The sequence below is a fragment of the Equus przewalskii genome, chromosome 16, assembly GCF_037783145.1.
Source record: "Equus przewalskii isolate Varuska chromosome 16, EquPr2, whole genome shotgun sequence".
NCBI lineage: Eukaryota > Metazoa > Chordata > Mammalia > Perissodactyla > Equidae > Equus > Equus przewalskii.
Window position 1 is genome coordinate 18,715,585 of NC_091846.1, and position 60,948 is coordinate 18,776,532.

The window sequence follows — 60,948 nt, forward strand, 5'->3', positions numbered from 1 at the left end:
GAACTGAACTGGACTCCAGCCTTTTACCAATTATTTTTTTTGTTATTATTAGCTCTGTGACCTTGGGCAAGTGATTCAGCCTTTCTATGTTTCTGTTTTCTTGGGTGTAAAACAAATCTACATCATAATATTCTTGTGAGGAAAAAAGGAGATTGTATATGTTAAACCTTTAACACTAAGGATAGCATACAGTAAATTCTCAAGAAATGGCATCACCATTAGGGTAAAAAAATCTTACTTTGATAAAGTTTGAAGCCTGTAGGAGCATTTAAGACAAGTCTGCAGGACAGGGAGATGGGCCTTCTGACCACTCTTTACTTAGCCTCTCCAGCATTGATGCAGTCAAGTTGCACCTTACAACTTCTATGGCAATCAGTACATGGAGGTCACAGTAAGAACCAGGACCCGTCTTCCCTTGGCATCTCTCCCATGGTGCCCAGGATGATGCTGGGAGCACAGGAATCCTGTCAGAGGTGACCACAGTGAGGAAAAAACATTCTGAGCAGGCCAAGTTTCCTGGCAGACTTTCTTCAGCTTCCCTTCTTGAATTTGCTAGACACGAGGAAGGGCATTTGTTTTCTATGAATTTTATTTTTCCTCTCCGTTCTCCTGAAGCCCTGGTCTGAGCTGGCTTCTTAGCATATTTGGAAATGTCAACAGGTGGAGACTGAGGACTGAGGAGGAGGAAGAAATTTTCTTGTACCTTCTAGGTTCTTCTGGTTGGTCTACGAATTAAATTGACATGAGACCGACTAACAGGAGAAAATCAAATTTAATTTCATATGTACAGGAACCCCACATACATGAGAGGTTCAGAGACAAAAAGTTAAAATGAGGCATATATGCCATCTTGAGCTAAGGAATGGGATAGGGACCTGAGGCTTCAGAGGGAAGGAGAGTAATTCACAGGACGATAAGATGAACAGATGTTCAGTAATCAGAGGTTTGCCCTGCCATACAGATAGGTCATAGAAATTTATTTCTGGTAATAACTCTCGTTATAGGCAAGGCCCCCAATTTAAATTCTTTAAGGGAGAGGGAAAAGTTTCTCTTGAGCCCACAGGGTCTCGATTTCCTTTCGCTCAAAATATTCCACATGCCAAAATGACACATCTTGGGGAGGCCTGTTCTGAATCCCTTCAGAACAGAGGCATTATGTCTGTCTTATGTCTTTCCCCAAGATTCCCAGGTAGCTGCCCTAGCTGGGCAGGAGAACACAGCTCTTCAGCAATTCATTCTATAACAGTTCAAAGGTGTGTGCATACTCACTTCCAGTTTGTAAAAAATATTATAGAGATACATATCATATAGATATATGTTATATGAGATTTATAATTATTTATAGATTATATATATGTGCTAATGTATTACTGACACTATAAAATATACACTACAAACTAAAAAAAGATGAGATAAAAAATAAATTCAAATAGAAGTTTAAATACTTTCTCTCCACACCCCACTGAATCATCTGTGTATCACGCTAGTGGTTTTTGCTCTGTACCATCTAAGAGGAGACGGGAAAGTCCTGTGAAATGGGAGAAGAGGCTGTTGGCATTTAGAACACCTACATGTGGCAGGCGCTGTGCTCCACTCGGGAACTTGACTGGAATTCCCCATCCTGTTTGTCCACTCTACAACGCTCTCCCAAAACATTTAAACACAAGTCGAGGTTTTCTCCATTTGTAGGGTAGAGGAGAAAAATAGCTTTTTCCTCTACTCTTTTAAGTTCTCAACCAGGACCCCTGTAACAAAAGACAGATTAACAAGACAAAAGCATACAGATTTATTTAATATAAGTTTTATATGACATGAGAGCCTTCATGAGGAAATCAAGACGTGAAGAACTCAGTTAAAGCTGAGTGTTTTTATGCCAGGTTTGATGAAGAGCGGGGAGTCATGGGAAGATAAGATAGAACAAAGCATATGAGCTGAGTGTCGTAAACTGGGGGAAAGTTAACAAGACCTGCTTGTTCAAATTCCTTCTGTGTCCCTCCAGTGTCTTCTTCGGAGATAAAGCTGTTCCTTTCCTCCAGGTACAGGGAGGGCACCTCTCACGTGTGGGTTTTATGACCTGCTTCAGGGGAAAGTCCTTCCTGCACGTGCCATTTCTCACATTCCTTCAGCTTGAAATATTCAATATGCCAAGGTGCCACATTTTGGAGGAATGTGTCCTGAACCCCGTGAGAAACCAAAGCTGAGCGATCCAGCCAAGATTCAGGATCCTTCTCTGAAGTGTTCCCAGGACACCATTTCTCAGCCGGTTCCTATCAAAGTGCCAGCGGGTGTTTGTTACCAGGATACTAACTCCCATACGGACTTTAAGGGTAAGACAGCCCAGAATGGGGAAGTCAGTGTCTTTGCCAAGTGTCTCTGTGCACATGGCCATGAAAGTTTGGGAGCTAGTTTCCTGGCTCACCTGACGGGGGAAGAAAAGGACCCTGGAGCTTTTTCTTGCTCCTCCAAGAAAAGACATGGTTGATAAGGCTTCTCATTTTCCAGCCCACACTGCTTCCTATCGGTGCACCCTGCCCTAGGAAAGGTGTGTGCCTGGGAAGTGCCGGCATCACTGGCCAGGTAGATGCACCTTGCCCTCCTCTCACACACCCACACTGCCAACACACACAAGCACATGCTTGCACTCATGCCTACAGATGCACGGGCACACATACATGCATGTACATACACCTTGGGCACAAGGTTCTCTCCTCCAGCTGCCTGTGCCTTAAGGCAGAGAGGTGAGGAGGAGGAAGACTCCAGGGTTTCATATTTCTGATAGATGGAGCCTGGCTTGGGTGTTGGAGCAAAAGCCGAGACACTGGAGTTCTGGCCGGCCTCCCTCCAAGAACACCCACAGCTCTGAAAGCTCAGTCAATAGTCCATTGTTTGCTGGGAAATTAAGAAGATAAGGGAGTAGAGGAACTTAGTCTAAAATGCTAAGAGGCAGGCAGCTACTATCTCAGATCTTCAGCAGCCAGGCTCCTGCCAAAGTGTTTGCCATTCAAAGGCAGATTGTGCCTGCAGATTTGAAATTCACATTCCAGAGTCGCTCCCCCCACCCCTCTCTCCCACCCCTCCACTTCCCACAGCCCTGCCTTCTAGCATCCTTTTTCCCTCTCTCCCTGCTCTCCATTCCTCTTTTTTCCTCTCTCCACTTGTAGTGCTTCAGCTGCCCTGCCCTGGGGGATCCAGTTCTACTGCGGAGCTCCTGGGGGTCCTGGATGGGCTGGACCCTGATCCTTCTGGACAGCTGAGATCTAACAGGTGTGCGATCCTTCACTGAAGCCCAAGGAAAGCAGATGACCTTGGGCAAGTTAATCCACCTCACTGGGCCTCACACCCATAAAGCCAAAAGGCTCTGTTTTTATATATCTATAAAAGAAATTTTAAGCACTAGGCTAGATGTTGTCAAGGGTCCCTTCCAGCTTTCAGGAGCTATTCCATATCTTTCTGAAACCCAGGAAGGAAGGTTGTCAGGAGTCCATTCTGAGTCAGAGGCCAGCCTTGACTTCGTAATGAGGATTTGGAATCAATTTTCCAAATGGAACTAAACCAGTAGCCTGCTCACTGGCATAAAGCCTTCTCACCCTGGATGGAAGGAGAGTTGGTCACAAGGCCATTTGTAGCTCACAAAAATTCCCACCAACTCAGTAATCTACAGCACCAACCACACAGAGCCTAAATTTAGCTTCCCTGAAAAGAAAACTTACTTTACCAAAAATTATATTTGGAAGTCTTTGTGAGATAGACTGATTCTCCCAAATCAGTTCAGAACCAGGCAAAAAATCCTTGGTCTGAGAATTAGGAGGCAAATGAAATTGTGAGGATTAAGGAGCAAAGTGAATATGCCTTAAGTATTCACTAAGCAAGTGAATATCCCTTTGATTTCTCTCACAAGACCCAAGATGGTGGAGAGACAAAAGGGAGGGCCAGGGGTGGTCTGAAGCCACCTCAAAGGGCTCACAGAGGTAGGGATGGTCTCTACTCAATTCTTCCATCATTGCTGAAAAACCGAAGGTGCCGATCGTGTCAGGATCCAGAGAGAAGTAACAGAAGGAGTAAATACGCTGAGCCAGGAAAAAGCCCGGTGCTCTAAATGCAGAAAGGCCAGAGTGGCTCAAGCAAAGTGAATGGAAGGACGATGGAACGAGGCTGAGATGAGAGAGGCCAGCAGGCCCAGATCCTGTGGGGTTCTGAGGCTCAGGGGAGGGGTTCGGGAGTGCGTGTGCAAACACACAGGGGTGTGCGTGTGTGTGTGTGTGTGTGTGTGTGTGTGTGTGTGTTTTGAGAGAAAGGAATGAACGTGATCTGACGTGTTTAAAAGGTCGCTCTTGGGGATAAGGGTGACCAATTACGAGACCATAAAATAAACCAGGCAGGAGGTAAAGATGACTTGGGTTAGGGTAGTGTTAAAAGATAAACTGAGGCAAATTTAAAATTTTAAGAGTTTATTTGAGCAAAATTCGATTATTCGAATCAGGCATCAGCAAACAGGGAGTAGTCAGGAGCACTCCACTGCCAGGCACTGAGGAGAGACCTACCGAGAGAAGGCGGGAGCAAACCAAGGAAATCATTGGCTCAGCTCAAAGCCTAGCTGGCTGTTTGTGATTGGTTGTCCTTAGCGTTTCATTTTTGTAACCTTGAGCCATTTACGGGCTCAGATTTGGGTTTGCTGATATAGGCCACCACAGCATGACAGCCCCCTCAGTCTAGTGGCCTCTGGTTTAATTAATTTAACAGTAGCTACAGTGGGAGAGGTGCCAAGGGGGCCTATTTGGGCAATAGCATGAAAGTAGGTAACAACATTATGTTGTATATTTGAAAGTTGCTAAGAGAGTAAATCTTAAAACTTCCTATCACAAGGCAAAAAAATTTGTACCTCTGTGGTGTGATGGATGTTAACTAAACCTATTGTGTTGATCATTTTGCAATATATACATATGTCAGATCATTATGCTGTACACTTAAAGCCAATACAATGTTATGTGTCAATTATATCTCAATAAAATTGGAAAAAAATTTAAAATAAAATAATTTCTAAAAGAAAGTAGAGGGGTTGGCTTGGTGGTGTAATGGATAAGTTCACACGCTCCACTCCAGCAGCCTGGGCTTTACAGGTTTGGATCCCAGGAGGAGACCTAGCACCACTCATCAAGCCATGCTGTGGCAGCATCCCACAGAAAATAGAGGAAGATGGGCACAGATGCTAGCTCAGCAACAATCTTCCTCTAGCAAAAAGAGGAAAATTGGCAACAGCTGTTAGCTCAGGGCCAATCTTCCTCACAAAAAAAAAACAAAGAAAGAAAGAAAGAAAGTAGAGCCAGTAAAACTTGCTAAAGGATTGGATTTGGAGGAGAGAAAGAGAGGAACAAAGGAGACGTTTGGGTGTGGGGTCTGAACAACTGGGTGGAGGAGGGACAACAGACTGAGGGGGGAGACAGGGCACTGAGTCAGGATCATGAGTCACGAGTTGTTTTGCACCTGTTACCCATCCAGGTGGAAGGGTCAATACACAAGTCTGGGGCTCAGGGGAGGCGGCTAGGCTGCAGCTTCACCCAAAAGTGCTGTAGTATACGAGGGAGAGGATAGGAGGAGGGGAAACAGAGTCACAGAACTGAAGAAATGTTGTAGAATGAAGAGTAGAAGGCAGAGAAGTGAGAGATTCTCTATGGGACGGGAGTATAATCACAGAGGGATTTTTATGGAAGTCAGTTGTAAGTCTTAGTAGGTTTGAATGGATATTCTGATTTTTTTTTTTTTTTTGTCATTACTAAAACGGAAATGTGAGAAGGTGCCTTAAATTCTTATTAACAACTCCTTTCTGGCTCTCATATCACAGAAGAGGGTCACAGAGAATGTTTTATTAACAATGCACATTCCTGGGCCCTACCTTAGACCCACTGAATTAGAGTCTGAGGGCTGGGGCCCAAGAATCAGCATTTTCAACGAGCTTTCCAGGTAGTTGTTTTTAACACCAAAAGAACAAATGCCTTGCCCCTGCCAAACTCTCACAGGGAAGAGGAGGTGCAGGAGAAGGGTTCAAAACCAGAAGAAGAAATGGGAGACACACAGCACCCACTCCATCATTTTGCCACCAGCCAATGTTGAGTATGTGCCATGTGCCAGGCACCATACTAAACACCACACAAGCATCATTCCTTTTCACGCTATGTCATTCAGTAAGCTAACCACTGTTACCGGTCCCATGTCACCTTTGAAGCAGCAGAGTCAAAAAGGAATTAAATAATTTATCCAAGAAGATGTCGTGTATACATACAATGGAATACTACTCAGCCATAAAAAAAGACAAGATCATGCCATTTACGACAATGTGGATGGACCTTAAGGGTATTCTGCTAAGCGAAATAAGCCAGACAGAGAAAGACAAATACTGTATGATTTCACTTACATGTGGAAGATAAACAAACAAACACATGGATAAGGAACAGATTAGTGGTTACCAGAGGAGAAGGGAGTAGGGGGGAGGGCGAAAGGGGCACATGTGTATGGTGACAGAAAAAAACCAGACTATTGATGGTGAACATGATGCAATCTATACAGAAGCTGAAATATAATAACGTACATCTGAAATTTACACAATGTTATAAACCAATATGACCTCAATAAAATAATTTTTAAAACTAAATAAGTACATAATAATTTATCCAACAAGATCCAGCAAGAAAGTGATGGAGGTGATATTTGAACCCAGGTCTTCTGGCTCCAGAGCACTTAACCAACACTCAATGCTGCCAAACCAATGACACCACTTATTTTCCCCAAAGGAGCAATGTGGGTTTCTCTGAGTTTTGATGTTGGTAGAGGACGTGAGGGCCAGCTGACTGCAGCATCAGGAGCCCGATGATGGCCAGAATGGATTTGGCTGATCTATACCCTCATTCAGGGGTAGCTTAGATGGATAGGTTGGTGTTTCTGAATCACCAAGCTGGAGGTGGTGGGGCCAAGTGGGGGTCCATGGTCCCAAGGAGAGAGGGAAAAGCAGTGATTTCACCAAAGCCTCCTTGCCCATTATCCTGGAGACACTCAGGCCAAATGGCCCCCAAGCTTCTAGGACAATTACAGGTGAAATGGTTGAACCCACCGATTGCAAAGGCCTTTCTGGGCCTGAATTCATACTTAAAGACTAGCACTGCTCTGTAAAGAATAGCGTGACCACGGAAGAGCCAGAAGAGGCTGAGAGGGAGAGAAAGGAGTACCTAGACACTCCAATCTCCCACTATAGGGTCATCTCCTCTGCTACCGCCTCCCTTTAGAGACTAAGTTCAATGATGACTTAAACTATAAATGAGGGACTTTGTCTTCAAAATTTCCCAGTTATAGTATCTAGGAGACTATAATATCTGAGAAGAGACCTCACACTGGATTAAAATAGCAGCTAATATATGTTCAGCACTTACTGTGCCTCAGGCACTGTTCTAAGTGCTTTCTACATATTATGACAGCAACCCTGTGAGGGGAGTTCTATTACCATCCCTATTTTTCAGATGCGGAAACTGAGACACAGAAAGGTTAAGTAAATCACCTGAGGACCATGGGGTAGAAAATGGCAGAGCAGGGATGTGAATCCTGCAATCTGATAATGCTCATAACTACTACTCCATACTGCATCTTGCTTGCCACCATGATCAGTGTTAGGGATTTCCTGAAGACCTGTGTTGAGAAGGATCTGAGGCCGTATCTTAGCTCAGAAAAGAACACCTGATCAATCCAGAAGAATGTCCCTGAGGGCTGGATCCCCACTGTTTGTAAAGATGTCACAGGCCAACCAGGACATAGCAATCAGATGGAGTGGCTCACTGAGCAAGCTCTGCCAAATCTCAATAGACTCAGAATCTTCCAGAAACAGACCTAGATATCAGACAGGTGTCCAAAGATGAGTAAATAATTGCAGGCTGACTAATACATCCTCAGTGTAGACTGTAATGCCAGTAGCAGGTCTTGGGGAACCTTTAACACAGAAAGTTATCTTCAGAGGCCGCCCCCCCCCCACCCCCGCCTTCCTAGGCTCCTTCTCCCTTCTGTGGCAACCTCTCTTAGCACCCACATCCAACATATTCCTTCACTCCCCCTACCCTCGGTCAAAGCGAAATACCCCTCCCAGGCACTTTCACCCAAAGGAAGGCATGTCTAACTATGAAACTCAGGTGCCAGTCAATCCTGGTTAGAGCCACCATTTGTTAGGCATTTGTTTAATGTGCTAACCACTGTACAAATACTATTTCACTTAATCCTCACAACATTGCCAACTCCAGGCTTCACCTCACTTGGCCACCAGCAGCCTTAGGCACAGCTGAAGACTCTCCCTTTGAACTTTTTCTTCACTTGGCTTCCCCGATCCCACCAATCTTGCTTTCCCTCCTAGCCAACTGGCTGCTCTTGTGCTAGTTCCGCCTTATCTCTCTGACCCCTACATGTCGGAGTGACCCAGGGCACAGGTCTCTTCTCTTCTGCAGCTACATCGCCCCATATGTGATGTCATGTGATGGCTTTATTTTCTGCATCCATCTATCACCTTCCCGATTTCATTCTCTGAGTCCCAATCTCTTATTTCCAACTTCCAACTTAATGTCTCCACTTACACGTTGAACAGGCATTTCACAGGGCTAAAACAGAACACTTGACGCCCTATCTGCTCCCTCGGTATACAAGTCCATTCCTGCAGTTTCTCCGACAAAAAAATACCTGAAGTCATCCTTGACTTCTTTTTTTTCATCCCACATCCAACATGTTAGAAATCTTGTCAACTCCATCGTTAAAACAGAGCCAGAATCAACCACTTCCTACCGTCTCCACTGATGAATCCTGCCCTAAGACTCCATCACCTGTCCTAACTAGTCTTCCTGCTAAGACTTCTCACAACTCGGTCTATTCTCAACTCAGAAGCCAGAGGAATCCTTTAAAATCTAAATCAGAGGGTAGCACTGCTCTGTTCGAAACCCTCCAATGGTTTCTGAGCTGGTTCCAAAGTCTTTACCACAGCCTAGAATACTTCATGTGGCTCCCAGACAGCTCTCTGTCCGCAAATCCTACGGCTCTCCCTGCCATCCCGCTCCAGCTACTTTCCTCCTAGCTGGAGTCTTTGCACTGTCCCCTCTGCAAGGAAGAGTCTTCCCCCAGGTCTCCGCCCAGCTCTCGCAGTTCATTCAGGTGTCAAAGGCCCCTCATCAGACAGACTTCTCATGACCACGCTTCCTAAAATAGCAACCATGGCGGGCACAGACTCATCCACACACCCACACGCATCACCGTCGCTCTCTGTTCCATCACTCCACTTGGATTTTTTCCATATCATTTATCCCACCTGGCATATTTTGAACTTATTGGCTGATTGTTGTTGTTGCTGTTTATTTTTTATCCTATTCCATTTGCATATAAGCTACATGAAAGTAGAGACTTTGTATCCACAGCATCCAGAATAGAGAATGCCATATAGGAAGCTTTCAACAAATAACTATTGAGTAAATGAACAATTGTACAGATGAGGAAACTCAGGGTCAGAGAGTTTAAGTAATTTTCCTAAGTTCCTACAGTGGGAAAGTGGCACAGATGGCATTCTAACCCAGGTCTGTCTAACTCTGCCTCTAAGAAATCACGACACATAGGGGAACCCTGATAAATCACTCCTGATCCATTAAATACAAATGCTTGGAGATATCAAACAGCATGCTTAAGGCCCCAAATAGTTATCATAACTTCCGGAGAGACTTCACCAGAGACACTCTACCTTAACGGACTGGTGAGAGCAAGTGCTTCTCACCCGCCACTTCTGTGTTACTTCAACATCAAAAAGTATGTACTCACATGGTCCTTCTCTGAAATGCCTGGAATTAAACAAAGCAGGCGCAGCCCCTGCCCTTTGGAAGCTCAGCAATCTAGAACAAACACTGATGCCCACAGGGCTGGTCTCATGAGCTGGCAACCACATGGTCTGATTTTAGAGGCCGGGAAAGCTTAGTCCAAAAATATCCACCCCTCCCAAATGCCGCAGCGCCCAGAATTCCACCATTAGAGAGATATTTCTGGAGGTTAAGCACTGTCTCTGATTCTGAGTCACTTTGCTTTAGGTATATATTTTTTTAAGACAGTACATAGTTGTGTTTAGGCTTTTTGAAATAAGTGAGTTGATCTCACTTATATTTATTATTATATTTATCATAATGCTATTATCTTAATTTTTTTCACTTTTAATGCTTCATTTATATTTCCTTTGTTTTCTTTAACTGTGTACTCTGAATTTGAGTCCTAGAAGTGGTCAACCTTTTCAATTTTAAATGAGATGCTTAAATTTCTATGTCTCAATTAGCTTCAGAAATCAAGTAGTATCCATTATGTTCCAATTAAGAAAGGTGAGAAAATTTATGATCTTATAATTCTTCCCATTTCCTTTCCACCTAACACAGCCCTCCCAATAAACATAAGCTTCTTGTTATTGTTATCGGATTTTTCCTTCCTTATGGCTATATTATTATCTTTATTTTTTTTTAATATTTGGTAATTGCTGGGTTTTTCTTTCCTTTCATGGACTTCTTTTAAATGCAATAAGTATCTGGAAGAGGCCGCAGTTCTCAGACAGCAAAATCTTTGGATGAATTAAGTGCTCAAAGTGCTTTCATTCATGCAGAAGGAACCCCTAGCTGGCAGGACTCGAAGAGGAAGGGGGCAGGGAAAACACAAAAGGGAAATTGGATGGAGGATGGGGAAATACACGGAAGGCAAATCTTACCCACCTCTTCGTTTTGCCTTTTGACAAACATAGAAACAAGGAGAAAACATAATGTAAAGTAAACAAATGTTCCCAGAAGGCACCAAGCCGGCTGATGCTCTCTTGGTGTAAAAGAGGACAGAGGTAAGACACAACTGTGTGCGGCATCAAAGGTTGGCCCAGCGGGGGATGGCGGGGGAGGAGGAGGAGAAGCTGAACTTCCCAGGGAGTCCTGCAGACCTGCTCCCTGACATCACAGGCTTCAGAGTGCTCTCCCAGCTCCCTACCCCACCCCACGTCACGTCCTGTCCACACACAGTCTGCCCGCCTCTCATTGTAGAACGGGGCCCTGCACACAAAAACAACTGCCTCATGCTCATTCCAGGCTCGATTCTTTCTGAAACGGCCCTGGGTTTCTTTATCTCAACCCCTTGTGAGAACACAGGAAACCCTGCTTCCCCAATCCTGAAATATCTGCTCAGGAAGGAAGGTATATCGTCTTTCCAGGGCCTCTGTTTTGCTTGTGAACCACTTCGATAGGCGGCTTTGTAAACGCACCGCAAAAGCAAACCAGCGCACACCTTCCTTGTAAACGGCATGTTGGAAAGATAATGTCCAAATCCATTTAAACAATGAGGGAAAAGTTAGCTCATAAAACCAGGTACAAACTTTGTACCAACTGGACCAAACACAGTACTGGAGAGGACTTTTGTTATTGTTTTATTTAGCTTAGTTTGTTGATTTTTCTTTTTGGCTTACTAAGAATCATTCCAGAGAAAAATCATTCATTTTCTTCTTCGATATTCTTGCCGTACAAGGGTATAATTTGTTAATTCACCTCGCATCAGGTCCAAATGAAATTCACTTTTTCACGCTTTAGAGAAAACATACAAACCTCCAGCTAGTTCAATGATAGTTTATGATCAATTTTTATAAATAAATAGGCTAAGTCAAGACATCCTAAGAGAATAATAATAACTGAATTAGAGAGCTATCATGCTCGCTATTAAAAGACTTTGTTTAAAAATGTTTGCCAGAGAAGAAGGGTAGGAGGGGCCCCTGGGATTGCTTCATGGCCTCAGAATTCTGTGTTTCTATAAGCAGAAGGGGTATCTTTGCTTGACAATGTTTTCTGGGCCATCACCCATGATTTCTAAGCTGGACCCAGGTCTTAATCATGCTCCCACGAGCCTCAGATGACCTTTGTTTCAGAGCTGATGACAAACCCACCTTGCTGGGAAAAATTGTCGGCTGAGGTCTGGAAATGAATTTTTTAAAACAAAGCCATGTCCTGAAGTCACCAAATTCCAAGGCGATTTCTCTGTCTATTCCTAAGGACCCATCACCACAGACGTGAGGTGTTATTTGTATACCAAATACGGCAGTGCACCTAAAAAAATAAAAATAAAAAGCCGATGAGCGCTCTTTGCCTCTGACCTCTAAAAGCATCCATTGGGCAGCGTCTGGATTCTTACACACCGAGCCTGAGAACAGTTTCCGCCTCCTCCAGCGCCGTCCACCCGGGCCCCTTCTGCTCCGCCCCGCCGCCTGGCCCTGCTCCCTCCCGTTGCCCACCCAAGTGGCGCAGCTCGAGTGTCCTCCGGCTCACACCGTGCCTCTTGAACGGCTCCCCGAGGATGTAGCCATTGAGGAGCGCGAACAAAAAGACCTTTTACAGGCTCTCCCAGGCGCGGCGAGAGCGAGGCGCCTTTGAGGAGCCTGCCAAGGAGGGCGAAGGCCTGGCTTTGAAAACGCTTCTCCAGTTTGCTGACTCGTGGGACTTGGCGAGCCCAGGGGACAGCGCTGCGGGGAAGGAGCCCCCGACGGGCCTCCCTGGCGGCGCCCCCCTGCCCTTTTCATCGGGCACCCTGCGAGGGGCCGGCGGCAGAGCCCGGTGAACGAGGACTATTTGTCGGGCCCCCTCCTGGCACTGCAGCCCATGTATCAGGACGCACGCCTCCTGACTGCTAACTAATGGCAGAGAAAGGACAGCGGTTTTGCGCCCTGTCACCTGGAAAGCCCGTCTAAGCGGCTGTTCTGTCCTTCTGGTCTCTCCCCCTGGGCCCACCTGGCCCAAAGTTCCGCCTCTGTGGGACACGCAGAAGTGGCCAGGCAAGGACGAGGATCAGTCCGAGTGGAAAAAGTCAGAAGAGGAAGCAGTGAAACTCCACCGACCACAGGAGACGGTTCTCCTTTGCTCTGGGGCAGCAGTCAGGCCCGTGATTCAGCACAAAAACCACCCCAAGGCAGCCCCAGCCATGTCTGGTTCTGAGCAATTTCTTTGTGTTCACTCAGCTTTTCCTTCTGTAAAATAGGCCTAAGAGACACGGGCCCATGGGAGTTGCTCAATAAAGCCCTATTGTTTAGTCAGTCGACAAACTGCAAGTCTGAGTCCTAAATACGTCACCCACTGACCACTGGGGATGGGTGAATAATGAGAGCGAGGACGTGAGGGCAGCCTCCTCCCCCATCTGTTTATTTTTCCTGCCTGAGTCTAAAATGGCTTCAAGCCCTGGACTCACAGCAGTCATGCCTCTTCCTGTGGCAGCCAGAAAGGGGGCAGAGGACAGTGCTACTCAAGGTCGTTTGAAGGAGGCGAGGACCTACCTACCACAAAGGGCCGTTGTGAAAATGCAGACGCCCAGGAGCAAGGAGCGAGGACAAGACTCCCAATCAGGAGGCACCCCTTGCTGGGACTTTAGGAGCAAAAACAAAGAATGGTCACCTACAGAAGGCAGAGACACAGTGAATTAGAAGGCGGCACGCCCTCCAGGTGGAAGAATTAAACACCCTCTCTGCGCAGACAAGTTAGGACAGGGGTGCCTGTGTAGGTAATCGGGTAGGACCCGCGCCCCTTTCTCCCAGCCTGGGGTTGCAGGGGTGGGTAGCCCTGTCTGGAGGTCAGCCCCAATGCACACCCCCCTACACCCTCCGGGCACCCTCTTCCTCCCTCCCAGGCCCTGATTTTAACAGCTCTATTGCTTGCCAGGGAACTGTGGAGGCCGCTCCGGAGCCTTCTCCAGGTGCAGGAAGCAACACCAGAGCATCTTCTTAAGAAGTAAACAGTGTCGCCTAAATTAGCTCTATTTTTTTTTTCTGAACGGCTTTGAAGTGGCAGATTCTAGGGAAACCCCCAATACCCTTTAAGGGGGAGATCAAGCACTGCAGCGTGTTGCAGCGAGGTTACTAAAGCCGTTCACAGGCCTAGGGGCTCGCCGTAAAGGTGCAGTCAACACGCAGGCGTGCCGGTGAATGAGCACAGCCCTCATCCTCTGGGAGCATACCCTCCAGTGCCTTGGAGGGACCAACAGCATAATGCACAGGCCGAGGGAAGTAAAGAGATGCAGAGTAAGCACTGACAGGCACAGAGGAGGGAGCAATACATTTATTTTAGGAGAACCAAAGAAGGCTTCACAGAGAAGGCTTCCGAGGATAGGTGGGATTTGCATGACTAGAGGAGCCAGGTTGAGGGAAAAGCATTAGCAAAACTAGGAGTCAGGAGAGCTGTGGTGTGGCCGGAGCACAGGGTGGAAGGAGTGGGTGAGGCTAGAGGCCAGCTGGGCCAACCCTGGGAGGCCTGAGAACAAGGAGGGGTCAGAACTCGGCCAAAGTAGGGGAGGGGGTTATAATTCAACCTCTATCTTAGGATAACTCTGACAACACGAGGAAGTCAGACCATAGAGACTAAAGACATTAAAATCATCTAGAAGACTTGCAATGACCCAGGAAGGATGCTGAGGCATGATGGCCAGGCGAGTGGGGACGCAAAGGAGGAAGTAGGGAGGAGGACAGGGAGAAGGGGACACCAATCTGAATCTGAAATAGTGAACACAGGAGTGAGAGCAGGTTTAGAAGAACAAGGCTGAATTCAGTTAAGGAGAAGCCCAGTTTGAGATGCTAACAACTCAGTCTTGTAGAAATGTCTAGCAATTAACTAACCATTTAGCTAGTTTTAAAACTGAAAGGCAAAGAAATTGGTAGTGAACCAGGGAGGTGTGCAAGAGTCCCTGGCTTGTTGGATGGCTGTGGTAGTGATGAGGTCAGGGCAGCCGTTCTCAGACCTCAAGGGCATCAGCATCGCCTGGGGTGCGTGGTACCAAGGCAGATGGCTTGAGCTCGCCCCCAGTGGTCGTTGAGTGTTTGGCGTCAGTGCCTACAGAAGGGACACTGATGCCAGTTACTTGGTTAAAAAAATTAAAAGTCAAGGACATTCCTTTAAACTTTTAACTCTTTTCTCATTAACTAACTAGAATATCTTCATCTGTTTACCTTTTAACGAAATAATCTCTCTTAATGATTAACTGCAGTTAATTCCCATTGGCCAGCAGAAAGGTCAGTGAAATTAGCCTCAGGAGAAACCACCTAAGATGGCGAAGACTATTTTGTCAGAGGTGGGAGGAGATGGAGAAACAGAGATAAGAGGTGGTAGGAGGGCATGGCTACGTGCGAAGAATGGTGGTCTGAGCATTGCTATCAAAAACGGCTTAGCGGTCATGGGTGGTCACTACAAAATGTTGTGAGGAGCCAATAGATTCTGTCCTTCTCCTCAGGAAAGGAGTATGGGCTTCCTGCCAGCCTCACGCGGCCTACCCCAGATAAGGCCCAAGTGGGCCATGTGTGCTCCTGGCCCAGCCTATCTCAGCAGAAGGCCACTGAAGGCTTTGCTGCTGTTAACCTTTGACCCCTCGACCTGTGTGACCTGTGCATTTCAAAGTTGACCAAGACTTGTTAAAGTGTCACATGAAGAAAAGACAACAAGGCCTGACAGGAAAACATAAGAAATGCAAAGTCAACCTTGAAATCCTACCTGTGCTCAAAAAGGACTATCCCAACCCAAACGAGCTTGGAATCCAAGGCCAGTTTTCACAAAGCTTCAAATATTGGCATTTAATATGAAGCGTCATTCAGAAAGAAATGACAAAGGAAAACACGTGCATCTTAAAAGCTGATTAGCAAAGGGCCAAAGAAGGGGAGAAAGAAGGAGGACATATTTTCCTTTTATCTGAAACCTAGACTAGGCCTGAACCCAACCGCCCTATCCCCAGCAACCCTGTCTGCACAGGGAGTGACCAACCATCCCAGGTTGCCTGGACGCGCCTGGTTTTAGCAGTGAAAATCCCAGGAACCCCCTCCATTGGTTAGTCACCCCGGGTCCCCATCTTGGGAGACTCAGGGACCCAGTGCCAGGCCGATGTGCTATGAAAATGTGGGACTGGGAATGAGACAGACTCCTGGTTCTGTCAACTCCTGGCTTGCCACTTACTAGATGTGGGTCCCAGCACAGACCCCGTAATTTCTCTGAGCTTCAGGTCCCTCACTCTAAAAATGGGGCTTAAAAAAGCTGCTTCCTGGTATTGGTTGCAAGGATTGATGTGTAAAGGAACACGAAGCACGCACTCTGGGTTACACGTGAGCTTTCAACCAGCGTGCGATGTGAGCTATCTACCGGTAATGGAGCCAGCAGGTTTGCCCCCGGGTGTGGCCCGTGCTGGGAGGGAGGCAGAGGTGTGGACCGTTGTTGCTTCCCCTGGCAAACGTGCAGTCCCTGTCACACGTGGCCCCAGCGTCCCAGGGTGCCAGGGTCCCGACAGGAGGCCAGAGCTTGCTCGGGGCCCGTGGGAGGGAGATCTCTGGTGATGCTCAAGAGCACTGAGCAGGCACACAGCCGTCATGTGAGAAAGCCACATCCCCAGGCCACCATGTCTTGCTCCTGCGTGCCGAGTGGCGAGGCTGGAGGCAGGGAACAGCCACGGAGAGAAGCAAGCTGCCAGCGTTTCTAAGTGCTCGATGACGATGAATTCCCTCCTGTGGGGAACAGTCCGAAGCACACTGAGCGACAGCAGCCACGTGCATCTGGCCCACAGCCGTCCTTCCGAGGCCTCCCCGAGCTCTGGGTTTTCATGGGAACGGCTGGGTCTTCTCATCAGTGAGTGACAACGGGGCACGCAGTCTCAGTGAGGTGGGGCACGGGCCCCCTCAGAGGGGCTCGAGGCAGAGGACGCTGCCCCCAGCGCTGTGGCAATAGCAAGAAGATGAAATAAGACCCTTGATTTTCAAAGATTCTGTGAGGGTCCTTGAACTGCTCTGCTCACTTTTTCAGCGGCTGTGTGGCATTTACAGGCGAGTGACAGAGAGGCAGGAAGCACAGAGGCTCATGCAGATGCAAGAGTTTTGTTCACTCCAAGTATTAATTGAGCTCCTACTATGTAGCAGCCTTTCAGTTACACTCTGTGCTTTGCTTCTCACAGCAGAGATGCCCACACGGCAGCCTTGGCTGCTCTCTCCCCACAGCTCCTCCTCTGGCTCCGCTCAGAAGGGGCACACGAAAGCCCCTTTGGACTAAGTGCGGTTATTATAAGGTGTGGTCCCCTAGACACTGCCCTCTCTCTATCTTGACAATACGACTTCCTGTGATATTACTGATTACCTCCTGTCATCTCAGTAACAAAGGCTGATACCTGGGGCTGTTTTTTTTCTCCTCTCGGCAATATGCTTGACATTTAATGCATCATCAAAAAGTTTCTGAGGTTTTGGGGCTAAAACTCTGAGAGTATTACTTCCTGTCCCGGCAGCAGCTCAGGTTCCCTGAGCAGCCCGAGGCTGTGAAGTAGGGCTGCTGCTCTGCTCTGACTTCACCAGATGGTCCCATGGACTCCAAGGCTAGCCAAGAACCCAGCCCACCCTCAGTGAACCCTCTCAAGGGCTGAGAAATGTGCTCCAGACCTGAAACCAAGGGCCACTGGTTCCTGTCCCGAGCTCTGTCCCTTGGTTCTACAGTCCTTGAGCAAGTCACTTAACCTCTCAGCTGCTCAGATCAGTAGCATTGCAACGTTGTGCAAAATGGTCCCCAGAGCCTGGTCTGGCATCCAGTCCTCTGATCTCCAAGTATGGACTTGAACTGTCCTCAGACCAACGGGGTGACCTGCAGTGAAGCCTTCAGCAAAAGCACTCATTTTTCCTAGAGGTAAGAAGATTATTAGCTTGGTCTTTCCAAAAACCCTCCCCAATGGCCTAGCACCAAGGAAATTTGCTGGACCTGCTCCGTGAGAGCTGGAATTTGCACCCAGCAACGCAGAAAAGCATTCACCATTTCATAACTCTTCATTCCTTCCACAGGATTCGTGGTGCACGTGCTCTTGGTCAGCTCCAGTGCTAGGCTCAGGGGTACAAGGATGAAGATAGCAAAGCCCATGTCCTCTGGGATATCATGTGAGCCAACAACTTCCCTCAGGGTAGTGCTGAGGAAGGGCTCAGGGGCACAGGAACAGAGCCTCGAATTATCCCGAGTGATTGGAGAGACGGGCAGGGAAGGAGCCAACACTGGAGCTGACTCAGGATCTAGCAGCAGTTGAGCAGTTACACATTCCAGGCAAACGCAGCAGAAGCACCAAGGCCACAGCCCCAAGACAGGGGAGGGCAGCTAACGCCAGGCAGTCCCGCAGGACTGGGCTGAGCGCACATGGGCAGCGCTGGAAACCAGGCCTGAGGCTTCAATGTCTGCTGAGAAGTGTGGCTCGTACTCATTCAGGTTTTCAATTGGGGGAGCACAGTATAAGCTGTGTAGCCTAAAAGTCAGGGGCACTGATTTGGGGGGTCACCCAGACCTCAGATGAATCCCTGCTCTTTCTAATGGTGTAACCTCTGCTGAAATGCTTCATCTTTCTAAGCCTCCACTGCCTCATCTGTAAAATGGCATAACAACGATACCCACCCCATAGGATTGTCACGAGGGTTACACAGAATAATAAACGTGGGGTGTTGAGCACCATGCCTGGCGTTCAGTTACAGCTGCCGAGAGGTGAGGTCTGGATCTGTGCTTTTAGATGATTGGTCCAGCGCCGTTGGTTGGACAGGTTGGACGGGAGTCAGACGGGGGCAGGGATGAATCCAAATGCACATGTGCACACCCACCAACTACTTGAGGGTGGGGTAAACTCCATACCACACAGAAGACGTGATTTAACTGGAAGGTGCAAGAGGGGAAGAGTCGGAAAACGGCTCACAGGGGAGGCGACATGGGAAATGGATCCTGTGAAGAGGAGAAACGAGGAGAGAACAAGACAGATAAGGAACAGAAGCAGGAAAGTCCAAGGTGTGCAGGAGCAATGAGAAGAATCCAGAGCCAGGGGCCCATGGGGGAGGGGCGGGGAGGAAGGCCTCTGTGGGTCCACACTCAGGAAGCACACATGACACGACCACCGTGCGTGCGGGGGCCAGGGCTCTCGCTATCATGGTGAGTCGGGCCAGCTCCTGCGTCAGGCCCTGAAGGCCACACTGAGGAATGTGGAGTTTATTCAGTAGGTGGCAAGGAGCCTACTCCTGTATTAGAATTATCCATTTCCCGTCCAGTGATGCACAAAAAGTTTTCAAGAAGGGAGGGAGACTGCAGTAGAAGTGTTCCCACCCCCCTCCCGGGCTCTCCTGTGTTCAAGGGCAATGAAGCGAGTCCCTTCATGCTCCATTATAACCAAGGCAGTGTCCTTTCTCTCCCTTGTGCACTCAAGTTAATAAGAATAGCTGGTTCAGCTCTGTTTGAAGTGCTTTGACTGTCTTTACTCATGTGATCCTTGTAAGAGGATCGATATTATTATTATTCTCCCACTTTGTGGATGAGGAAACAAGACACCAAGCCATTAAGGAACTTACCCAAGGTCACCAGACTAGTAAGGGACAAGTGGGCCGTCCAGCACAAAAGCCTAAAGGAAAAGGACTGGAGGTTTCTCTGCAAACACCTGAGAAGGTCCCAGCACACAAGTGGCCAGCGTACCCCATGGGGAAGTCACGTTTCATGTGAGGCCTCTTGGGGACAGGGCGGTCAAAGGAAAGGTGAGGCTCACTACTCCAGGTGGGCACAAAACACTTGAGCTTTGTCTCACCTCCCTCCACTTCCCTTCACGGAGGAAAGTCTGGCTCACATGGGACTGAACATTGCGCCTCACCTAGAGAGAGGGCACAGAGCCTAGAGCGGGTTGGATTGGAATCAGAGATTGCTTCTGGGGGGCCCTATAGGCATGGGGATGACAGACGATGGGAAACGGTAGAACACGGTGATCATCAGCTGTGAGCCAGCCTCCTCTCCTATCCCTACAATGAACCCCGGAGAAAGGCACGCTGTGGGGCCGCTCAAGGAGAGATGCTGGGTCTGGGCGGACTGAGCTTTTTCCTTCCCCCACGGACCAGTGTCTTCCACCTCCACCTTCTGTTCTTAGCCCTGTGCTGTTCTTCCTTAAGATAGCAGTCCTGCCTGCCCTATGCCAACACAGAAGTTGTGTGCAGAAATGAAGGATGTCACTCAGATGGAGTTCCTCATGGTTATCTGATGAATTTGCAGATGAGAAGGATATTCGCGCAAATCTGAGGAGACATCAGATGGAAAGGGAGAGGCTTGAAGTGAAAAGACCAAATTCTAACTCAGCCTGGAAGTGGAGAAGGGAAAAAAGAGATTAAACAGTGATTCGGTGAAAACCATTAACAGAGTCTGTGCCACACACTTCAAGTCTGTTAGCTCATTTATCACCTCCATTTTACACATGAGGAACCAGACACTAAGAGCCACTTCCCTGGCAACTGGATTAGCCAGAGCATGAACCAGGAGCTGTCTGATTCTGAAGCGCATTTCTCCCCCGCCACCCTGCCGTGTGGAAGGTCCTTTCCCAACATTTAATTATTTTCTGCCCAAGAATAGGAAGGCATCAGCACATCTGCTTCCTAACCCACGCAGACAAGAAACAACCCAGAACGTGTGTGCCAGGGACAGGAGCTCTTAGAAACAGCCCATATCGCCACACCTTCGCTCCCTCCCCTTCTCCATCACCCTCCCTGGGCGCCTGACCAGGAGCAACCTTCCTCCCAAACCTTGCCCTCTTTAGACGAGCAGAGGACCACAAACAACAGGCTTCCTTGCCTCTGTGCCGACTGAGAAAGGAGCAGCGACCTCTCTGCTTTGTCTCCAATCACCCAAGCCTCTGGCAAATCCAACTTCTTCTGACAAAGGCAGCCAGAAGTCATCCCTGCCGAAGAAGCACTTAGGATATTAATGGTGGCAGCAAGGTACAGCAGCTATGCAAGACCCGGGGAGGAAGCCAGACACACTCTATTGGAAACCTAACTCTGTGTAAGAGACCAACTTCCCCCGGGGGTCCCCTGGGGAGTCATTAAATTTTTGTGTCTTCATTTCCTCCAAGGTAGAAAAGGTAATCATTCTCACCCACCTCACCACAGTGCTGTAAGTAGGAATAACTAATTAACGCCAACGAAGCACTTTAAAAGTAAAAAGCACTTTACAATAATTAACGTGGCTTCTGCTTTCATCTCCTGCAGCCTCATAAAAAGAAGCGAGGTCCCAGATAGCTTCAGATGGCTAGAAGCAGGCACGGGCAGCCAGCTTTCCCGAGGAGGTACAAGGGCGGCTCTGTCAGGGCCATCAAAGTTGTCTCGGGGCTCCCGGCCGCTGGAGACTGTTCCACACTGACAACTGCAAATCCATTTGCATCCACTTAGCTTTCTAGAGACCGAGGCATTTTTCAGTTACAGCAAACAACACATGAATGTGAAGCTCCGAGCAGGGAGCACAGGACGAAAAGGACTGGCGAGTCTCTGGGGCTCCTGCTGACTTGTCTTGAAAAATCAAAATGAACTTTTTTCTTCAAAGACTTTGCTTTTATTCATTGTCATTATAAAAACAGTCAAGTCCTTGAGGCCTGCAGCTGCAGTGAAAGCGTACAAAATGGGCTTTCTGCAAAACACACACACGCATACACACGAATGTAACAATGCTGTGACACTCTTCTTGTGAGCACCAGGCAACAGGGGAATCTGGGTTTGGAGTCCAACCTTCACCTCCATTGCGCAAATTTTGCCAAAGAGGATGTGTTGGTCCCCTCCCCCAAAAAAGGCACCTCCTTTATGAGGATGTTCATATCTGGTGAGGGGCCTTACAGAAGGGGCCTCACAAAAGTGTCTTTAATTATGCAAAATGCCAGACCTTGAAGGATTGCACCCCCTCTGTCAGCTGTGGCTGCCCTCCAAGATGTAACAGAGGTTTCGTCAGTGCATCATAGAGCCTGCTAGAGATGGGGGTTGGAGGTTGTTAACCTGGTTTATTAGTCTAATCCTTCAGGTCCATATGGTCAAAGGGCTTCTGTGGGCCGGGCTGAGAACCACCATGCACAATGGTGTTTCTTAAGAAAGTACGCTCTGATTTCCACGTGTCTCCCTTGGGGTCTGGAATGCAAGGCATTCGTAAGAAGGAAACGGCCCTGAAATATTAGACAATTTTTCCCATTATTTCAGAGGTGAGGAATGTGGTTATCTTGAATTTCCTCTGGATAGATGGTGTTCCTTTTCTCCTTCTCCCCCTTCTTCCTCCTTTCCTTCCTCCACATCACTTTATTAGCTGATAAACCATTGGTGGGTCACATGGACATCCCAGAAGGAAGTTAGGGATAAGCTTTACCCACTACTCCCCAGGGGCAGCGGACTGGGGGTGGATGGCTGGCGCGTGGTCCTGACTTGGGCACCACGTGGAAATGGAGAGGCAGGAAGGAGTAGAAGCAAGACTAGGCCTCAGGGCAACCTGGTGGAGCCCCTCAAATCAGTTTCCTTAGCAAGGAAACTTCTAGAGCCCTTTCTTATCAAGAAAGTGATGAGCAGTCAGTCCTTGGGGAGCCAGACTGTTGCAGAGACAGAAGACTGAAAAAGAGAGAGGCTCAGCCCCCCGTGGACGAGGTCAGTGGACAGTAAGTTTACTCGACAGCGCAGTTTGGATTGGCTCGAGTGAGCGGAGAATGCAGAGCACACCAAAGGCAGAAATCATTTGTTTGATGGGAAAGATGAAAAGGCCACGGTCCCTTCTCCACGGGAGAATGAATTCCTTCCCTGAGAGCCATGTGACGTACCTCCAGAGCCCCCTGCCAGGTGCCAGTCCCAAGGGAGGGCTCCCAGGTGGTAGCTCTGGGGGGAGAGGGGGGGTCAGGCAGGGACCTCTCAAGTCTGGGTATCCCAGCCACATGCCAGAGCTCCCTCCAGGAGACCCTCACGGAGCCTCCCCTCTGAGCGTGTGAAGGCGGGAAGAGAGGGAGAGGCAGCAGAAACACTGTCTTCCACCGTGATGAGTCGTGTGCAGAGGTGAGGCTGGAGACCACACCACCATCTCAACAGCACGAGTGCTGGCCATCTCGGATGGATGCAGCTGTGAACAGCAGGCCAGCATGTCCCGGGGCACATCAGCTGGAGATCGGCTCTCTTGGGCAGCCTTCACAGAAGCGTAAGTTCAGTTTTCTTCTTTTAAAAACCATTTTAAGATTAAAACAACAAAATGCATATGTGAAAGATGTATAACTTATCATAAGGCTTTGCATTTTACAATCTTGTGCAGGGTGGGTTCCTGGGCATGCGAGCTGTGCAGCCACAAAGGACCCCACTCTTAAAAGGACCCCCTGCTTGGTTTAATGCTCTGCTGTCACCATGTTGATATTAATCATTTTGGAACAAAGAGCTCCACACTTTCATTTTGCACTGGAGCCGGCAAACTACGTAGCCAGTCCTGGTCTGGTGAGGTAAGAGACACAGGTATTACCACCATCCCCACCTTACAGATGCGGAGACTGAGGGTTAGGCAGGTTAAATGGCTTCTTTAAGGTCACCCTGCTAGTAAGCAGCTAACTCCAGCCCCCAGGTCTCCCAAATCCCAAACCAATATTTGCTCTGGCTTATCAGTGCAACATTCACATTGCTGAGTGCCTGCCCAGCTCTGGATCACAACTTTCCACAGCTGCCTCCCACCTTCTATGAGGAGCCCCTCAGCCCTGTTGATGCCACTTGAGAACACCGTCCCCAGCCACAGCTGAGGTCCAAGCTGGACCAGCCTGACCCATCAGACTGTCTCTCCCAGGAATGTGAAATTGGTACCCACAGGGACAGCAGATGGGGGCCAACAGGGGCAGCCAGAGCAATAGTGGGGACAGAGGGATGGCGGGTCCAGGCAGGGGAAGATCATACGAAACAATGCGCATCTCCACTCCTCCCTCTCCACACCCCAAATGCGTGACTCCCAGAGAGACACAGGCTAGAGAAAGGGCTCAGGTGCTGCCATAAGGCCAGCTGAGAATAATCCAGAAATCTTAGGAAAAACTACCTTAGGCGACCTTACTCACCCATGGTTGAAAACCTGCCAGACCTGCTGGTCACGGGAGTTACATGAGGATGGTGAGGAGTGGTTGGCAAGATTTCTTTTTCATGTTGTTACTATTGCTTAATAGATATAAACATATATTGCACTTACTGTGTGCCAGATACTCTGTTAAGGGCTTTACAGATATCAACTCATTTAATCCTCCTAACAACCCTATGAGATAGGTATTAGTATCACCATCCCCATTTTACAGGTAAAGAAACTGAGGCACAGAGCAGTTATGTAACTTGCCCAAAGTCACACAGCTAGTATGTGGTAGAGCCAGGATTTGAACTAGACAGTCTGGCTGCAAAGTCTAGGTTCTTAACCCTCTTACAAGCCACCTCTCAGAAACATTATTCTGGTCAGTCTGAAATAAGCAAAGCAACATGCAGTTTCCATTTTTAAGTTTCATTTTACCTTTTCAAAATGCAGTTTCTCAGATGTCTTGACTATTTGGAACCAATAAGGCCTTTGAGGAGTCAAAATAGATGTTAAAAAGACTACATACAAAAGTGTGACTACTCAGATTCCCCCAGATTCCCTGTCTACTCACACACACACACACACGTGCCAATACATTTTGTTACCCACTTTGCAAGCACACAATAAATTAGAAGGAAATGAGAGTTGACTGCAAGCTGGCATGCTGACAGTATCGAGAAAACATTACTATGAGCCCGACAGTAAAAAAGACAGGAAGACCCTAAACGCAATCATAAACCTTACAAAGCACAGCAGCTCGGTTCTGCGTAATAACTTTGAAAGAGCCCTAAACTCTCTGACCCTCTGCCCCAACTTCTTCTCATGCAAACACATCCCATTTTCACGGGGTTTAAGCCTTTTCCAGCAGGTTATCTATGACTGTCAGATGAAGGCATCCTGCTTCCAGGAACAGGTGAGATTATTTCCCTATTTTCAGTATACTATGTTTAAGAAGGCAGAGGAATATGTAATAGATTTTTTAAAGACTTACATCTAAAATGGTTACAATTTTTAAAGTTTTTTTGAGCACTTAAGTGAATAGACCAGGGATTACACATTTTTATTTCTTGGTCGGTTGGCTGGTTGGGTAGTCTGGGGGGAGGTGCTTGTTATTTGGGGTCTGCACTGTATGGCAACTTTTTTTTTATTTTGTTGCCCTTCAAAAGAGCCATGTGCTCTCTAGTTCACTGCAGTCCCCACCATTCCTTTTTTCAATTGAATTTTTATTTGAAGATAATTGTAAGTTCACATGCAATTGTAAAAAATAATACAGAGAGATCTTGTGTTCCTTTTCCCATCTCCCCGAATGGTAACATCTTGCAAAACTCTAGTACCACACCATAACCCTTGACGTTGATAGAGTCAGTTCAATCACCACGAGGATCCCTCATGAGCCCACCCCCATCCCATTACAACCCCCATCCCTGACCCCTTGGTAAACTCTCATCTGGTCTCCATTTCTATAATTTTGTCATTTCAAGGATGTGATATAAATGGAATCATATAGTGTGTAGTCTTTTAGGATTGGGTTTTTTCACTCATCATAATCCCCTCGAGATTCGTGCAAGTCATCGAGTGTATCAATACTTGGTTTCTTTCCATAGCTGTGTCGTGGTCCATGGTATGGATGAACCATAGTTATGGAAGGGCACATCCACCGTTCTTTTTTCCTTTATACACAGACTGCTTTCCTCATTTACCTGACCTGCCTCACAACATGGGCATTTGAGCTTATGATCTCTGGGGTAAAGTTTCACCTGGGATCTGGAAAACTCAGATATCCAGGATGACTAACTTCCTCTCGGCTCTGTCTACCCAATCTGTGGATTATATATGTCCACAATTTTAATCCCAGGGAGGAAAGGTTCCCCAACACATAGCTGGCCCTCATCTCTTACTACTAGCTGGTTTGTGCTCGGGGAATGCAACATTGGAACCAATATAACCAGGACAATAGATATGAACCAAAAGAATCATCCTATAAAACACTCAAAGACAAATTCGGAATCCTTTAGAGATTGTCCCTGGTTTGTTTTTGGCATTCTGGCAGCTCCTCTTGTGAGCACAGATGAGAAGGGTTAAATCCATTCAGAACTCTCAAGTTCCCTATCTTGTACCCTCCCACCTCTCACTGAGTCCCTTTACTCTTCAGAATGTTGCTGGATTAAGTGCTTCGGTCTTTCTCAGTTAGTTTCCACTTTTTCATTTGGCTAACCTCTGTGACATATCGTCTTTGTTTTAAAATATCTCATTCTTACACAGTACAAATTCTACTAGCCCTGAGACACTTAACAACTTGAAGTGTCTCACATAATATACTTCATTCAGTAAATATTTTTTGAGCACCCATTCCATGCCGTGACTATATTTAATGATTATATAGGCTCTTTTCTCATAAAATAAATTCTTTAAGACACTAACAGAGTTATAAGTAGGGTCCTCCAGAAAATGGTCATCATGTTGGGTCTTCCCTCAGTATCTCATTCATAGCAGATGCTTTAAAATGTTCTTAATTGAATTGACTTGCTAGGATATCTTTCAGGAATTGAATTTGTGTCGTTTGGATCAGTCTACTCATCTTGGTCTTGGCAGCAATAACCTTCTCTTTCCACCATGATATATTTTCCTTTTATTCTTTATACTTCTTTCCTTAAATTCCAAAGCCATTTGGATTACTGCCAATACCGCCCTGAAGGACATCTACCATCAGTGTTGTTCGCTGATCATTCGTCAACACTCCCTGAGGACCATTCTATGCACCAAACACTAGGAATTACAGCAAGAACAGCCATTTTGTTTGTCCCACAATGTAGGTATGGGGAGGTAAGTATGACTGGACAGTGAATGTAACTGCAAGGTAAGTATGACTTCCTGTTTTACAGCTGAGGCACCTGAGATGACGTGACTTTCTCACAATCTCAGAGTTGATAAGTAACAGAGATGATATTCAAACTCAGGTCTGTTTGATATCAAAGCCCATACTCTGGGGACTTGGCCAGGCATCAAAGTCCCAGAGAACACCTTCACCTGCCTCACTGATGGGATAAATTCTGACCACCAATCTTCCTAGAAAAGAAGAATCCAGTTTGCCTCTGTCCTCTCAGAGCATCTGCTTAGATTCACTTCTTCAAGGCTGCAGATCAGGTTCCCGGGAAACAGACTTCAGATGGAGACGTGGGTCCGGGAAGGGTCTTAAGAAGTGCTCTGTGGATCAAGACCTGTGGGGAGTAAAGGAAGTAGGATTGGGTGGAGGGAGACGTTAAACTTCAATGCTATCAGAACCCAAGCCTCGGCTCACCCATGGGGAGGTCAGCAGTGCCCTGAATTAAGTCGAGGGGGCTGTGCCTTTGTACCCCATAATGATCAGTCATTGGGTGCCAACTGTGTCAGGAAGTGGACATGACCTTGGCCTGGCAAATCCCAGACAGGGACACAGTGGAGAGCGTCAGCCACCAGCACTCCTGGCTGCTGGGGGCATGACTACTGTCTGGGTGGGCACCCCAGCATCTGTTACACTTAACTTTTCTCTCTCACATCTTAGAAGATCTCTGGACTGGGTCTGAGGAGAAAGCTGAGCCCAATTTTGTACATTTTTCCTATACTCCTCTTTCAAAGATCCTAGTATTATTATTTAATTTATTCTTTCCTCTTTCCCAATAAAGGTAACAAAATTTCTCTCCACTGCCTCAGCTCACCTGAGAAAAATCTTAGGGGCTAGTCTCCCTGGTTCTTTAGCGCCCTGTCCCCCAGCAGGGTGGTCCTGGGCAGCGGGTTCCACTGCTCGAGCTCTGGGTTTGCAGCTCCTGGTTTGCCTTGGAGGCCCTTTTCCCGAACCCTCTGCTCTCCTCCCAGCCCTCCTTCCCATCCCCAGCACCTGGGCTCCCCCATGCCCTCATGGCTCCTCCCCTGGACTCTGGCCAAGTCTCCTATCTGCCCCAATCTTGCCCTCTCAGATCCACCCTGCTGCCCTAGCCATCTTCCTACTTGCAAACCTACCATGTGACTGCTTTGTCCATTGTTTCCAGCATTAAGTGTTAACTGCTTTACCTTCACATTCAAGACCCACCTGATCTGGTCGACCTATCCCCACCCACCACTAAACACACACACACAGAGTCTGGCCATATTGAACCATCTGTGCTTTTTCTCCATGCACCACATTATCCTACCTAGCCTTTTCAAACACTGTTCCTCCTGCCTGGAATGGCTTATCCTTCCCACACCAGGTTAACTCCTTCAAGACCCAATTAAGGTGTTACTTCCTCCAGGAAGTCTTCCCTAACACCAAGAGCTGGGGTACAGTCCCAGCTCCCACAGCACTCAGATCTACGTTTACCTCACCCCCCCAGGCTCAGAAGTCATCTGCCATCACTGGCCTGAGAGACCCTGCGGGCAGGATAAAACCTTTCTTTTTCTGTGTACCTCGTGCCGGACAGAGTAGGAACTCAAGATGAGCCTGTTGAACTGAACAGACTAAACCTCGTCCTCAATGTCTACACAGATATTTCCTCCATCTCCTACAAATCTCCACCTCCTTGCTCTTCAAAATACTGGCTTGCCCCAATGTACTCATTTTCTCTATTTTTGCAAGGTGGTTATCAAGTGTAGATGCGCTCCACATTAAGCACACTGATGTTAGGAAAAATCTGTCTTGTAAAAGAAAATTTCTGGTGATTATTTCTCTTTATAAAAGGCTACCAGCCTAGGTTTCCTTAACTAGGAAGCTCCAAGTCTCTGCACAGAGAGCATATGCATGCTAGAATGCTGCTCTTCCAACTGTGATGGCAATCAACTCGCAATTCTTTGACTTTCTTCCTTGTGTTTTTATATATTATTTGAATTTATATAATAATGCCTTGTTACTTAAGAATCAGAAAGAAAATATGAATCTATGTTCATTGTGGGGAAAACAAGGGAAAAATAGTAGGCTTCTAGGTGATTTTTTTCTTCTTTAAATAGATTTTTTGAAGGTAGAGTTATATATACATATATAAAACTCAAGTCCCTTAACCTCAAGGCTCACTAGCAAGAATAAATTGCACATTTGTAAGACTTTAGGCCCAAATGCATTTTAACTGATTCTATTTGAAAACTGTTTCTTTCTCTGTAAATTCCGGGAGCCAGTGTTGTAGACATAGTGTTTGCTATCAGGGTACTGTTGTGACATTAAAGATGCAGACCGTGTACCATGGGGCAAGCTCACAGTCAAGGAGCCTCAAATCCCAGCTCACATAGTAAACTAAGTCTCGGCGAGTCAGCCGAGCTCTCTGAGCTTCCATGGCTTCAGGAGAAAAATGGGATAATCTCTGCACCATCCACTTCACAGGTTTCCCGTAAAAAGGAGAAAACGAGGCAATATATGTACACTTGCTTTAGAAAGTAAAAGACTGAAGACACCATGATAATAAGTGGTAGGAGGGTTACGATGAATAATAATACCCCAGAAGTGGCTGTTTTCCCATCCCTGGAGCCCCTGCCCTGTTCCCCTTGAGCACCAGCCATCTCCGTGAGGGTTCGCCTTCTCCCTTCCAGGCTCCCCTCCAAGGGCTGTTCTTCAACATCACACGGGACCGACTCCCAGGCACTGGTGTTTTTTGCCCACGCCCCCCTCGGATATTAACCCCCAGGATGGCACCAAGTCTTTACACTGATGGGCAATTCTCGTTAGCTGAAAGGGAGCCCTGAAACTGTATACTCTTCCCTAAACGTACATGTTCTCTTTTGTCCTTTTTCATATTCTTTTTTTAGGGAAGAATGTATCAAATTAATTTAATGAAACATTTGGTTGCTCAATCTGGAGAATCTTTTTCTTAACAAGTTTTAGGGCAGAAAGAGCCATACAACCCATTGGCTTACAAAGTCCAGCAGAGAGACTAAAATCACTTCCGCCCACATTAAACCCATTACATCCTTACCAGGTGGGAGGCAAACTGTCTGATCTCCATGAGTTTTCTGCATGATGGATGAGCAAGTATCTTGGATTTAATCACATGGCCTGTGAGTGAGGGTGCTCAGGCCAGAACTAGAGTCGCCACATCAGAACTGCTTGGTCCATTGGACAGTATTTTGTTCCTTTCTTTTTTTCAGTAGGAAAAAAGAGAAAAATATATCTGTTAATGACAAAGTGAACAGCATCTTTAAGATGCTCCTCAAAACCTGGCAGCAAATATCCCATTAAAAGAAGACTGGATTCCCAATTTTTCTCTTTTTTTGACCTCTGAGATACATCTTCTAAAGCAACAATAGCATCTTTGGGGCAAAAACCTGGTTTATTTGTATGGTTTGATATCTATCTGGTGAGGACAGGAACAGAGGGTAGTCAAGGTTCATTAGCATCATGAAATCAATAGACTAGAGCAATACGACCTTAGGCTTTAGAATCTGAAACACTTGGGTCCCTTTCCCACTTATGCACCATGTGAACATAGATTAGTGACTTATCCTCTTATTGTCTCAGTCTCTTCATCTATGATATGGAGCTGAGGATACCTGACTCAATGAATGATGATGACTAATTGAACTAATGAATGCAGAGTGCAGAGTAGAGAGCCTGGTGCATAGTGAGCACTCAGAACATTGGTTTTCATAGTCATCATCATCATCGTCATCATCATCATCATCAGGCATCAGCAACCACAAACTGCCAGTCACCTACTCCATTCAAAGAACTGTCTAAGGCACTGAGGAAGATGTTTCAAGGCTCTTTTTAGGAAGCATGTCTGAGAGACTTGAGAAGTAATTTATCAAATATGCCAATGAATCTAGACATGTTCTAGAAACAACTATCACTAGCGTCACTTTTGTGAACTACAGAGTAAACTGTATCACACAAGCATTAACTTTTAACCACACAAATAATTCAAACTAACTAGTTTAGAAAGCAAGTAAGAGCAAAGAAGAGTCTGTTTGCCTGGATATTTGTCAGCTCAGTGTCCTTATGCTTAAATTGGGTTTTTCTTAGGATCTGGCCCACAACCGCATTGAATGAGACACTTAGAACTATAGGAGTCCAACTTCTGCCACTTCAAGGTCCATAGGGGCAAGACTATAGCTAAATTGTAGTCCTTGGGACCATCAACTATAACTTTTTATGGAACTTTTATTCACTTCTCTGGTCCTTTGTTTTAGGATATTCTCTCTTTTTCCCCAAACATGGAGACATGTCAGCTAGTCTTCTTGACCACCATACAGAACAGCCCGTACTTCATAATGTAAGAATGTTCTGCCCTATCGCTACAAGCCATTAAACTTGAAAGCACAGAATAGCATTCATGTTTCCAGCTTTGGAAGAAGATAAAGCACTGACTTCACGGCTATTTGTTTCAGAATTTACTCACATTACAGCCCTGAAAACATTCCACTGTTTTGACCCAACTGGCTTTCTTGAGGGAGGAGTATACCCTTTTACAGCAGAACCACTGTGTAAACTCCCAGGGTTAACCGAGGTACACTCTGGCTTTGGCAAAATTCCCAACAGCTGGTGCTATGGTCCCCAGATTAAGGGCCATTACCAGCCCTTATCAGCCATTCTCACCATCCATGAAGCAATGGACCAATTTGGAAGGAGCCACCGGAGGGCTTTGTACCTAATAGATAGTTACAAGATTAGTAACAGAGAGTTGTGACCTTTGCTGAATGCTCAAAGTAATTCTACTCATCCGGAGACCCATGAGGCAGCCAACCTTGATGTGTTGAAAAGCAGAGTGAAGGGAAAATAGATTTGTTATGAAACAGAAGGTCTTGGAGCCCAGAATTAACTTACTGCAAATATCCATCTTCGCTCCCAGTCCAAAATTCATTCACATAACTTATCCAACGCCTGCTTCCAAAGAATTAACAAGTAGTTGCCAGTTGCTGCCAGGTCATTCTTTGTCAGAACGTAATTCTGTAATCCTAAATTTGCAAAACTCTAGGGGGCGGGACTCTATCTTTTGTGTCTTTATGTTCCTGTTCTTAGCACCAATGTCTGGCACAGAGCAAGCTCGCCATAGATATTTGTGGAGTGAGTTAAATAACAGTAAGCATCATATTCCAGGGTTTGGTTTTCTGAGGAATCCCCAAGCTTTTGAGGAATGGTGGAGTGACCTTATAGCTCTAGTCACAGGGTGACTAGAGATGAATGTTCAGCTCCACAATCACACACACCCTTCCCCACCCTTGAGGCTCCATTGTTTCCCTAAATCAGAAGTCAAGTGCTAGGATACAAGTTTTCTGGAACACACCTCCCTGGAATTCCCAGCATATGTTGATTCTATGAGTAACAGTCAGACATTGGCTACTGCTATCTGTCATCAGATAACATCCTTTTCCTCCCACTAGCAAACTGGGTTTTGAACCTGAAATACCCTTAGAAGGATATTTTCATTTCAGTTCATAGTCTGGCTGCAGCCTCAGCCAGGCAGGCAAGCAGGATGCAAGGGTCACCACACATTCCTCCAGGCTCTGGGAGGCAAAGCGCAGGCCTCTCATTGTCGGGCCCTTGCCAGCCAACATCCACCCATCACAATGATATTCACCTCTCCAGTGGAGTCACTCACCAGCCAACTTCCTCTTAACTCTATTATTCTGAGGTACTTGGCTCTCCCTTGTTCCTGTGGGGTGGCCTAAGTGGGTGGCTACTTTTTACATGTCACAAAATGGTGCTTCGTTTTTCTATTGTCTGGCATGTCTAATACACTAGCTATGTGATCTGGTTGGCCACTCTCTCTCCAGGGTGCTTTACAAATGTCTTTCCTGAATGTGCTTTCCAAATACTGGTCTCCAGCTTGGGGCAGCAGGTGTAGATTTCTTGACAAAAATGTTCCACTGGTTAACACTACTGAAAGGCACATGTCCCCTCGCGGCCCAGGGACTCCTCGCCCTTGGAAAGCTACAGCTGGGTCCCCTGGAGCAGATGCCCAGAGCAGAGGCCAGTCTTGCTGGGGTCTAGGGATGACATCAGATTTGTTCCTCTTCATTAATTAGATCGTCAAGTATCCAAGAGTGTATCCATTACTTCTTTTCAAAAATTTATCTTCTTAATGTATTATTGCTTTTGTTATAATGTGAAATTTTTTGTTACAGTTCACTTTTCAATATCAAAATATTTCTATGGATTTCCTATTGAAATGTATGGAAAATAATTTTTTATATGGTGCATTTGTAATTGTATATGCTGCACTGTCAGGTATATACTGGATAGAAGAAAACTTCTCTTTTGACGAGGCACTGATGAGAATTGAATCCTCAGATTAAAATTTTACATATCTGATAACTGGGATAATTTATCACTGAATAGCTTCTGGCTCCTTCCATTTCAAACCTTGATTATCTTCTACTACCGACATATTTCTGGTGCCAGGTGCATTAGAGCCGGTTCATGTTAAATATCAGCAGGGTCATGGCACTGTCGGGTCGGTACAATGGGCATTGGGAGTATTTCTGGAAACTATGCCTACACAAAGGGGAAATATTTAACTATACACAGAAGTGACTGGGAGCCTCATAAATATATCCCTCTAACCCAAACTGAATGTTTGCCTAACTCCACTTCTCTTCGCCTGATCCTAAAAATGCCTGCAGCCGTCAATTCAAAGAGAAGTGTAATGAAGAGGAAGTCACACTGGAAAGGGACAGTGGTCTCAACCAGCTATTGTTCATTAATCTTAGGTAACAGATTTTTAAAAAACGTATGACCATGTGAACACTTTACTAGGGCCGTCATACAGCTGTGAAAGTAAAAGGTTCTGAAGCTAACGTTTGATTATCTTTATGTAAATTCACTATGGCACCAACCAATCAAAACAAATGCTGGGCGTGGACAGCCAGCTCCATCATCTGGTACATACTGGTTGAACGAGCATCCCTGAATGCTGCCCACTGACATTCGTAAATATCTATAAATGATCAATGCCCAAAAGACCAGATTCTCCTTCTAAGTTGTTAAAAGTTTTGTTTTGGGGACCAGCCCCATGGCTGAGTGGTTAAGTTCGCGCGCTCTGCTTCAGCAGCCCAGGGTTTCGCCAGTTCGAATCCTGGGCGCGGACATGGCACTCCTCATCAAGCCATGCTGAGGCGGCATCCCACATGCCACAAGTAAAAGGACCCACAACTAAAAATACACAACTATGTACCAGGGGGCTTTGGGAGAAAAAGAAAAAATAAAATCTTTAAAAAAAAAGTTTTGTTTTGCCACCATTTTCTTAAACAATTTGTTCTTGCATTCCTTTAAACTCTCATTTTCTGGATTCTTAATCTCTTTCACTTTTTGTATAGGTTGATCTGGTTATAGTAGACATTTAAAAATATGTGCTGTATTAAGAGGTTTTATAAAGACAGGATCACAGAACATACATATCTCCAAAAGAGGATGTAAGAGTAGCTTGAATTAAAAAGCAAGACATGTAGGGGTCAGCCCCTTGGCTGAGTGGTTAAGGGTGCGCGCTCAGCTTCGGCGGCCCAGGGTTTCGCTTGTTCGGATCCTGGGCGCAGACATGGCACCGCTCATCTGGCCATGCTGAGGCAGCATCCCACATGCCACAACTAGAAGGACCCACGACTAAAATATACAAGTATGTACTAGGGGTATTTGGGGAGAAAAAGCAGAAAAAAAAGAAGATTGGCAACGGTTGTTAGCTCAGGTGCCAATCTTTTAAAAAAACAAAATAAAATAAAAAGGAAAACATGTAGCTTAGGCAAAGAAAGGTATTAAGCGGTAAATTGATGACCCAACCGATCAAGTTATGAAGAGTCCTAGGAAGCACTTACCAACCCATTGCCCACCCTCAGATTGGGTCAGGAGCCAGACATGAGTGCCTGTTCATTGGTTCCTCCTCTACTAGAAGGTAAGTGTGATGAGAGCAGGGACTGCATCCTTCACCACATGTGCCCAGCATGGGACAAGTACAATAAGCTTGATTGACTGGATGAATAGATGACCAAGAATGGGAAACGGTCCTTTTTTGTTGATGGCTGGGAGTCATTGGAAACTTTGGCAAGTGTGATTCTGGCAAAGGTGAGGCAGAGGAAATCAGATCAGAGAAATTCCGGATGAGTGTTGTTTATTAAGGAAACTCATTGTGGATACATGCTGCAGGATGTAGGGAGTGAGGGGGAACGGAAGTGCAGCTGTAAACAGGGCCAAACATCTGGGTTTTATTTTATAAAAGAAGATATCCAAAAAGAGGGGCCAGGACCCAAAGTAGAGAAGGGAGCTGGGGGGCAGGAGGCAGGGCAGGAGGCAGGACAGGGGGGTGTCAAGATGAAGGTGACAAAGGGCCTCCATGAAGCCAGTAACTTGGGTTTCTGTGATGTGGGGTCCTGGATCATTTCACAGGAGCCTCTTGGCCCCTTGTAGGAAAATGCTTACCCCAGAGGCCACAATACCAGCACACGTGAATGAGCTTCCTGGTGAAAAGGAGTGGAGGGATTCTTCAGCCTTTCCCTAGAAGGAGAAGCAGAGGTCACCAGAGGCATGAGGTGATGGGAGAGAAAGCAACACGTAACACAAATGGCAGCAATGGAATTGGAATGCTTGAAAATGTATGGATGGGTAACAAGAAGCACTCTGGCTCAGCCCAATTAATTAACAAAACTATTTCTTCTAGTCTCTCTTCTAATCACAAATCGTTCATTTATTTTCTTCAGTGTTCTCCAAGATTGCCATCCTCCCATTTCCATTGACAAAACTGAATGGGTTCAAACCATGTTGAAAAGCTGTGATGGAAGAGTACAACCCAATTTACTCCATTTTGAATTTGTAATTTACTTGTACCCGATCATTTCCTGCCTTCTACTCCAAAGCTCACAGTAGCCCTTCCTTAGATGGGTGCATTTTTTACCTGAATGAATTACTCTGTGGCTGCAACCTTTTAATTTCATCTTACTTAACTGCTTTTCCTCCCTCAATTGGCCAGGCCTATGTCGAGTCTTAATGTAACTCTCCAAGAGGCCAACCTTCCCACCTAACCCAGGGTCACACATAAATGGAATGTCCACACTAAACATTCATCCAGGTATAAGAACCAGAAAGAAGGATGCTCATTTGCTCTTCAGTTAGCTTTTACACTTTTTTCTTCATGCCTATTTGACTCTTTGACCTCAACACAAAGTGAACAGAAATCTAGAAAGAGTGCAAGAGAAGAAGAAGTTCATTCTGAAAGCAAAAGACAAAGCCCTTTCTATTTCATTGGCTGGCAGCAAAGCCTGAAACTGCATCACCGTGTTGCCTGGCAACCTAGGAAATATTGTTCTGATTAAACAAAAACTATCTGGAGTAAATTCACAATGAAACGGCTGAAAAGCATTGTATCATTTTGCATTCCACCATTTAAGATATTAGCAGCAGACACCTGGGGACAGTTCACCCGTAAGAAAACAAAAGCAAATATACCGACATCACCAAGAGGTAGCCTGAGGACCAGGCAGTGCACTGGACCTGGATCAGAAGTCCTGGGCAAATCTCATAATCTTTGAAGGACTCAGTTTTTTTAATCTGAAAAAAGAACAAGTGGAATAAACGAACCCTGACATTTCATGATTCAAAAGCAACAGTGAAAAAGGAGTGCATAGTACCAGTCATCCTTTTGAACTGCAGCATTTATGACATTTGTGTAGGCCATGAACAGGGAGACACAGGCCTAAAGGGTGAAAGTCATCCGTCTTACCTTAAATGAAATCCACAGTGGGGATTGGTTGGTTTCCTATAGGCTATTGATGGCCCTGCTATTACAAGAAACTTCCTTAATTTAGAAAAGCAGACGCTCAGCATTATGAAAACTGCTCATCTCATTAAGACAAAAATACCTCCTGGAAATTTCTTCAAGACTATTACAGTGAGCAACCCCAGAGTCAAGAAGCCCGGCAAAATTAAAGCAACTTGTTTGTGGGAATCACAAATCAATAGATTATAAAGCTATCCAAAAAAGAGAAGCTGCAGTTAGAAACTGAAAACCGATGCAACAGAGCTTTGAAGAGTATAGAATAGTGGTTAAAAATCAAAGACTCTGGGTTCAAATGCTAGCTCTCCCACTTACTGGTGGGGCTGTTATTTAATCTCCCTGTTTCTTAGTTTATCCATCCATATGCAGGTATAAAAGTATTACAGGAATTTGGTTATTGCAGGAATAAAATGAGTTAGTAATGTGCTTCGAATAGTGATTGACACATAATTAGCTGCCATTGTTATTTCCGGTATGAGCCAATAATTGTTCATAGCAGTTCTGAAGTCAGATTGGCCAGGATGCAAAGCCCAGCACCACTAGTTATTAGCAATGGCCCTTTGGGCAAGCTTCTTAACCTCTTTCAGCCTTGATTTCTTCATCTGTAAAACGGGAATAAGCATTATGTACCTCATAGAGTTTTTGTGAGGCTTCAATGAGATAATGCTTGTAACAGGCACAATATAATGTAGCTATCATGAATCATTATTACTGTCTGGGCCTCATCAAGAAATTTCTCCGCCATTTCTTTAGTTTCTCATTGTTTTTTCCATGCCATAAAAAACAACGATGTAGGCCAAGACATTTCAATGAGGAAAGAATAGTCTTTCAACAAATGGTGCTGGGAAAACAGGCTATCTGCATGCAAAAGAATGAAATTGGACCCCTTCCCCACACCATGTACAGAAATTAACTCAAAATTGATCAAAAACCTAAATATAAGAGCTAAACTGTTAAACTCATAGAAGAAACATAGACATAAATTTTCATGGTCTTGGATCGGGCCATGGTTTCTTAGCTATTACACCAAAAGCACAAGCAACAACAATAAAAAAAATTAATTGGATAGCATCAAAATCAACAGCTTTTGCACTTGAACTGACACCATCAAGAAGGTGAAAAAAACAACCCACAGAATGGGAACACAATTGTAAATCAAATATCTCGTAAGGAATTTGTATCCAAGATACATAAACAACTTTTATAATTCAATAATAAAAAGACAATTAACCCAATTAATAGATGATCAAAGGATGTGAATACACATTTCTTCAAAGAAGATATACAATGGTCAGTAAGCACCTGAAAAGATTCTCAACATTACCAGCCATCAGGGAAATGCAAATCAAAACCAAAAGATATAATTCCATATCCACTAGGATAAATATAGTAAAAAAGGCAAAAATAACAGGCGTTGGTGAGGATGTGGAGAAACTGGAACCCCCGTTTACACTATTGGGGTTATAAATGCTGCAGCCATTTTGGGAAGCAGCCTGGCAGTTCCTCAAAGGGTTAAACACAGAATTAACATATAATCCAGCAATTCTACTCCTAGGTATACACCCAAGAGAAATACAAACATGCCCACACAAAAACTTGTACACTAATGCTCATAGCAGCATTATTCATAATAGTAAAAAATTGGAAATTAACGTCTATCAACTGATGAATGAATAAATAAAATGTCTTATATCCATAAAACAGAATAATAGTCCATAATAAAAAGAAACGAAGTATAAATAAATGCTACAGCATGGAATAAACTTACAAATCTTGAAAGAAGCCAGTCACAGAAGACCACATGTTGTATCTATGGATGCCACATATAAGAAAAGTCCAGAATAGTGATAGATCCATTAGCCGTAGAGAGTAGATTAGTGGTTTCCTAGAGTGGTAGTGTGGAGGAGAGTGGTTAGGGAGAAATGAGGAGGGAATGCTAATGAGGACAAGGTTTCCTTTTTGGATGATGAAATGTTCTAAAATTGTAGTGATGGCTGCACAACTGAATATACTAAAAACCATTGAACTGTACACTTTACATGGGTGAATTGTATGGTATGTGAATTGTATCTCAATAAAACTGTTAAAATAATAACAAAGGAAATTTCAGAAGCCTCCTCAGCTTGGAGGACCAATTCTGCAGAACTTTGGGTGGGCCCCACACTCATCTTCCCGCAGAAGCAGTAGGGGCTGGCAGTGGAAGAGCCCAGATGGCCCCAAAGATAGAGAGAGCCTGAAAAGACCCCAGAACCAATTACTGACTGCACGTGAATTCCTCACACCCTATCGTTTCTTCAGTTCCACAGCAGATAGTTCTGTGGAGATGGAGACAAACAGAGCATCAGCCCTCTTCCCCCCATAAACAGAACCGAGTCACACTGCAAGTGGGAGTCTGTTCCCCTCACTCAAGTCCAATCACGTGAATCCCGCCCACCTGTAAGAACCCATAGGTGAGGGGCCACAAGTGGACCGTGTTTTGGAGGATGGTGTCCCAAGGAGTTGAAATGGGAAACTAGAGAAGGAGCCTGCTCATAACCGTGTGCAGATTGTGAGGACTCCTGGCGCGGTTTGAAGACCCCCTCGAAAAGGAATCCTGAGGCTTTCAGTTTTTTAGATAAAAAACATCGTCTTCACGACATATGATTGCAAATTCCTCCTAAGAACCTAGTAGTTAAAAACTGCGGTGTGTGAGATTGTGGGGAAAGAGCTCAAAAGTTATATTGGAGCAGAAAAAGAGAGACTCAGACAAAAATGGAAATATTTTTAAATCTTCTTTCCATCCTTTTTATTTCTCCTTTATTTAGTCTTATTTATTCTTTCTTCCTTCGCCCCCTCTCCCTTTTCTTACCTCTTATCACCTTGTTCTATCTTGTCTGGTCACTGGATTCTCCAGTAAGCAGCTTGTGAGCATGTCGGAACATGCACATTCACTGTCTTTGTACACAGTACCTACCATGGCACCTAATAAGAAAAGGGGGCTCAAAAAGAATTATTGTTGTTTGAATTAAATGCTACTGCACAGTAATTGTTAGTCACAGGAGCTGAGTCCAATTTCTGTGATTGATGCCATTTCTTTGGTTTATGAACCAAGAGAGATGTATCTTAGACCCTAGACCCGGATGTCTAGCTAGTTATTTTCTAGGCCATTATTCTTCCTATGCATATTCCTACTCTTTTTCAGCATTCTCCTGTGAAAATACATCAAGGCACTTCATTCTTTCTAGGTCAGAGTCTGTGGCAGACTGTATTTTCCAAAGATGGCCATACCAATATCTCTCATCCTTACAATGTGATGTTGACACTTCCCCTTCAAGAGATGGGGACTGTGTTCACTCCCCCTTGAACCTGGGTGGACCTTTGTAACTCCTCTGTCAACAGAGTATGGCCATGTGGCTTTTGAGACTAGACCATAAAAGGCAATATAGTTTCTATCTGGCTCTCCTTCTCTTGGGACAAAAGCATTGGAATCTATGAGCCGCCATATAAGAAGCTGGGCTCTCTAAAGCTGCTATCACGGAAAGACAGTGTAGAGAGAGCACATAGAAAGGGAGCTGCCTGAGGAGCCCCAGCTGTTCTAGCCCCCAACTGTGTGAGCCTTCCTAGCCCAGGCACCAGACTGAATGAGTGAGCTCCCAGATGATTCCAGCCCCCGGGCTTCAAACCGCCCCATTCAACACAGAGTGGAAGAGAAATGAGCTATCCTTGCCCAGACTGAAGATTTCTGAGCAAAATAAATGTTGTTGTTGTTGTTAAGCCAGCAATTTTTCTTTATGGAGCCTCCTGGCCTAGAATGTGTTACTATGGCGCCTGCCTCTCAGTTACGGTTAGGGGCAGGGATGGAACAGAGAGAAGCTTAGCTAGCTCCTCTGAAATGCCTTCTGCGGTGGCATCCAAGGGACCAGACATGTCCATCCCTAGAGGTCTCCAGTCAGAGGTGCCTTCTGCCTGTGAAATACAAAGGTCCAAATAGCACTCATTGCCTTTTCCATTTCTTTTAAAGCCAAAATCATCCACCATGGATGAATTTTATAAACATAATGTTGAATTAAGAATATAGAAAGAGAGAAAGAGTATACACAGTATGATGCCATTTTTATAAAGTTCAAAACCAACAAAACAAAATAACATTTTAGTGATACAAACAGATATGGTAAAATTACAAGAAAAATGTAAGAAAATGGTCAACACAAAATTAAATGTAGGGCAGGGGATGACATCAAACACACAGGTAGGACTGTGAGTGAGTGACAGATTCGAGGATGCTTATGTGACTATTATGCTTCATAACTTACATGTGCATTACCTATATTTGTTTGTGTGTATAAAATTTTGTTGTTGTTAGTGTCATCGAGTCGATTCTGACTCCTAGCAACCCTGTGGACAACTGAGCGGAACCCTGCCTGGTCTTTTTGCTCCATCCCCTCACCTTCCTGTGCTTGACCGGACAGTGCTCTCCTGCTATTCAGAGGGTTTTCATGGCCAAGTTTTTGGTAGTGGGTGGTCAGGTCCTTCTTCTTAGTCTGTCTTAGTCTGGAAGCTTTGCTGAAACCTGTCCTCCATGGGTGACCCTGCTGGTATTTGAAATACTGGTGACATCACTTTCAGCATCACAGCAACACACAACCACCACAGTATGACAACCAGCAGACAGGTGGTGTGGTTCCCTGATGGGGACATGAACCCGGCCTGCGGCCGTGAGAGCTCTGAATCTTAACCACTAGACCACCAGGGCTGGCTGTGCGTAAAACGCTGCATAACAAAAAACATGATTAAAAAAAATGAATGTTAAGGTTAATAAATGTTTCCAACTTTAAAAAAACAAAATACATGGCATCATCCAATGAGTTTCCTGGTCCTGCCCTCACTACATACTCTGTCTCATGCTTTTTTATCCACTTTCTTGCCCCATTCACAAGGCTTCTGGCCAGTTTCCAGTCCTGGTCCTCTCTTTCTTGGGACCCTTGCTGTAGCCTCCTAACTGACTCCGTCCATTTCTTCCTCCCATCATAGCCACTGCTGTCTAGTTAGCCTTCTTGAAGCATAACCCTAATCCTGCCTTGATACCCTTCAGGGACTCCTCATGGCTCCGGCATGAAAATCTAGAGCCTGACTTTCTTAGCCTGGCACTCAAGGCCCCCACAATCCAGTTGCTTAATGCTCATTAGGTTCCAGCCAAACCGAGCCATTTCCCATCCATGCCTGACATCTCCCAACTTGGTGTCTGACCTGCGGTTCCCCTTGCCTTCTCCTACTTCTCCACATTTCTATCCCTGAAAACCTAGTTCAGATACCTCCACTGTCACGAGGCTTTTCCTCATGCCCCCCTGGGATAGACATATGCACAAGTGTTCCCACCTTTCAACTCTGGTAGGGCCCTGCGTGCTATCAAGTGGGATGTCCATCACTTTCTGCCTCACAGTACAGGTCTGTTGGACCTGTTCACTTCCCCTGTGTTTGGAAATAGGGTCTTTGCAGATATAATTCGTTAAGATGAAGTCATACTGGATTAGAGTGGGCCCTAAATTCAATGACTGGCGTCCTTATTAGAAGCCCATTAGAGAGAGAGAGGGAGGACAGCCACGTAAAGAAGCAGAAATTGGAGTGAGGCAGCTACAAGCCAAGGAACACCAAGGATTGCCAGAAACCACCAGAAGTTAGAAAGAAGCAAGAAAGGATTCTTCCGCAGGGCCTTCTGAGGCTGACAACAAAGTCAGGAGCAGGGCTCTACATGCAAGCACAAATGCAGGGCTATTCAACTTCTGGTGGCAGTGATCCCCTGGAGCACATGGTCTGATCCAGGGACCCTCTCCCAAGAAATACATGCACCTATCCCCTAAAATGTGCATAGAGTTTCAGAAGTTTCACCACTCCCCTGAAGCCTCTCCATGGGGAAGGGAACTTTGATCTTCTGATACAATAATGATGTGGCTAAATCCAAACTTAGAGAAGATGTGCACGCCAACAATGGTGAGCAGTTTTGTTTCTGTATGCGAGCGTGAAGAACAGGGTGGGAGCACACCCAGTCCTTGGCATTAGAGAGATCTTGAGTCAAATCTCAGCACTCTCTTTCACTGAGAAATTTACCCAAACCCTCTCAGCATCAGTTGTCTTGTCTGGAAAATGAGGGATGGCAATAGCTACTTCCCAGAGCTATTGTGAGAATAAAATGAAGTAATCCCAGTTGTAGACTCCCAAAGCGCCCGGACTTCCCCTCCACAGGGCTTCGCTCCCTTGTAATCATTCAAATAAGCGGTTGTTCAGTGGCTGTCGCCCCCACTGGATTATAAGCTTTGGGAGAGCTTTATTCACAACTGTATTCCAAGGGGCTCTATAATTGCTGACAGAATGACTATTTTGCTCAGCATGGTGCCTGGTGCATGTTATATATGGTATATAAAGCATATGCATAAATATATATATATACATGCTCAATAAATGATAGCTCTTATTAGCATCTGGCCCAAACTAGTCAACGAGAAGCTACCCGCTGAGACCTTTAATTTCAGAAACCTATTGAGAAAATAAGTGGACTCTGTGGAAGAGGAACGAGTGTTGTGGTCTCTGTTGCTACCCTCAAGCAAAGAAGTAGGGGATTCAGAGACTCAAAGTCTACCACACCCACAGACCACCAGGAAATGAACTTCTTCCCCGAGTTCTGGTGCACACAGCAGCTCTCGAAACTCATCACGATCTGTGCGTCCGAATGAACAAGACACCAGCTGCTGAGTGGGAGGCAGTATCTTCTACGGCGTGAGGCCCTAGCTCTTTCCCTACAAGGTGTTACTTTTGATTTCCTTCAAGTATGATCAAGGTGGGTAAAGTGGAGGCTGTTGGAAGGCTGGGTGAGGTGTGGGTTGGCTGAGTTAGTGCTGGCCAGGTTCCCCTGGGGAAATTCCCATGGGGAGAAAAGCGGGTGGCAGTTGTCAGCTAAGAAATTAACCAGGCATGACTTCAAGATCAATGGGTAGATTACCACCTGCCCATGGAAAAGCCTGGGTCTAACTAATGGGTAGAACACTGGGCTGGAAGCGGGATCTTGTGTTTAAAATGAAGTCCTTCACCTTGGCCCCCTCTGTCTCCAAATGATATTATTTCCCACCTCTGGATCACACGGGAATGCTGTTAGAATTAATAAAAAGAAATGATAAATATATCATTTTAAAAACTGAAAAAGTACTTATGAAGTAGACAAATGAAATATTATATAAAAGAATTGGGTGGATTTTCATGTTGTATTACTTTTACAAGCAAAAAATATATAATAAAAATACTATCAAAAATCTTCATGCATAGCATTATTATTATTACTATCACAATTATTATTAGATCCACTTTGCACCAAGGAGCAGATTCCCTCATCTCAGGGGATGGAGCCCCAGCCAAGGAATCAGGAGCCTTGGGTGATTCCTATTTAACTAGCCATGTGGCCTCAGGGCAACAGATGACAAAGGAGTAAAAAAATATGAGAGGCCAACTCAACAATAAAAAGATGTCTTAGAGACATTTTAAGTGTCTTCCCATATTCCCATGTTTAAAATAAACAAGTATTTCAAATTCTTAACCCAAGTCCTAAAGGCAGAGTGGTAAATAAACTTGCATGAAAGGATTAAAGGGTAGAAGTCCTGGATGATGTGCGATTCCATGAAGGAATCTAGCGATAAGGACTCATTCCTCCCAAAGATAAACTCCCAGCAAAAACTTCTCCCACAGCATGGCTCTTGCTATCTGGTTGAGTGACTGCTGTGACACAAGACAAGGACTGTTTCCCAGGACAGGAGTATAAACAGCTTTTTATTAATAATGATTTTCATTTTATCACACGTCAACTATACACTAGATACTTTCTATGCCTTCCTTCTAACCTTCAAAATAAGTCCCAGTTTATTAAATGAGATTGATAGGGCACAAATAACATAAAGATCTCTATACTTATGAAAGATTATCATACTCATGAAAGGCAGCCCAGCGTTTGAACCCAGGCGTGCTTGCTCTGTCAGCTCACCCTTCCTCCAGCCATGCCTGAGGTCGTTCACGGTGAAACCCAGAGCGGGTGGCACGGCTTGCCTTGGAGGTTGAGCATAATCAGATGGCGTCCAGCCGGGCATTTTTGCAGGCTGGGCTATGCCTCTTCTCTAAACTAGGACACTTATTCTGCCAGAAGTCCAATACTGAACGAGACAACCCCTTATTTTAGCTTCTATCCAGCAAAATGAAAATTTAAAAACCAGACGTGAAAAAAATATTTTTTTAACTTTTTATTATGGAAAATTTCAAACACACACAAAAGTCAAGAAAGTGGTAAAAATTAACCCCCCATACCCATGATGTGACTCCAACAACTATCAACATTTTGCCATTCTTGTTTCATCTATTCCTCTTATTATCTGGAATATTTTAAGACAATCCCACACCTTATATTATTTTACCCATAAATATTTCAGTATTGATCCTAATACATAAAGACTTAAATTTGACATGACAACAGATCCATTATCACTCCTAAGAAAAGTAATAATTCCTTAATATTATTTCTTAACATATTAGATTTTCCCCAATCGTCTCCAAAATGCCTTCTTACAGTTAGTTTATTGAATTCAGTCCACACATTACAAAATCTGGTTGTTTCAGTCCTACACAATTTCTTTTTTGGAAAAAATATTTCATAAATAAGGGAACATTATTGCTGGGTGGTCAAGGCATCCCTTTCACAATGAACTCAGGAAGACAGAAGCACCCAAGCAAAGCAAACTACATTATCCGAGCAGTGGACTTCATGTTGGTTAAAATTGCTTCAGTCCTATGAATTGACTCCTGTCGCTGCTGTAGGCACAGAGTGAATTTTCATTGTCATGAACAACATGGATGGATGAGGGAAACAGAATGTGCGTGGAATGGGTGAGAAGTGAACTTTGTCATTGCCTCAATAGCCCATGTGGTTGCTCTGAAGTGAAAGAATTGCTTCTTGAAAATAAATAAACACATTTATGCAATGCTAACAGTAATTGCAAACTATCAGTTGAAATATGCAAATACTTTTTAAAATTAAGAATAAGTTTTATACTCTCCCTCCTTTAGAAAATAAGGCATAAGTGTCGAAGTCATTTTTGTATTTTGTAATTAACACAAGAGAAAACGAGTAACAGATAAACAATACATGCACTCCCTCTGGGCCTCAGTTTCTTTAGCTTCAAAATGGTGGTGTCTAGGACGGGGTGATGCTCTTTAAAGGGCTCTTCAGTTAATTATCTGTAGTGGATACTGTGGTATCCAGCCAGATACTCCCTTCAAGACTGACACAGTCATTCCTTACGTGGCCTGGAGTCTTGGCTACTGATGGCTTACAGCTGAGTCCCTCCCAGAAACTACCTTTGGCCCAAGTTTACATCCCTTTTCTAGGGGCTGCTCACAACCATTGACTAGCTGAGTCAAAGGTATTAAGGCCCAAGCCTCATGCCTCAATCAAGAAAACCCTAAGAGGCCATCCTCTTTCAGGTTGGCCAGGAGTTCTATTGCAACTGCGTCACAGTCCAGCATCTCCTTCTGCCTGGTCCTGCTCCCCTTACCCCTAAGAGGTTATGTCCACAAGAGCACTCCCAAGTAAATTTCCCCCACACAGACCTGAGTTTCAGAGTCTGTTTCCTGGGAAGTGACCTACGATGTATCTGTGATTCCATGGTCTGTCTCTGCAGGTCATCAGCTGAGACCCCACTGCACTTGTCTGACCCCCAAAGCCCAACTTTCATGGCTCAGGTGCAAAGGAGTAGCAGCCAGAAAGGAGGTGGCTCTCTTTTGAATCCAAGAGTACTGAGGCCAATAAAGCTGAGAAAACCATGCTCAGAGCAAGCTGACAGCCCACATTCCTCAAGGGTCAGATTATTTTCACCGTCCCGCACAGTAGTTAAAACTGTCATCCACAGTTGTGAACTCAGAAGAGTTGTTAGCAAAACTACCCAGAAATGACATAGGCAACAACATTCCCACGTAATAATCGATATAGTAGCCAGAGTGAGCTTTTGAAACAAAAGTCAGGTCATGTCACCCCCAAACTCAAAACCCTCCCATGGGAAGCCATTCTTGCCATCTCACTCAGAATATAATCCCAAATTCCTACCTTGGACTCCAAGACTTAACATGCTGCTGGCTGCCTCTCTGACGTCCTATCCTGCCACCCTTTCCCTTATTCGCTCTGCAACAGCTAACACCGGACCCCCTCGCTATTTCCAGAACATTTCAAGCCCACTCCTACCCCAAGGCCTCTGCCTTTGAAATTCCTCCTGCCTGAAGCTCTCTTCCCCAAGAGAGCCACAGGGTTCCACCCTTACTTCCTTCAGGGCTCTTAGCAAATGTCATCTTATTAAGGATGCTTTCCTGTCTAATCCATAGAAGGGTCTTCAAAATCCACAAAATCTTACCTCCAGACATACAAAATCTTCCCAAGAAACACCTAGGCACTTGTATAGACTTACAGAAAATACTTTTCAGGGCCTCACGTTCCACCTGCATTCTTCCCTGAACTTTGTTCAACTTCAGTCTGACTAGGATCAAGTATCTTACAAGTTCCCTCTACTCACCTCCTCTTTCATAATAGATCCTTCTCTCACTTTACAGGAGAAATACTTACCACTCCCTCATCCCAAATCTTGTAATGATGCATTGTCCCTGCAAAACCTCCAGGGTGCCAGGCAAATGTTTATTTGAAATGTTTAGGTTGCATGTAAGAAAGCGCATGACATGAATGACTAAATAAAATATCTTCTCGCAGTTCTAGTAGTTTCTAATGCATTGCTTTCAACAAAACGGAAGGAGTTTCTAATAGAGTTATTCACTATAGATATCTAAAAATAATTTTTGATGAAAGATCACCAAGTGATTTTTGCATTTAACCGAGAAGGAATTCAGAGAATTGAGTGACATTGCTCTAACAGAACCTTTCCACTCTTATCTACTTATGTATGCAGATAAGATTTCTTAGCATTTACATCTATAAAAGTTAAAAATAGTAACAGAATTGATGTTGAATCTTGTATCATTCAGGCAATAAGTCATATTCAGCCATGAACTAATTGTGATTTTAAAAGAAGGACCAAGTCTATTTCATAGCAATATGTATTTACCATAAAAAATTTTGCTTTTTGTGTTATAATAAAGTGTTAATATTTCTAAGCATTAAAATACGTTATGTTAAGATAAAATTCTGAGATGGAAATTCAGGTTCAAGGACAAAAATAAATGATGTAATATTTCCAAAAGTTAAAGATGAGCTTGTTTATGTAGTTTTAAAATGGATGATGGTAGACATCAAATCAATATGGTATTTAGATTCCATTAGATACATTTCAAAAGTGATATAATGGTTTGATTTTTTTCAACAAAAGCAATACTTTTCACAATATGCAGGCCTAGTGGTTGAGCTCTGCATGCTCTGCTTCAGCAGCCCAGGTTCGGTTCCCAGGCATGGACTTACACCACTTGTCTATCAGCAGCCATGCTGTGATGGCAGCTCATATACAAAATAGAGGAAGATTGGCAACTGGTGTTAGCTCAGGGCAAATCTTCCTCAGCAAAAAGAAAAAAGAAAATTAACTCAAAATAAACTATAGACTCAAATGTAAAATGCAAAAGTGGTAGAAGAAGACATAGGAGGAAATCTAGGTGATCTTGGATTTGGCAATGAGTTTTTAGATATATCACCAAAAGCATGGTCTATGGAAGAAAAAAATGAGAAATTGGACTTTATTAAAGTTAAAAACATCTGTGAAACACACTAAGAATATCAAAAGACAAGCCATAGACTGGAAGAAAATATTTGCAAAACACATTTTTGATAAAGGACTTATGCAAACACACAAAGAACTCTTAAAATTGAGCAATAAGAATAAAAACAAACCTAATTTAAAAATGAGAGGGGGGATAAGCCCTATGGCCTCGTGGTTAAGTTCATGTGCTCTGCTTCAGTGGCCCAGGGTTTCGCTGGTTGGGATCCTGGGCGTGGACATGGCACCACTCATCAGGCCACATTGAGGCAGCGTCCCACATGCCACAGCTAGAAGGACCCACAACTAAAACATACAACAATGTAGTGGGGGGATTGGTGGAGAAAAAGCAGAAAAAAAAAAAAAAGATTGGCAACAGTTGTTAGCTCAGGTGCCAATCTTTAAAAAAATAAAAATTAAAAAAATTAAAAATGAGGGGCCAGCACCATGGCCAAGCGGTTAAGTTCACTTGCTCTGCTTCTGCAGCCGGGGGGTTGCCAGTTCAGACCCTGGTCTTGGACCTAGCACCGCTCGTCAGACCATGCTGTGGCAGCATCCTGTGTAGAAGAACTAGAATGACCTACTTCTTCAACCAGGATATACAACTGTGTACTGGGGCTTTGGGGAGAGAAAAAAAAAAAGAGAAAGATTGGCAACAGATCTTAGCTCAAGGCCAATCTTTCTCACCTAAAAATGGGCAAAAGACTAGAATAGACACCTCATCAAGTTGTTCTATAGATGACAAATAAGCAAATGAAAATATGCTAAGCAACAACCATTGTTCGGTAATTACAAATTAAAACAAGATACAACTACACACATTAAAATGGCTAAAATTTTTTTTAAAAGCTGAAATGATTGCTGATGAGAGCAACAAGAACTCTCATTCATTGCTGCTAGGAACGCAAAATGGTGCAGTCATTTTGAAAGACAGTTTGGCACTTTCTTACGAAACCAAACATAGTCTTACCAAACAATCTAGAAGTCACACTCCTAGATATTTACCAAATTCATTTGAAAACTTACATCCACACAAACATGGGCATGTGAATGTTTACAGCAGCTTTATTTAGAATCACCCAAAAGTGTAAGCCACCAGGATGTTCTTCAATAGGTGAATGTATAAACAAAGTTTGTATATCCATACAATGGAATATTATTCTGTAATAAAAAGAAATGAACTATCAAACCACAAAAAGACATGCACAAATCTTAAATGCATATTGTTATGTAAAAGAAATCAGTCTGGAAAAGGCAAATCTATAGCACGGTAAGAAGATCAGTGGTTGCCAAGAGTTTAGGGTAGGAGAAGAAGGATTGATACATGATGCCCAGGAGACATTTTTTAGGGTGGTGAAACTATTCTCTATGATACTGTAATTGTGGATACATGACCACGGATTTATCAAAACCCATAGAACTTAACAGCATGAAGAATGAGCCTTAATATATGCAAACATTAAAAACATTTAGGAGGTTGGGGACACCAGAATGGAATTCAGAATGTGATGAAACAATCTAACTGTATTATGAATGTATGAAATGATCTCACTGAAGGGGGTATGGGAAAAAGTTGTTGTCCGAAGTAACTTTGGAAATGAGTGTAACCTCTAAGACTAAAGGCAAAAGAAATTGCATATAAGCACTGGACTCTAGTTGATAAAGTTGCTTCCCACAAGGGTGCAGGTTGACAATTCTGATACTGTTATACATGTATACTGGGATTGAACAATTAAGTAAACGGATGGCAGATGGTGGGAGTCAGGTTTTTCACTGTTCTGGTGGGAGGTTACAGACAAGCAAGGGGAAGAGGCTAGGAGGATCCATGTGGTAATGGATTGGAGTAGGAGATACCAGTATGAATTCATGTTTAGCTTAATATGGACATATATGGTTATGTATAGAATTGTTTATTGGTATGTTTATATACACTAGTTAGTACGCACTCATTTATTTCCTTGCATATATTTCAGCTAAGAGGAGCAATGATACACAAAGGCAACAAGCACACTCAGTGTCTAGCACAAGCTTGCTTTCTTTTTTTTTTAATTAAAGTATAATCGACAAAATTGTGAGATATTTAAAGCGTACAATGTGATGATTTTATATATGTATACATTGTGAAAGTGTGCCCCCCACACTCAGTTAATTAACACATCCATCACATCACATATTTTATTCACTTTTTTTTTCGGTGAGAACATTTAAGTTCTACTCTCCAAGCAAATTTCAAATATGCAATACAGTGCTATCAACTATAGTCACCATGCTATATATTAGATCCTCCGACCTTATTCATCTTATAACTGAAAATTTGTACCCTTTTACCAACCTCTCCCTATTTCCCCCAGCCCCTGGAAACCACTGTTCTTCTCTCTGTTTCTGTGAGTTCCACTTTTTTTGTTTTTTTTAGATTCCACATATGAGTGAAAGCATGCAGCATTTGTCTTTCTCTGTCTGGCTTATTTCACTTAGCATAATGCCCTCCGGTTTTATCCGTGTTGTCACAAATGGCAGGATTTCCTTCTTTTTTAAGGCTGAATAACATTCCATTGTATATATATACACCATATTTTCTTTATCCATTCATCCATTGATGGACACTTAAGTTAGCTATTGTGAATAACACTGCAATGAACATGGGAGTGCAGATATCTCTTCAAGATGGTGATTTCATTTTCTTTGGATATATACCCAGGAATGAGACTGCTGGATTGTATGGTAGCTCTATTTTTAATTTCTTGAGAAACCTCCATAATGTTTTCCACAGTGGCTGTACGAATTTACATTCCCACCAACAGAGTACAAGTGTTGCCTTTTCTCCACATCATTTCCGGCATTTGTTATCTCTTGGTTTTTTCTTTTTGCTTTTTCTCCCCAAACCGCCCCCCGCCCAGTACACAGTTGTATATTTTTTTTAGTTGTGGGTCCTTCTAGTTGTGGTATGTGGGATGCCGCCTCAACATGGTCTAATGAGCGGTGTCATGTCCACGCCCAGGATCCGACCCGGGGCCGCCGAAGCAGAGTGTGTGAACTTAACCACTCAGCCACGGGACCAGCCCCATCTCTTGTCTTTTTGATAACAGACATTCTAACAGGTGCGAAGTGATATCTTATTGTGGTTTTCATTTGCATTTCCCTGATGATTAGTGATACTAAACACTTTTTCATGTACCTGTTGTCCATTTGTATGTATTCTTTGGAAAAATGTCTATTCAGGTCCTTTGCCCATTTTTTAATTGAGTTATTTGATTATTGAAGTCCCCTGTTACTATTATTATTATTTTCTTTTTGAGGAAGATCAGCCCTGAGCTAACATCTGCTGCCAATCCTCCTCTTTTTGCTGAGGAAGACTGGCCCTGAGCTAGCATCCATGCCCATCTTCCTCTATTTTATATGTGGGCCACCTGCCACAGCATGGCTTGATGAGCGGTGCCATGTCTGCACCCAGGATCCGAACCGGCAGACCCCGGGCCACCAAAGCAGAACTTATGAACTTAGCTGCTGCACCACAGGGCCAGCTGCGCCCCCCCCCCCCATTATTATTATACTGCCATCTGTTTCTCCCTTCAGATCTATTAATATCTGCCTTATGTATTTAGGTGCTCCTACATTGGGTGCATAAGTATTTACAAATGTTATAGCCTCTAGATGAATTGTTCATCATTATATTACTGACCTTCTTTGTCTCTTGTCACAGTCTCTGTCTTAAAGTCTATTTTGTCTGATACAAGTATAGCTACCCCGGCTTTCTTTTGGTTTCCATTTGCAGGAAATATCATTTTCCACTCCATCACTTTGTCTTTACAGCTGAAATGAGTCTCTTGTAAGCAGCACATAGTTGGGTCTTGTTTTTTATCCATTTAGTTTTTACGCATTTATCCAATTTAGTCCATTTACATTTAAAGTAATTATGGATAGGTACGGACTTACTATTGCCATTTTGTTGATTGTTTTTCTGGTTGTTAGAACTTAGTTTGTAACACCTTTCTCTAACAAATGGACCAGAGCTCCTTAGAGAAATGGCTAATTCTAAGACTGGAGCAGAAAATACGTAAGATAAACTTGGAGCATTTTGTAGCACCAGAAAGTAAGAAAACACTTTTAAAAAATGATGAGGATATGTCAAAGGGACACGGGAGCCAACTAAAAGAGTTCCCAATGGCCAAAGCTGAAATAACTTGAGCAACAAAATAAAACAGTACTGGATTATAACCTAATGTACAAAATAAATATCCATGAGTCCATACTAATATAAATAAATGATTGAATAAATAAATGGGGAGAAGAGACATATTTCCTGTGCAGAAGAATTTAGTAACAATAACGTAGGTACTCCACTCTCAAAGGGGCAGAGCATCACTCACCACTCCTCACGTGTGAGCTGCACATAATGCTTTCTTCCCAAGAGTACAGTGTGGAAAGTGGAGAAAAAGAGTGACGTTACAGTGGGGAAACCTGACAAACACGACCTCAGTCAGGTGATCAAGGTCAACATCAACAGTGATAAGTCATGTTGATAGCATGCACCCTTGATATGATTTGATGAAAATATTACTTCAACTCACAGTTTTCCTCCCCAAAACTTATAACCCCAGTGTAATTATGAGAAAAGCATCAGACAAATCCCAGTTGAGGAACATTCTACAATATACCTGGTCAGCACTCCTCAAAACAGTCAAAGTCATCAAAAAAAGGGAATGTATGAGAGACTGTCACAGCCAAGAGGAGGATAAGGTCACATGACGACTAAAGGTAATGTGGGGGCTGTCCCAGTGGCACAGTGGTTAAGTCTGCATGTTCTGCTTTGACAGCCCAAGGTTTCCCAGTTTGGATCCCAGGCACAGACCTAGACACCACTTATCAAGCCATGCTGTGGTGGAGTCCCACATAGAAGAACTAGAAGGACTTACAACTAGGACATACAACTACGTACTGGGGCCTTGGGGAGAAAAAAGAAAAAGAGGAAGATTGGCAATAGATGCTAGCTCAGGGCCAACCCTCCTCACCAAAAAGCATACCTTAAAATAAATAAATGAATAAATAGATAAATAAAGGTAATGTGGTCCTGTATGGCATCTTGGAACAGAAAAAGGATATAAGGTAAAAACTAAGAAAATATAAGTGAAGTATGGACTTCAGTTAATAATAAAGTATCAACATTGGTTCATTAATTGTAACAAATGTACCATATTAATGTAAGATATTAATAAAAGGGAAAACTGGGCATGGGGTATATGGGAACTCTCTGTACTATCTTCACAATTTTTCAATAAATTGAAAACTATTCTAAAAAATAAAGTCTATAATCTTACCACAATAAAAAGCTCAGGTCCAGATGGCTCCACTGGTGAATTCTATTAAATATTTAAAGAAGAAATAATACTAATCCTTCACAAACTCTTGCTGAAAATAGAGCGGAGGGACCATTTCCCAACTTATTCTGTGAGGTCAGTTTAATCTTCACACCAAAGCCAGACAAAGACATCACAATCAAAGAACACTAGAGATCAATATCCTTCCTACATACAAAAACAGAATCTGGAAACAAATATTAGCAAACAAAACCCAAAAACATACAAAAAGGATCATACACCATGATCAACTGAGATTTATTCTAGGGGGACATTAAAATCAATTAATGTAATGCATCACATTAATAGAATAAAGAATAAAAACCATATGAAAATCTCCATAGTCACAGAAAAACCATTTGACAAGACGCATTTATGTTGGGGAAAAAAAAATCCTCTCAGCAAACAGGAATAGAAGGGAACTTCATCCACAAAAGAAACCTTACAGCTAACATTATGCTTAATGTTGAAAGACTGAACGCTTTTCTCCTAAGAGAAGGATGTCTACTCTTGTCATATATTCAACTTTGCACTAGAGGTTCTAACCAGTGCAATCAGACAAAGAGAAGGAGAACGACGGAGGAGGAAGGAAGGGGGTAGGGGTGGCGGGAGGGAAGAGAAAGAAATTAAAGCTGTGTAGCTTGGAAAGGAAAAAGTAAAACTGTCTTTTTTTTTCACAAACATAATCCTATAAGCAGAAAATCCTGAGGGATACACACACACACACACACACACAGACAATCTACCAACTCTAATAAACAACTTCAGCAGGGTCACAGGATACAAGGTCAATATACAAAAATCTATTGTATTTCTATATATTAGCAACAAACAATCTGAAATAAAACGATAGTTACATTCACACTAGAATAAAAAAAGAATAAAATATTTAGGAACAAACTTAGCAAAAAAAATTCAAGACACATAAACTAAAAACCATGAAATTTTGCAGAGAGAAGTTAAAGAATATCTAAATAAACAGAGAGCCATTACATGCTCATGGATTGGAAGACTCATCGTTATTAAGATGGCGACACTCTCCAACCTCATCTTAGATTCAGTGCAAACCCTAGCACAAATCCCACCAGACGTTTTTTTGCAGCAATTAACGAGCTGATTCTAAAATTCACATGGAAATGCAAAGAACCTAGAGTAGCCAAAACTATTTTGAAAAAGAAGAACAAAACTGAAGACTTACATCTGATTCCATTACTTACTACAAAGCTATAATAGCCAAGTGTGGCACTAGCACAAAGAGTATGGTACTAGTGTAAAGACAGGCATATAGATGAACGAAGGAGAATTAAGAGCCAAAGAAATAAATTCTTGCGCTTACAGTCAATTGATTTTCAACAAAAATGCCAAGGCAATTCAATAGGGAAAAGACAGTCTCTTCAACAAATGGTGCTGAGACAACTGGATATTGACATATAAAAAGATTAATTTAGACCCTACCTCACATCATACACAAAAATTAGGTAAAAAATGGATCCAAGACCTAAATATAAGAGCTTAAACTGTCAAACTTCCGAAAGAAAACATAAGAGAAAATCTACATGACCCTGAGGTGGGCAAAGATCTAGAAATCACACAGAAAATATGATCTATGAAAGAATTATTAAATTTGACTTTATAAAAATTAAAACCTCTTGTACTTAAAAAGACACCATTAAAAAAATGAAAAGACAAGCTCCAGTCTGGGAGAAAATATTTGCAAATCATATATCTGACAAAAGATTAGTATCCAGGATATATAAAGAACTTAAGGAACTAAATAAGAAGAAGACAAAAACCCAGTTTCTAAAATTAGGTGCAAGATTTAAATAGACATTTCACCAAAGAAAATATGCAAATGGCCAATAAGCCCTTGAAAAGATGTTCAACATTAGAGAAACACAGATTAAAACCAAAATGAGAAAGCACTTTACATCCACTAAAATAGATATAATCGAAAAGACAGATTGGGAACAAGGCAAAGCAAGTCTGTCAAGGATTTGGAGAAACTGGAACCTGCATACAAACACTCACCTGCTCTTAAGAGTGTGCAATGGTACCATCATTTTGGAAAATGTTCCATTTTGGAACCAGTTTGACAGTTTCTTAAAATGGTTTCTTTAAAAATTAACTATGGGGGCTGGCCCCGTGGCGCAGCGTTAAGTTCACACGTTCCGCTTTGCGGCCTGGGGTTTGCCGGTTCGGATCCCGGGTGCGGACATGGCACCGCTGGGCAAACCATGCTGTGGTAGGCGTCCCACATATAAAGTAGAGGAAGATGGGCGCGGATGTTAGCTCAGGGCCAGTCTTCCTCAGCAAAAAGAGGAGGATTGGCAGCAGATGTTAGCTCAGGGCTAATCTTCCTCAAAAATAAACAAAATAAAATAAAATAAAAATTAACTATGACCTAGCAATCCACACCCAGGTATCTATCTGCCCAAGACAAATGAAAACACATGTTCGTAGGAAGACACGTATAAGAATGTTCACAGCAGCATTATTCCTAATGGCCCAAAACTGAAAACGACCCAAACATCTATCAGCAGGCAAACGAATACACAAAATGTGTTATATTCATACAGCAGAATACTGTTCAGCAATAATAAGGAACAAACTACAGATAGTGCTACACCGGAGATGAACCTCAGAAGCGTCACGCTAAGTGAAAAAGACCACCTACTGAGGATTCCATTTCTATAAAACGTCGAGGTAAGGGAACTCTGCAGAGCCAGAAAGCAAAATCGTGTTTGCCTGGGCCTGACGATTGACTGCAAACTAGTACAAAGAATCTTTTTGGGGTGACAGAAATGTTCAAAATTGGATTCTGATGATGGTTGTACAATTCTATAAATTTACTAAAAATTATTGAATTGTACACTGAAAATGGGTGAACTTATGATATGTAAATTATACTCCAATAAAGCTGTTAGACAACCACAGAAAAGCACCTCCTAAAAATTAAATCTGAAATAAAGCAAAGAAACCCTTTATCTTATTCGTATGCTTTAGTGGAATAAACACACACACAGATTATTCCCAAGTGACTTGAAAACTTGGTGATATTATTGTACATCCTTTAGTAGATTATCCCCGAAAATAAAAAAAAAACAAACACTTTAAAAAGCTTAAACTGTTTTCAGTAAGTATATTGTTAGAAATAGTGCTGGTATAGTTGTTTGAAGACGGCTATGTGTGCTGATAAAGCAAGTAAGTGATTACATTGGTGTAGATGAAATGAGAATTTTCAGTATGGAGGAAGGAGATACAAAAGTGTACAATCAATTAGGTTAAATTTAAAAAAACCATGGTCCTGAGATTGAATTGGAAGGAAAAGTATGAATTAATGATGTATTTTATCTTAAACTTTTTTTCCTAGCTTTGCCCACTAAAAATCCTAGTGAAAAACGACCTCGCCAGTTCTAACGAGCCTCCTAGCACCCAGGCTACGGTCTCTGAATACAATTTTCCACTGAAAAGACCAAGTACTCCCTGAAGAAATGACTGATGCCAGACGTGGTACAAAATGTACCAGATGAGCCAGGAAATGTTCATCATACCACAGAGAAAAGAAGCTACCAAAAAGTACTAGAGTCACGTCCAAAGAACAGAGGCGCCAAGTTGATTAGATTCCAATTGGCTAAAAGGGAACAGTTGAGCATCAAAGAGGACAATAACCACAATAAATTGAAACATCTCCACTACGTGTGAACCTCTGACTTTATAATGACACTAAAAAAACAAAACAAACTCAGTGGCTGCCTTGGGAAGATGCTGGGGAATCACCTCATTATTTTGAAAAATGGTAAATAAAGCAAAAGAATTAATTATTTATCTTGCCTTTCATATTTGAATTCGCCCCTATGATACCAAATGGTTTAAGAGAACAAGTTTATCTTAGGGAAGTATTCCAGGTAATAAAGGAAGGAGGAAAAATGAAATTGGAAAACCACCATTTTGCAATCCTAATGAAATAATGGATTTAGGCAATAATCATCAAAGCTTGCTAACATCAAGGAGAGAGAATCACACACTATGACACCCTACGGCAAGTCCACCACACCATCCATGATGCAACCTTGCTAAAAAAAGAACTGAACCTGAATCTGAATGAGTCTCTAAACCCAATTTACAGGAAACACAGGGAGAGAGGGACACATTAAATGATACTACAACAATGAAGTTGACAAAATCTAGATTTTTGGGAAATTCTAAAGACAAAGACCTATTTCTTCACTTAGAAAAAAAACAAACAAGAAAACCTGATATATAGGGCAGACCTATATATTAAACCAGACTTAAAAGACATCAACCAATCACAATGAATGGGCCCTAATAAAATCCTGATGCAAACAAACCATTAAAAATGTGTAAGTGTTTTAAGATTGCATTGTGGTGATGTTTGCACAACTGTTTAAATCTACTGAAAATCATACTGTACATTTACAATGGTGAAGTTTATAGTTTGTAAATTATATCTCCATAAAACTGGGAAAAAGTATGTCAGGCTATCAGGGAAATACAAACACCAATGAGTAATAAAGAATTATTGTTGATTTTTAAGGCATGATAATCATATTGTGGTTTTAAAAAAAAGAGACCTCATCTTTTAAGGATTAATACTGAAGTATTTACAGATACAGATAATTCAAAGCACTTGCTTCAAAATTCTCTGCTGTGGGGTGAATGAGGGCAATAGGTGCTCAAGCTGAGTAATAGGCACATAGCATCATTATACTATTCTACATTTGTGCCTGTTAGAAATGTTTCATAATAAAAAGAGTGAGGTATAAAAAGATGATTTGAAAAACAAAAAGAAAAAGAAACAGGAAGAAAAAGTCTTTTAATGAATCTGTTCTCTCTCCCTGAATTATTTAGCTTTTATCTTTTCGCCTTTGATACTAACACAAATGCCTTGTGAGAATAGAAGACACATAAATAATAACAGTATAACTCAGGTCCCATGTCTTCAAAACTATATAAAGTGTGGAACTACTGCCTCCCATCCCAGGGATGTTGTGTCGAAAATGGAAACCAACCATCAGTACATGGACTTGACCCCACAAAAGGGAGCTGAACTGGTGAGCAATGATCTGAGCATGTTTTACTCATGGTTTACCCATCCCAGTGCCACACACAGACATCATATCATTTACTAGAGTCAAGCTGGTGAAGGAAGAACCCAGACCTACTAAATGACTCTTTTTAAAGTAAAATACTTTTTTTTTTTTGGTGAGGAAGATTGGCCCTGAGCTAACATCTGTGCCAATCTTCTTCTATTTTATTTATGGGACACCTCCACAGCATGGCTTGATTAGCAGTGGTGTAGGTTTGTGCCTAGAATCCGAACCCACTAACCTCGGTCCGCCAAAGCGGAGGGCGCCAACTTAACCACTACGCCACCAGACTGGCACAGTAAAATACTTTATATTATTTCACAAAAGTGAGAGCTTACACATCCATGAGTAATGTTACAGCAGGAAGATTCTGAGTAGAGGTGAGCTTTCCCCCCAAAATTTGGCAAAATAACCCTACGCAATCTAAAGCTGTCACCACAGCTCTGCGTAACAGTTGTTCATCGGTTCCTACAGTTTGTTTCATTCCAATTCCCCTTTTTTCTTAAATCCTGAATTATCTGTTCCAGAACCATCAGTTCCAGAGAATAGTATGGAGGATGCCGTTCCGTCTATAACAGTGTTAGCACGTTAAATCATCTTCACCTCTGGGGGCTGCATAAGGCAAGGCCTGTGTTGCATAAGGCGCACCTGTCAGGTGTGTAACAGGTTTTCCCGTATCTGCTCACCCCGCCATTTTGCTCCACCCCTTCCAATGGGTTTTCCCATATCTGAGCAGGAGCATCCAGCCACATGTCCTGGACACCCAGCTCCAAAACGACTGTTTCCTCTGGACTTGTCTGACGGGCAGCATGTCATGGTGGTAAAGAACTTGGCCTTCCGGGTTAAACGGGTAGGCTGTGTTCAACAAGTGGGAGTAAGTTTTTGTCCTTTCTAATCCTCAGTCTCCTCATCAGAGAAACAGGAATAAAAAGACCCTCTTCCCAGGGTTGATGCAGAAATTAAATGACAAATGCAGGTAACACTTTTAGCACCCTGCCCGGCACATAAGACATTTTAACCAAAAACAGTTGCTATGATTGTCTTGAACACAAAGACGTGTGGGAGACTGAAATGGAGATGGACCTTGCAGCCTGTTTCTGGTTAAAAAAAAAAAAAAAAAAAATTAATAAATAAAGCGTTTGGGCTGCTGGATGACCTGGCAGGGCACACGTCTGATGAACAGATTTTTCCAGGGGTGGTTCTGCAATGGCGAGGATGTTTAAAAAGAGCGTCACAGGTCAGCTGCGGTTCTTGGGGCGCTCACAGCCACGCCCTGCCCTCCTCGGGAGCCGGCCCAGCGCGATGGGAAGAGCGGGGACTGGGAGTCAGACAGACCTGCCTCTGCATCCTTGAAAATGAAGACGGGCATACCCACCTCACCGAGAAGGCTGACAGAAACCCCTGCAGGCGGAACGGCGGAGGCCAGCGCTGACCGAGGCTGTCTCAGCTCTGCACGCTGTGCCGGGAGCGCACAGTCCCAGTGCTGTTGAGGTCTCGCAAGAATCCGGAAAAGGAGGCATCATTATCCCATTTCATCAGGGAGGAAAGAAGGGCCCAGCTGGGTCAAGGCACTGGCCCAAGCTTACATAACGGTTACGTGGAGGAGCCAGGATTTGACACTGAGTCTGAGAACAGATCCCAACCTCCCACCTCCTTTCTGCTGCCTGTCACTCAGCTGCCCACCCTAGACACAGAAAGCCCGAGACTGCGTGGATGAGGGACACCATTTCTTAGGTCTCTCCTAGTCCCTATGACTTCACGAATCCCTGTCACGGTTACGTCACAGAACAGGCAGCAGAGGCCGGGCTAATCTCCCTGCCTAGTTTTCCACCCACTCTCCTGGAAGGATTTAGCTCTATAGTACACAGCGGGCCCAAGTGGAAACTTTAGGGTCCCAGAAGATCAAGAGGGTATTTATTTGGCATCCAAGGCTCAGCCCCTGGAAGGAGGTCTGTAGCAGTTCATCTAAAGTCCGTTCCTTCAGAAAATCAATTAACAGAAGGGCTGCTCTCAGCAGAGTCTCCCGAACTGAACGTGCAGAGAACTCACAAGTTTACTTTTCTAAGTAAGCGCTGTCTCGTTGCTTGAATTCTTTAAAGCTGAAGTTCTAGTCTCAAGAGCCCAGGGTTAACCTAAGTCCAGAAATCCTGTGGTAC

The 60,948-nt window shown here is 43.9% G+C and overlaps 2 long non-coding RNA genes across 2 annotated transcripts; one reads left to right on the forward strand and one right to left on the reverse strand.

Moving 5' to 3' along the window:
• The first annotated feature begins 13,135 nt into the window (after positions 1-13,135).
• LOC139076438 (uncharacterized) lies at positions 13,136-13,800 on the forward strand. Its single transcript, XR_011528045.1, has 2 exons — positions 13,136-13,550; positions 13,713-13,800. It is a non-coding gene; the product is annotated as an uncharacterized lncRNA (long non-coding RNA).
• An 11,281-nt stretch (positions 13,801-25,081) lies between these two features.
• On the reverse strand, positions 25,082-60,563 carry LOC103552021 (uncharacterized). Its single transcript, XR_545142.2, has 4 exons — positions 60,168-60,563; positions 35,227-35,301; positions 29,795-29,955; positions 25,082-27,097 (listed from the first exon to the last, which is right to left on the reverse strand). It is a non-coding gene; the product is annotated as an uncharacterized lncRNA (long non-coding RNA).
• Positions 60,564-60,948: the final 385 nt, after the last annotated feature.